Source organism: Anolis sagrei, chromosome X, assembly GCF_037176765.1.
Source record: "Anolis sagrei isolate rAnoSag1 chromosome X, rAnoSag1.mat, whole genome shotgun sequence".
NCBI classification, from domain to species: domain Eukaryota; kingdom Metazoa; phylum Chordata; class Lepidosauria; order Squamata; family Dactyloidae; genus Anolis; species Anolis sagrei.
Window position 1 is genome coordinate 48225581 of NC_090034.1, and position 70067 is coordinate 48295647.

The 70067-nt window shown below is 47.1% G+C and overlaps 3 protein-coding genes across 9 annotated transcripts; 1 reads left to right on the forward strand and 2 right to left on the reverse strand.

The window, feature by feature from the left end:
• Positions 1 to 23284: 23284 nt before the first annotated feature.
• MORC2 (MORC family CW-type zinc finger 2) lies at positions 23285 to 49111 on the forward strand. Of its 6 annotated transcripts, none has more exons than XM_060785336.2 (26): positions 23287 to 24051; positions 30206 to 30259; positions 30355 to 30389; positions 30645 to 30713; positions 32293 to 32383; positions 33244 to 33352; positions 33729 to 33888; positions 34780 to 34891; positions 35719 to 35844; positions 36109 to 36188; positions 36428 to 36510; positions 37446 to 37531; positions 37761 to 37901; positions 38497 to 38651; positions 38770 to 38898; positions 39124 to 39229; positions 39353 to 39482; positions 40047 to 40121; positions 40198 to 40587; positions 40682 to 40825; positions 41394 to 41448; positions 41713 to 41854; positions 45827 to 46039; positions 46262 to 46355; positions 47790 to 47978; positions 48085 to 49111. In XM_060785336.2, exons 1-26 carry the CDS (start codon positions 23984 to 23986, stop codon positions 48151 to 48153), a joined length of 3105 nt encoding a protein of 1034 aa, XP_060641319.2. In that variant the 5' UTR covers positions 23287 to 23983; the 3' UTR covers positions 48154 to 49111. The 6 variants fall into 6 exon arrangements, 5 of the variants coding, with proteins under 5 accessions (XP_067329426.1, XP_067329427.1, XP_060641319.2 ...); XM_067473324.1 differs by having other exon boundaries at positions 40682 to 40813; XR_010910506.1 differs by lacking the exons at positions 45827 to 46039; positions 46262 to 46355; positions 47790 to 47978; positions 48085 to 49111 and adding exons at positions 42652 to 42868; positions 44812 to 45124 and having other exon boundaries at positions 23286 to 24051.
• A 3334-nt stretch (positions 49112 to 52445) lies between these two features.
• LOC132781242 (apelin receptor-like) lies at positions 52446 to 55738 on the reverse strand. Its single transcript, XM_060785337.2, has one exon. It carries the CDS (start codon positions 55226 to 55228, stop codon positions 53966 to 53968), a length of 1263 nt encoding a protein of 420 aa, XP_060641320.1. The 5' UTR covers positions 55229 to 55738; the 3' UTR covers positions 52446 to 53965.
• Positions 55739 to 63905: 8167 nt separating this feature from the next.
• LOC132781238 (zinc finger protein 485-like) lies at positions 63906 to 69609 on the reverse strand. 2 transcript variants are annotated; one of them, XM_060785333.2, is made up of 5 exons: positions 69546 to 69609; positions 67131 to 67290; positions 66796 to 66922; positions 66477 to 66590; positions 63906 to 66265 (listed from the first exon to the last, which is right to left on the reverse strand). In XM_060785333.2, the coding sequence occupies exons 2-5, from the start codon at positions 67158 to 67160 to the stop codon at positions 64878 to 64880; spliced, it is 1659 nt and encodes a 552-aa protein (XP_060641316.2). In that variant the 5' UTR covers positions 67161 to 67290; positions 69546 to 69609; the 3' UTR covers positions 63906 to 64877. The 2 variants fall into 2 exon arrangements, with proteins under 2 accessions (XP_060641316.2, XP_067329422.1); XM_067473321.1 differs by lacking the exon at positions 69546 to 69609 and adding an exon at positions 69103 to 69161.
• Between the last annotated feature and the right edge of the window lie 458 nt (positions 69610 to 70067).

Here is a 70067-nt window from a genome sequence, read left to right on the forward strand (position 1 = left end):
CTCGTGGACAACAAGTTAAACATGAGCCAACAATGTGATGTGGCGGCAAAAAAAGCCAATGGGATTTTGGCCTGCATCAATAGGAGCATAGTGTCTAGATCTAAGGAAGTAATGCTACCCCTCTATTCTGCTTTGGTTAGACCACATCTGGAATATTGTGTCCAATTCTGGGCACCACAATTCAAAAGAGATATTGACAAGCTGGAAAGTGTCCAGAGGAGGGCGACTAAAATGATCAAGGGTCTGGAGAACAAGCCCTATGAGGAGCGGCTTAGGGAACTGGGCATGTTTAGCCTGAAGAAGAGAAGGCTGAGAGGAGATATGATAGCCATGTATAAATATGTGAGAGGAAGCCACAGGGAGGAGGGAGCAAGCTTGTTTTCTGCTTCCTTGGAGACTAGGACGCGGAACAATGGCTTCAAACTACAAGAGAGGAGATTCCATCTGAACATTAGGAAGAACTTCCTGACTGTGAGAGCCGTTCAGCAGTGGAACTCTCTGCCCCGGAGTGTGGTGGAGGCTCCTTCTTTGGAAGCTTTTAAGCAGAGGCTGGATGGCCATTTGTCAGGGGTGATTTGAATGCAATATTCCTGCTTCTTGGCAGGGGGTTGGACTGGATGGCCCATGAGGTCTCTTCCAACTCTTTGATTCTATGATTCTATGATTCTAAGGCCAAGGAAGGACACCACGCTTCCAGGAAGATGAGTGAGAGATGACGCCAGGGGGCGCAAAGCTCAAGAAAGGACACGTCCATGGAGGGGAGGGGGGATGAAAGCACCGGACTGCCATTTCATGGAAGACCTCGCTATAGAAAAGATAATCAAATCCTTTTCACAAGCCACTCCCCTTTCAAGCAAAACAAAAGGAGGAGAGCATCGGACCTCCATTTCATGGAACTCCTTCCTATTGAAAAGATAGTCAGATCCTTTTCACACAATGGTGGAAGAGGCGAAGTCAGAGAGAAAAGAAGTAGGAGAGGGGAGGGACACAAAATAAAAGCACATGGGGCCATAAGCACTTGGAGCTGGCAAAAATGAAAGCCACTCTCCCTACAAGCAAAACAAGAGGACGAGAGCACCGGACTGCCATTTCATGGAACTCCTTCCTATTGAAAAGATAGTCAGATCCTTTTCACAAAATGGTGGAGGAGCAGTAGTCAGAGAGAAAAGAGGCAGGAGAGGGGAGGGAGAAAAAAGCAGAAGGGGCCAGAAGCACATGGAGCCCGCAAGGAGGAAAGCCATTCCCCCTCCAAGCAGAACAAGACCTTCCTGCCCGCTCACACAACTTCTCATTCCATAGCACTCTGTCCTGCAATAGACCTTATGCTACAAGTGTTTCTTCAGGCTCTCTTTTAATAACAGATAAGACGGAATCACTGAAGAGGATGTCTAAGCTGCATCCTAAACTCTGTAAGCAGTGCTTTAAAGGCACAAACACAGAAAGGTCAACAGCAGTGGGGAAAGCTGTTTATTAGTGAGAAGCCAAGAAATGGAAGGAGAGAACTCGGCCACTTCCCCTGAAGGCTCAGTGAGCAGATTTCCCACTAAGTGTTGCCCACTGCTTTTCAAACTACAATCCTTCCTCTTTGGTCATCAGGCAAGAAATGGGACCAGGTAGGGGACCAGTCTCCAACTAGCCAACAGAAAGATCACTGTTTTCTTCTAACAAAAGGATGCCGCAACCTTTTTTTACCCATAAGGCAAAAGAGCCTTGCATAAAACACCAGTGAGAGGAGGAGGGAGAGAGTCAGTCAGCAGCAGGGAGGAGGGATTCAGTAAGGCCAAGAAAGGACACCACGCTTCCAGGAAGATGAGTGAGAGATGACGCCAGGGGGCGTAAAGCTCAAGAAAGGACACGTCCATGGAGAGGAGGGGGGATGAAAGCACCGGACTGCCATTTCATGGAAGACCTCGCTATAGAAAAGATAATCAAATCCTTTTCACACAATGGTGGAAGAGGCGAAGTCAGAGAGAAAAGAAGCAGGAGAGGGGAGGGACACAAAACAAAAGCACGTAGGGCCAGAAACACATGGAGCCGGCAAAGAGGAAAGCCACTCCCCCTTCAAGCAAAACAAGAGGACGAGAGCACCGGACCTCCATTTCATGAAACTCCTTCCTATTGAAAAGATAGTCAGATCCTTTTCACAAAATGGTGGAGGAGGAGGAGGAGTCAGAGGGAAAAGAGGCAGGAGAGGGGAGGGACACAAAACAAAAGCACGTGGGGCCAAAAGCACTTGGAGCTGGCAAAAAGGAAAGCCACTCCCCCTACAAGCAAAACAAGAGGACGAGAGCACAGGACTGCCATTTCATGGAACCCCTTCCTATTGAAAAGATAGTCAGATCCTTTTCACAAAATGGTGGAGGAGGAGGAGTCAGAGGGAAAAGAGGCAGGAGAGGGGAGGGACACAAAACAAAAGCACGTGGGGCCAAAAGCACATGGAGCCGGCAGAGAGGAAAACCACTCCCCCTTCAAGCAAAACAAAAGGAGGAGAGCATCGGACCTCCATTTCATGGAACTCCTTCCTATTGAAAAGATAGTCAGATCCTTTTCACACAATGGTGGAAGAGGCGAAGTCAGAGAGAAAAGAAGTAGGAGAGGGGAGGGACACAAAACAAAAGCACGTAGGGCCAGAAGCACATGAAGCCGGCAAAGAGGAAAACCACTCCTCCTTCAAGCAAAACAAGAGGACGAGAGCACCGGACTGCCATTTCATGGAACTCCTTCCTATTGAAAAGATAGTCAGATCCTTTTCACAAAATGGTGGAGGAGGAAGAGTCAGAGAGAAAAGAGGCAGGAGAGGGGAGGGACTCAAAACAAAAGCACGTGGAGCCAAAAGCACATGGAGCCAGCAAAGAGGAAAGCCACTCCCCCTTCAAGCAAAACAATTGTAGGAGAGCACCGGACCTCCATTTCATGGAACTCCTTCCTATTGAAAAGATAGTCAGATCCTTTTCACACAATGGTGGAAGAGGAGAAGTCAGAGAGAAAAGAAGTAGGAGAGGGGAGGGACACAAAACAAAAGCACATGGGGCCAGAAGCACTTGGAGCTGGCAAAAAGGAAAGCCACTCCCCCTACAAGCAAAACAAGAGGACAAGAGCATCGGACTGCCATTTCATGGAACTCCTTCCTGTTGAAAAGATAGTCAGATCCTTTTCACAAAATGGTGGAGGAGGAGCAGTCAGAGAGAAAAGAGGCAGGAGAGGGGAGGGACACAAAACAAAAGCACATGGGGCCAGAAGCACATGGGGCCCGCAAGGAGGAAAGCCATTCCCCCTCCAAGCAGAACAAGACCTTCCTGCCCGCTCACACAACTTCTCATTCCATAGCACTCTGTCCTGCAATAGACCTTATGCTACAAGTTTTTCTTCAGGCTCTCTTTTAATAACAGATAAGACGTAATCACTGAAGAGGATGTCCAAGCTGCATCCTAAACTCTGTAAGCAGTGCTTTAAAGGCACAAACACAGAAAGGTCAACAGCAGTGGGGAAAGCTGTTTATTAGTGAGAAGCCAAGAAATGGAAGGAGAGAACTCGGCCACTTCCCCTGAAGGCTCAGTGAGCAGATTTCCCACTAAGTGTTGCCCACTGCTTTTCAAACTACAATCCTTCCTCTTTGGTCATCAGGCAAGAAATGGGACCAGGTAGGGGACCAGTCTGCAACTAGCCAACAGAAAGATCACCGTTTTCTTCGAACAAAAGGATGCCGCAACCTTTTTTTACCCATAAGGCAAAAGAGCCTTGCATAAAACACCAGTGAGAGGAGGAGGGAGAGAGTCAGTCAGCAGCAGGGAGGAGGGATTCAGTAAGGCCAAGAAAGGATACCACGCTTCCAGCAAGATGAGTGAGAGATGACGCCAGGGGGCGCAAACCTCAAGAAAGGACACTTCCATTGGGGGTGGGGGAGGATGAAAGCACCGGACTGCCATTTCAAGGAACGCCTTCCTATAGAAAAGATAATCAGATCCTTTTCACAAATTGGAGGAGGAATCAGAGAGAAAAGAGGTAGGAGAGGGGAGGGACACAAAACAAAAGCACGTAGGGCCAGAAGCACATGGAGCCGGCAAAGAGGAAAGCCACTCCCCCTACAAGCAAAACAAGAGGACGAGAGCACCAGACCACCATTTCATGAAACTCCTTCCTATTGAAAAGATAGTCAGATCCTTTTCACAAAATGGTGGAGGAGGACTCAGAGAGAAAAGAGGCAAGAGAGGGGAGGGACACAAAACAAAAGCACGTGTGCCAGAAGCACATGGAGCCCGCAGAGAGGAAAGCCACTCCCCCTTCAAGCAAAACAAGAGGAGGAGAACACCGGACCTCCATTTCATGGAACTCCTTCCTTAGAAAAGATAGTCAGATCCTTTTCACACAATGGTGGAAGAGGAGAAGTCAGAGAGAAAAGAGGCAGGAGAGGGGAGGGACACACAAAAAAAGCACCTGGAGGCAGAAGCACATGGAGCCGGCAAAGAGGAAAGCCACTCCCCCTTCAAGCAAAAGAAGCGGAGGAGAACACCGGACCTCCATTTCATGGAACCCCTTCCTATTGAAAAGATAGTCAGATCCTTTTCACAAAATGGTGGAGGAGGAGGAGGAGGAGGAGGGAAAAGAGGCAGGAGAGGGGAGGGACACAAAACAAAAGCACGTGGGGCCAAAAGCACATGGAGCCGGCAGATAGGAAAACCACTCCCCCTTCAAGCAAAACAAGAGGAGGAGAGCACCGGACTGCCATTTCATGGAACTCCTTCCTATTGAAAAGATAGTCAGATCCTTTTCACAAAATGGTGGAGGAGCAGTAGTCAGAGAGAAAAGAGGCAGGAGAGGGGAGGGAGAAAAAAGCAGAAGGGGCCAGAAGCACATGGAGCCCGCAAGGAGGAAAGCCATTCCCCCTCCAAGCAGAACAAGACCTTCCTGCCCGCTCACACAACTTCTCATTCCATAGCACTCTGTCCTGCAATAGACCTTATGCTACAAGTGTTTCTTCAGGCTCTCTTTTAATAACAGATAAGACGGAATCACTGAAGAGGATGTCTAAGCTGCATCCTAAACTCTGTAAGCAGTGCTTTAAAGGCACAAACACAGAAAGGTCAACAGCAGTGGGGAAAGCTGTTTATTAGTGAGAAGCCAAGAAATGGAAGGAGAGAACTCGGCCACTTCCCCTGAAGGCTCAGTGAGCAGATTTCCCACTAAGTGTTGCCCTCTGCTTTTCAAACTACAATCCTCCCGCTTTGGTCATCAGGCAAGAAATGGGACCAGGTAGGGGACCAGTCTCCAACTAGCCAACAGAAAGATCACTGTTTTCTTCTAACAAAAGGATGCCACAACCTTTTTTTACCCCTAACGCAAAAGAGCCTTGCATAAAACATCGGTGAGAGGAGGAGGGAGAGAGTCAGTCAGCAGCAGGGAGGAGGGATTCAGTAAGGCCAAGGAAGGACACCACGCTTCCAGGAAGATGAGTGAGAGATGACGCCAGGGGGCGCAAAGCTCAAGAAAGGACACGTCCATGGAGGGGAGGGGGGATGAAAGCACCGGACTGCCATTTCATGGAAGACCTCGCTATAGAAAAGATAATCAAATCCTTTTCACACAATGGTGGAAGAGGCGAAGTCAGAGAGAAAAGAAGCAGGAGAGGGGAGGGACACAAAACAAAAGCACAAGGGGCCAGAAGCACTTGGAGCTGGCAAAAAGGAAAGCCACTCCCCCTACAAGCAAAACAAGAGGACGAGAGGACCGGACTGCCATTTCATGGAACTCCTTCCTATTAAAAACATAGTCAGATCCTTTTCACAAAATGGTGGAGGAGGAAGAGTCAGAGAGAAAAGAGGCAGGAGAGGGGAGGTACACAAAACAAAAGCACGTGGGGCCAAAAGCACATGGAGCCGGCAAAGAGGAAAGCCACTCCCCTTTCAAGCAAAACAAAAGGAGGAGAGCATCGGACCTCCATTTCATGGAACTCCTTCCTATTGAAAAGATAGTCAGATCCTTTTCACAAAATGGTGGAGGAGGAAGAGTCAGAGAGAAAAGAGGCAGGAGAGGGGAGGGACACAAAACAAAAGCACATGGGGCCAGAAGCACTTGGAGCTGGCAAAAATGAAAGCCACTCTCCCTACAAGCAAAACAAGAGGACGAGAGCACCGGACTGCCATTTCATGGAACTCCTTCCTATTGAAAAGATAGTCAGATCCTTTTCACAAAATGGTGGAGGAGCAGTAGTCAGAGAGAAAAGAGGCAGGAGAGGGGAGGGAGAAAAAAGCAGAAGGGGCCAGAAGCACATGGAGCCCGCAAGGAGGAAAGCCATTCCCCCTTCAAGCAGAACAAGACCTTCCTGCCCGCTCACACAACTTCTCATTCCATACCACTCTGTCCTGCAATAGACCTTATGCTACAAGTTTTTCTTCAGGCTCTCTTTTAATAACAGATAAGACGGAATCACTGAAGAGGATGTCTAAGCTGCATCCTAAACTCTGTAAGCAGTGCTTTAAAGGCACAAACACAGAAAGGTCAACAGCAGTGGGGAAAGCTGTTTATTAGTGAGAAGCCAAGAAATGGAAGGAGAGAACTCGGCCACTTCCCCTGAAGGCTCAGTGAGCAGATTTCCCACTAAGTGTTGCCCACTGCTTTTCAAACTACAATCCTTCCTCTTTGGTCATCAGGCAAGAAATGGGACCAGGTAGGGGACCAGTCTCCAACTAGCCAACAGAAAGATCACTGTTTTCTTCTAACAAAAGGATGCCGCAACCTTTTTTTACCCATAAGGCAAAAGAGCCTTGCATAAAACACCAGTGAGAGGAGGAGGGAGAGAGTCAGTCAGCAGCAGGGAGGAGGGATTCAGTAAGGCCAAGAAAGGACACCACGCTTCCAGGAAGATGAGTGAGAGATGACGCCAGGGGGCGTAAAGCTCAAGAAAGGACACGTCCATGGAGAGGAGGGGGGATGAAAGCACCGGACTGCCATTTCATGGAAGACCTCGCTATAGAAAAGATAATCAAATCCTTTTCACACAATGGTGGAAGAGGCGAAGTCAGAGAGAAAAGAAGCAGGAGAGGGGAGGGACACAAAACAAAAGCACGTAGGGCCAGAAACACATGGAGCCGGCAAAGAGGAAAGCCACTCCCCCTTCAAGCAAAACAAGAGGACGAGAGCACCGGACCTCCATTTCATGAAACTCCTTCCTATTGAAAAGATAGTCAGATCCTTTTCACAAAATGGTGGAGGAGGAGGAGGAGTCAGAGGGAAAAGAGGCAGGAGAGGGGAGGGACACAAAACAAAAGCACGTGGGGCCAAAAGCACTTGGAGCTGGCAAAAAGGAAAGCCACTCCCCCTACAAGCAAAACAAGAGGACGAGAGCACAGGACTGCCATTTCATGGAACCCCTTCCTATTGAAAAGATAGTCAGATCCTTTTCACAAAATGGTGGAGGAGGAGGAGTCAGAGGGAAAAGAGGCAGGAGAGGGGAGGGACACAAAACAAAAGCACGTGGGGCCAAAAGCACATGGAGCCGGCAGAGAGGAAAACCACTCCCCCTTCAAGCAAAACAAAAGGAGGAGAGCATCGGACCTCCATTTCATGGAACTCCTTCCTATTGAAAAGATAGTCAGATCCTTTTCACACAATGGTGGAAGAGGCGAAGTCAGAGAGAAAAGAAGTAGGAGAGGGGAGGGACACAAAACAAAAGCACGTAGGGCCAGAAGCACATGAAGCCGGCAAAGAGGAAAACCACTCCTCCTTCAAGCAAAACAAGAGGACGAGAGCACCGGACTGCCATTTCATGGAACTCCTTCCTATTGAAAAGATAGTCAGATCCTTTTCACAAAATGGTGGAGGAGGAAGAGTCAGAGAGAAAAGAGGCAGGAGAGGGGAGGGACTCAAAACAAAAGCACGTGGAGCCAAAAGCACATGGAGCCAGCAAAGAGGAAAGCCACTCCCCCTTCAAGCAAAACAATTGTAGGAGAGCACCGGACCTCCATTTCATGGAACTCCTTCCTATTGAAAAGATAGTCAGATCCTTTTCACACAATGGTGGAAGAGGAGAAGTCAGAGAGAAAAGAAGTAGGAGAGGGGAGGGACACAAAACAAAAGCACATGGGGCCAGAAGCACTTGGAGCTGGCAAAAAGGAAAGCCACTCACCCTACAAGCAAAACAAGAGGACAAGAGCATCGGACTGCCATTTCATGGAACTCCTTCCTGTTGAAAAGATAGTCAGATCCTTTTCACAAAATGGTGGAGGAGGAGCAGTCAGAGAGAAAAGAGGCAGGAGAGGGGAGGGACACAAAACAAAAGCACATGGGGCCAGAAGCACATGGGGCCCGCAAGGAGGAAAGCCATTCCCCCTCCAAGCAGAACAAGACCTTCCTGCCCGCTCACACAACTTCTCATTCCATAGCACTCTGTCCTGCAATAGACCTTATGCTACAAGTTTTTCTTCAGGCTCTCTTTTAATAACAGATAAGACGTAATCACTGAAGAGGATGTCCAAGCTGCATCCTAAACTCTGTAAGCAGTGCTTTAAAGGCACAAACACAGAAAGGTCAACAGCAGTGGGGAAAGCTGTTTATTAGTGAGAAGCCAAGAAATGGAAGGAGAGAACTCGGCCACTTCCCCTGAAGGCTCAGTGAGCAGATTTCCCACTAAGTGTTGCCCACTGCTTTTCAAACTACAATCCTTCCTCTTTGGTCATCAGGCAAGAAATGGGACCAGGTAGGGGACCAGTCTGCAACTAGCCAACAGAAAGATCACCGTTTTCTTCGAACAAAAGGATGCCGCAACCTTTTTTTACCCATAAGGCAAAAGAGCCTTGCATAAAACACCAGTGAGAGGAGGAGGGAGAGAGTCAGTCAGCAGCAGGGAGGAGGGATTCAGTAAGGCCAAGAAAGGATACCACGCTTCCAGCAAGATGAGTGAGAGATGACGCCAGGGGGCGCAAACCTCAAGAAAGGACACTTCCATTGGGGGTGGGGGAGGATGAAAGCACCGGACTGCCATTTCAAGGAACGCCTTCCTATAGAAAAGATAATCAGATCCTTTTCACAAATTGGAGGAGGAGTCAGAGAGAAAAGAGGTAGGAGAGGGGAGGGACACAAAACAAAAGCACGTAGGGCCAGAAGCACATGGAGCCGGCAAAGAGGAAAGCCACTCCCCCTACAAGCAAAACAAGAGGACGAGAGCACCAGACCACCATTTCATGAAACTCCTTCCTATTGAAAAGATAGTCAGATCCTTTCTCAAAATGGTGGAGGAGGACTCAGAGAGAAAAGAGGCAAGAGAGGGGAGGGACACAAAACAAAAGCACGTGTGCCAGAAGCACATGGAGCCCGCAGAGAGGAAAGCCACTCCCCCTTCAAGCAAAACAAGAGGAGGAGAACACCGGACCTCCATTTCATGGAACTCCTTCCTTAGAAAAGATAGTCAGATCCTTTTCACACAATGGTGGAAGAGGAGAAGTCAGAGAGAAAAGAGGCAGGAGAGGGGAGGGACACACAAAAAAAGCACCTGGAGCCAGAAGCACATGGAGCCGGCAAAGAGGAAAGCCACTCCCCCTTCAAGCAAAAGAAGCGGAGGAGAACACCGGACCTCCATTTCATGGAACCCCTTCCTATTGAAAAGATAGTCAGATCCTTTTCACAAAATGGTGGAGGAGGAGGAGGAGGAGGAGGGAAAAGAGGCAGGAGAGGGGAGGGACACAAAACAAAAGCACGTGGGGCCAAAAGCACATGGAGCCGGAAGATAGGAAAACCACTCCCCCTTCAAGCAAAACAAGAGGAGGAGAGCACCGGACCGCCATTTCATGGAACTCCTTCCCATAGAAAAGATAGTCAGAGCATTTCCACAAAATGGTGGAGGAGGAGGAGTCAGAGAGAATAGAGGCAGGAGAGGGGAGGCACACAAACAAAAGCACATGGGGCCAGAAGCACATGGAGCCGGCAAAGAGGAAAGCCACTCCCCCTTCAAGGAAAACAAGAGGAGGAGAGCACCGGACTGCCATTTCATGGAACTCCTTCCATAGAAAAGCTAGTTAGATCCTTTTCACACAATGGTGGAAGAGGAGAAGTCCGAGAGAGAAAAAGCAGGAGAGGGGAGGCACACACAAAAAAAGCACCTGGAGCCAGAAGCACGTGGAGGCGGCAAAGAGGAAACCACTCCCCCTTCAAGCAAAACAAGAGGAGAACACCGGACCTCCATTTCATGGAACTCCTTCCTTAGAAAAAATAGTCAGATCCTTTTCACACAATGGTGGAAGAGGAGAAGTCCGAGAGAAAAGAAGCAGGAGAGGGGAGGGACACAAAACAAACGCACATGGGGCCAGAAGCACATGGATCCGGCAAAAAGGAAAGCCACTCCCACTACAAGCAAAACAAGAGGACGAGAGCACCGGACTGCCATTTCATGGAACCCCTTCCTATTGAAAAGATAGTCAGATCCATTTCACAAAATGGTGGAGGAGGAGGAGGAGTCAGAGGGAAAAGAGGCAGGAGAGGGGAGGGACACAAAACAAAAGCACGTGGGGCCAAAAGCACATGGAGCCGGCAAAGAGGAAAGCCACTCCCCCTTCAAGCAAAACAAGAGGAGGAGAACACCGGACCTCCATTTCATGGAACTCCTTCCTATTGAAAAGATAGTCAAACCCTTTTCACACAATGGTGGAAGAGGCGATGCCAGAGAGAAAAGAAGCAGGAGAGGGGAGGGACACAAAACAAAAGCACATGGGGCCAGAAGCACTTGGAGCTGGCAAAAAGGAAAGCCACTCCCCCTACAAGCAAAACAAGAGGACGAGAGCACCGGACTGCCATTTCATGGAACCCCTTCCTATTGAAAAGATAGTCAGATCCTTTTCACAAAATGGTGGAGGAGGAGGAGTAGCCAGAGAGAAAAGAGGCAGGAGAGGGCAGGGACACAAAACAAAAGCACGTGGGGCCCAAAGCACATGGAGCCGGCAAAGAGCAAAACCACTCCTCCTTCAAGCAAAACAAGAGGAGGAGAGCACCGGACCTCCATTTCATGGAACTCCTTCCTATTGAAAAGATAGTCAGATCCTTTTCACACAATGGTGGAGGAGGAGGAGTCAGAGGGAAAAGAGGCAGGAGAGGGGAGGGACACAAAACAAAAGCACGTGGGGCCAAAAGCACATGGAGCCGGCAGAGAGGAAAACCACTCCCCCTTCAAGCAAAACAAGAGGAGGAGAGCACCGGACCTCCATTTCATGGAACCCCTTCCCATAGAAAAGATAGTCAGAGCCTTTCCACAAAATGGTGGAGGAGGAGGAGTCAGAGAGAATAGAGGCAAGAGAGGGGAGGCACACAAACAAAAGCACATGGGGCCAGAAGCACATGGAGCCGGCAAAGAGGAAAGCCACTCCCCCTTCAAGCAAAACAAGAGGAGGAGAGCACCGGACTGCCATTTCATGGAACTCCTTCCTATTGAAAAGATAGTCAGATCCTTTTCACAAAATGGTGGAGGAGGAGCAGTCAGAGAGAAAAGAGGCAGGAGAGGGGAGGGACACAAAACAAAAGCACATGGGGCCAGAAGCACATGGAGCCCGCAAGGAGGAAAGCCATTCCCCCTTCAAGCAGAACAAGACCTTCCTGCCTGCTCACACAACTTCTCATTCCACAGCACTCTGTCCTGCAATAGACCTTATGCTACAAGTTTTTCTTCAGGCTCTCTTTTAATAACAGATAAGACGTAATCACTGAAGAGGATGTCCAAGCTGCATCCTAAACTCTGTAAGCAGTGCTTTAAAGGCACAAACACAGAAAGGTCAACAGCAGTGGGGAAAGCTGTTTATTAGTGAGAAGCCAAGAAATGGAAGGAGAGAACTCGGCCACTTCCCCTGAAGGCTCAGTGAGCAGATTTCCCACTAAGTGTTGCCCTCTGCTTTTCAAACTACAATCCTCCTTCTTTGGTCATCAGGCAAGAAATGGGACCAGGTAGGGGACAGTCTGCAACTAGCCAACAGAAAGATCACCGTTTTCTTCGAACAAAAGGATGCCGAAACCTTTTTTTCTCCATAAGGCAAAAGAGCCCTGTATAAAACACAGGTGAGAGGAGGAGGGAGAGAGTCAGTCAGCAGCAGGGAGGAGGGATTCAGTAAGGCCAAGGAAGGACACCACGCTTCCAGCAAGATGAGTGAGAAGATGACACCAGGAGGCGCAAAGCTCAAGCAAGGCCACTTCCATGGAGGGGGGGGGGGGATGAAAGCAGCACCGGACTGCCATTTTATGGAAGACCTCGCTATAGAAAAGGTAATCAAATCCTTTTCACACAATGGTGGAAGAGGCGAAGTCAGAGAGAAAAGAAGCAGGAGAGGGGAGGGACACAAAACAAAAGCACATGGGGCCAGAAGCACTTGGAGCCAGCAAAGATAAAAGCCACTCCCCCTTCAAGCAAAACAAGAGGACGAGAGGACCGGACTGCCATTTCATGGAACTCCTTCCTATTAAAAACATAGTCAGATCCTTTTCACAAAATGGTGGAGGAGGAGGAGTCAAAAATAAGAGGCAGGAGAGGGGAGGGACACAAAACAAAAGCACGTGTGGCCAGAAGCACATGGAGCCCGCAGAGAGGAAAGCCACTCCCCCTTCAAGCAAAACAAAAGGAGGAGAGCATCGGACTTCCATTTCATGGAACTCCTTCCATAGAAAAGCTAGTTAGATCCTTTTCACACAATGGTGGAAGAGGAGAAGTCCGAGAGAGAAAAAGCAGGAGAGGGGAGGCACACACAAAAAAAAGCACCTGGAGCCAGAAGCACGTGGAGGCGGCAAAGAGGAAAGCCACTCCCCCTTCAAGCAAAACAAGAGGAGGAGAACACCGGACCTCCATTTCATGGAACTCCTTCCTTAGAAAAAATAGTCAGATCCCTTTCACACAATGGTGGAAGAGGAGAAGTCCGAGAGAAAAAAAGCAGGAGAGGGGAGGGACACAAAACAAACGCACATGGGGCCAGAAGCACATGGAGCCGGCAAAAAGGAAAGCCACTCCCCCTACAAGCAAAACAAGAGGACGAGAGCACCGGACTGCCATTTCATGGAACCCCTTCCTATTGAAAAGATAGTCAGATCCTTTTCACAAAATGGTGGAGGAGGAGGAGTCAGAGAGAAAAGGGGCAGGAGAGGGGAGGGACACAAAACAAAAGCACGTGGGGCCAAAAGCACATGGAGCCGGCAAAGAGGAAAACCACTCCTCCTTCAAGCAAAACAAGAGGAGGAGAGCACCGGACCTCCATTTCATGGAACTCCTTCCTATTGAAAAGATAGTCAGATCCATTTCACACAATGGTGGAAGAGGCGAAGTCAGAGAGAAAAGAAGCAGGAGAGGGGAGGGACACAAAACAAAAGCACATGGGGCCAGAAGCACTTGGAGCTGGCAAAAAGGAAAGCCACTCCCCCTACAAGCAAAACAAGAGGACGAGAGCACCGGACTGCCATTTCATGGAACTCCTTCCTATTGAAAAGATAGTCAGATCCTTTTCACAAAATGGTGGAGGAGGAGGACTCAGAGAGAAAAGAGGCAGGAGAGGGGAGGGACACAAAACAAAAGCACGTGTGGCCAGAAGCACATGGAGCCCGCAGAGAGGAAAGCCACTCCCCCTTCAAGCAAAACAAGAGGAGGAGAACACCGGACCTCCATTTCATGGAACTCCTTCCTTAGAAAAGATAGTCAGATCCTTTTCACACAATGGTGGAAGAGGAGAAGTCAGAGATAAAAGAGGCAGGAGAGGGGAGGCACACACAAAAAAAGCACCTGGAGCCAGAAGCACATGGAGCCGGCAAAGAGGAAAACCACTCCTCCTTCAAGCAAAACAAGAGGAGGAGAGCACCGGACCTCCATTTCATGGAACCCCTTCCTATTGAAAAGATAGTCAGATCCTTTTCACAAAATGGTGGAGGAGGAGGAGGAGTCAGAGGGAAAAGAGGCAGGAGAGGGGAGGGACACAAAACAAAAGCACGTGGGGCCAAAAGCACATGGAGCCGGCAGAGAGGAAAACCACTCCCCCTTCAAGCAAAACAAGAGGAGGAGAGCACCGGACCGCCATTTCATGGAACCCCTTCCCATAGAAAAGATAGTCAGAGCCTTTCCACAAAATGGTGGAGGAGGAGCAGTCAGAGAGAAAAGAGGCAGGAGAGGGGAGGGACACAAAACAAAAGCACATGGGGCCAGAAGCACATGGAGCCCGCAAGGAGGAAAGCCATTCCCCCTTCAAGCAAAACAAGAGGAGGAGAGCACCGGACTGCCATTTCATGGAACTCCTTCCTATTGAAAAGATAGTCAGATCCTTTTCACACAATGGTGGAGGAGGAGAAGTCTGAGAGAAAAGAGGCAGGAGAGGGGAGGGACACAAAACAAAAACACATGGGGCCAGAAGCACATGGAGCCGGCAAAGAGGAAAGCCACTCCCCCTTCAAGCAAAACATGAGGAGGAGAGCACCGGACCTCCATTACATGGAACTCCTTCCATAGAAAAGATAGTCAGATCCTTTTCACAAAATGGTGGAAGAGGAGAAGTCCGAGAGAAAAGAAGCAAGAGAGGGGAGGGACACAAAACAAAAGCACATGGGGCCAGAAGCACTTGGAGCCGGCAAAAAGGAAAGCCACTCCCCCTACAAGCAAAACAAGAGGACGAGAGCACCGGACTGCCATTTCATGAAACTCCTTCCTATTGAAAAGATAGTCAGATACTTTTCACAAAATCCAAAGTGCTGGTTTCGGCCTATAAAGCCCTAAACGGTTCTGGCCCAACTTATCTGTCCAAACGTATCTCCCCTTATGCTTTCGGTCCCACCTTCGTCACAAGCACGTTTGGCAGGGACGAGAGACAGGGCCTTCTCAGTAGTTGCCCCTCGGCTATGGAACGCCCTCCCTAGGGAAATCAGATCTGCTCCCTCCCTCTTGACATTTGGAAGGCAAGTTAAAACGTGGCTATTCGAGCAAGCGTTTACAAATACAGAGTAGCTAATACGGGAAAGCGAATGGCCTTACAATGGAATTGGACAACGCTGAAGAATCATGAGATGCTGTAGATGTTACTTTTATTGTTTTTATGATGCCTTAATACTGCTCAGTGTTTTTTATCTATTATGTTTTATGTATACTAATTTCTTGGAAACCGTCTTGAGTCGCCAATTGGCTGAGAAAAACAGTATACAAATACAGTAAATAAATAAATAACTAAAATGGTGAAGAAGGAGCAGACAGAGAGACAAGAGGCGGGGGGGGGGGGAAGCAGAAGGGGCCAGAAGCACATGGAGCCGGCCAGGAGGAAAGCCATTCCCCCTTCAAGCAGAACAAGACCTTCCTGCCCGCTCACACAACTTCTCATTCCATAGCACTCTGTCCTGCAATAGACCTTATGCTACAAGTGTTTCTTCAGGCTCTCTTTTAATAACAGATAGGACGTAATCACTGAAGAGGATTTCCAAGCTGCATCCTAAACTCTGTAAGCAGTGCTTTAAAGGCACAAACACAGAAAGGTCAACAGCAGTGGGGAAAGCTGTTTATTAGTGAGAAGCAAAGAAATGGGAGGAAAGAACTCGGCCGCTTCCCCTGAGGGCTGCGTGAGCAGATTTCCCACTAAGTGTTGCCTTATGCTTTTCAAACTACAATCCTCCTTCTTTGGTCATCAGGCAAGAAATGCGACCAGGTAGGGGACCAGTCTGCAACTAGCCAACAGAAAGATCACCATTTTCTTCGAACAAAAGAATGCCGCAACCTTTTTTACCCATAAGGCAAAAGAGCCTTGCATAAAACACCGGTGAGAGGAGGAGGGAGAGTGTGAGTCAGCAGCATGGAGGAGGGATTCAGGAAGGCCAAGAAAGGACACCACGCCTCCAGCAAGATGAGTGGGCGATGACGCCAGGGGGCGCAAAGCTCAAGAAAGGACATTTTAATGGGGGGGGGGGGATGAATGCACCAGGCCGCCATTTGATGGAACTCCTTCCTATAGAAAATATAATCAGATGCTTTTCACAAAATGGCGGAGGAGGAGGAGTTAGAGAAAAGAGGCAGGAGAGGGGAGGGACAAAAAAGCACATGGAGCTGGCAAGGAGGAAAGCCACTCCCCCCTTCAAGCAAAACAAGACCTGGAGCTTCATTTCCACTCACACAGCTTTTGAATCCACATCTCTCCAGGAATAGGGTAGCAAGGAAACTACTTTCCATGATAAGAAGTCAGTCCTAGTTGCACGTACACTAATTCCAGAGAGTACTTTATCCTACATGTGTACTAACACATGCCAGATTACATGGTTTTCACATTTTTCATTTGTGCTCAGGCATCTTTTTGCACTCCACATCGGAAATTTTGCACAGACCCTTAAAGGAGCGAGGATGGTCTAAGAGGGGAAAGCTCTTTTTGGAACCTTGAAAGGGAGATTTCAATGAGGGGCTCAGGCACCTCTCTTTAGTGTCAGATAAGCAGTTTTCTTTCCAACAGTGTTTCCCACTGCTTTTCAAACTTCAGTTCTCACTGACACACCAATGGTTACCAATGAAAAGACATTCTGAAGGGTTCTTAAAGCACTGACGAAACAATAGAAGTTGAGAATTGCTTTTTTTTTTTTGGTGGTGTCAGGAGCAAGTCGCTTGTGGTGTGAGAGAATTGGCTGTCTGCAAGGACGTTGCCTAGGGGACACCTGAGTGATTTGATCCTTTTTTATCATCCTTGTGGGAGGCTTCTCTCATGTTCCCGTATGAGGAGCTGGAGCTGATAGAGGGAGCTCATCCACTTCTCCCCCGATTTGAACCTGCAACCTGTCGGTCTTCAGTCCTGCCGGCACAGGGGTTTAACCCACTGCGCCACCAGGGGTTCCAATTGCTGGTCCATACAAGATTGACAATTCTTTGTTCCTTTCATGGTTTTCTCTAAATGCTTGATTATTTCCAAGGTGCACTTTATGAAAAGAAATGGTAGCAAATTGGGGAGTGTTCATCCAGTTCACCAGAGTGTTATGGCAGCTGACTTTATTTTCAATTTTCTTGACCTTCCTTTTTTCAAAACGTAGTCCCAACTCCAGCACAATCATCAGGCTGAGAATACAAGGCCACAGAGAAAAGCTGCCATTTCGTAACTGCAAAAAGACAACACCAGCTTTTTAATATTGTAACAATATCATGACCAGGTAGGGACCAGTCTGCTATCAGGAACAGAAAGACCACAGTTGCCTCCTTCAAACAAAATGATGTCACAGCATTTTTTTCCCCAGAAGGCAAAAGAGCCTTGGCAAAAAACACTGGTGAGGGGAGGAGGGAGAGTGTGAGTCAGCAGCATGGAGGAGGGATGCAGGAAGCACAAGGAAGGACACCACACCTCCAGCAAGGTGAGTGGGAGATGACGCCAGGGGGCTTAAGAATGGCCACTTCCATGGGGGGTGGGGTGGAGGAAAGCACTGGACTGCCATTTCATGGAACTCCTTCCCATAGAAATGATAATCAGATCCTTTTCACAAAATGGTGGAGGAGGAGTCAGAGAAAAAAGAGGCAGGCGAGGGGAGGGACTAAAAAGCACATGGGGCCAGAAGTGTATGGAACGCCACTCCCCCTTTCAAGCAGAACAAGACCTTCCTGCCCGCTCACACAACTTTTCAGTCCACAGCACTCTGTCCTGTAATAGACTTTATACTACTAGCTTTTCTTCAGGCTCACTTTCAATTACAGGTCAGACATAATCACTGATAGCCATGTATAAATATGTGAAAGGAAGCCACAGGGAGGAGGGAGCAAGCTTGTTTTCTGCTTCCCTGGAGACTAGGACGCAAAACAATGGCTTCAAACTACAAGAAAGGAGATTCCATCTGAACATGAGGAAGAACTTCCTGACTGTGAGAGCCGCTCAGCAGTGGAACTCTCTGCCCTGGAGTGTGGTGGAGGCTCCTTCTTTGGAAGCTTTTAAACAGAGGCTGGATGGCCATCTGCCGGGGGTGATTTGAATGCAATATTCCTGCTTCTTGCCAGGGGGTTGGACTGGATGGCCCATGAGATCTCTTCCAACTCTTTAATTCTATGATTCTAAGAGGCTGTCCAAGCAGCATCCTAAACTCTGTAAGCAGTGCTTTAATGGGACAAATACAGAAAGGTCAACAGCAGTGCGGAAAGCTGTTGAATAGTGAGAGGCAAAGAAATGGGGAGGAGGGAACTCGGCCACTTTCCTTGAGGGCTGGATGAGCAGATTTCCCACTAAGTGTTGCCCTCTGCTTTTCAATCTGCAATCCTCCCTCTGGTCATCAGGCCAGAAACATGAGACAGTTCTCCTTTGATCCCTCAAGAAGAAGAAAAGCAACTTGATAGCTGAGGCTGATGTAGCTCCAACACAGTGGAGGCTTTTTTTCAACTTTATTCATTTCTTCACCTTCTTTGCAATGAATCCACCATGAAACTGCTGAGTTAAATTTAAAAATAATGCTTGAAAGTAAACTGTAAAGCAGCAAGAAGGGTTTGGAGAGCCTATTTACTTTATCATAAAGCAGGTGGGGGCTGCTACTAGACAGGACTGACAAAGAAGAAAACTTCAGCCATGTTTTGCAGCTTCCTCTTCCCTGAAGGCAAATGCCGCAGGAGGGAGGGAGCTCCAGAGAAAAGACACCACACCTCCTTTGGGAAAAAAAAACAGCCACCATTTCATGAAACTCTTTCCTATAAAAGAGATAGAAGGGTCATTTCACAAAATGGTGGAGGAGGGAGGAGTCAGAGAGAAAGGAGGCTGGAGAGGGGAGGTACGAAGAAGCACATGGAACTGGAGGAGGAACGCCACTCCCACCATCAAGCCGAATAAGAGATGCAGCTTCATTTCCACTCATGTTGTTGTTCCGTCCATATTGCTCAATCTAGGAACAGTGTGCCATGCAAACAAGCCGCTTTCTCTTACCAAAAGCAATCCCGAACTATACGCTCCCAAATTATGCATAGCCTTCATACTACAAGTGTGCTCAAGAATTCACTGTGTTTCTTTAACCCTTTCCTCTTCCGGTCCAGCTCTATTTCAAGTTCTGATTAGACATCACGAAATAAGTTCATCAAATTGTGTCATAAGCTTTGCTGACAATGAACAGAAAAGCAGAGAAGGCGGTACAAGGCAGATGAGCTGTATCAAGATTATTGTGTAGGATTATTAATGTTGCCATCTTCTTTGGATATGGTTAAACAACCACTGCCGAAAATGCTGGTAGAGGGAGGAGGGAGGGAGTGGGCAGGAGAAGGCGGAGGAAGAGAACCACGAGGCTGTATCCAACAGATACCGCACAAGCACCTTTTCAAAAAAGGGAGGGAACACAGGAGGCAAAGGGAGTGGTTGGGCAAGACAATGAGGGACAGGACCAATAGGAAGCAGCTGGCCACCATTTTATGTAGCACTTTCCTCCAGATAAACCATATTTTTCACAAAATGGCGGCAGAGTGGGGAAGGAACTCAGGAGGGAGGAGCGAGAAAGAATGGGCTGGAATGAAGAGAGCCAATAGATAGCATTCACACGGAACAATACCACTCCCCATTTTTCAATGAATAAAAAGGGCCCGGCCTCCATTTTGTGAACATTTCCATACCCAAAAGTAATCCCACCCTTTCCCTTCCGATTAGACAGGCCTGTGTGCCAAATGCTCCATACTCCCCACCGTACTGCAGGCAGACAACCCAAGGGCAGTGTTGCAAACCTGTGGTCAGAAAAATCCATGTCGGTATGTCTTTCACTCCTTATGCTTCTATTCAGGCTCTTATTCAACAGTTTATCAGGTGATATTCCCACAATTTTTACAGCAAGTGTGAAATAAACCACGCAAGTAGTGTTTTCACAAGACGGAAAAGCCAAGGTCAGGAGGGGAGAGCTCAGCCCGTTCTTTTGAGCCCCACAGGAGCTGCATGTGTTTCAGAAGATGCCAGCCTTGGTTTAAAAATTTGTACCAGTAACACAAGATCATACTGAATCATTGTCACACCATTCAAACAAAACCAAACAAAGTAATCAGGAAAGCATGTGTATTTGCAGTTTTGTGTTCCACAAATGATACACTGTATAAAGGAGTAAGACAGAAATGTTTGTTAGTAGTGTCTTAGATACAATAAATAAGATAGATATGGAAGGGAGAGCTCCAAAGTACTGTATGGGCCACACTCTTTTCTCATACCGCACTAGTCCATGTTTTGAACACTTTACATTTCATAAAACAAAGCAATTGCTTAAAGATGGTGCAGGATACACAAGACAATCACTGTCCTCTAACACATAATAAAATAACATTAGTTTGCAATCAACCTCATCATCAAAGAAAAGTCTAGTCTTTACAACATCAGGGGAATAAATCCAGGTAGAGAGAGTTCACAATACAATTACAAGTTATATAGTTGTTTTCTTTGAAGAAAGAATGCCACACACCCTTTAGGGAAAAAAAGCGAACGGCTGCCATTTTATGTTTTCTATAGTTAAAGAACAAACAGGTTTTCACAAAATGGTGAAAGGGAAGAGCATGAGAGAGATAGACAAGACAGAAGAGAGAGCATGCCAGTAGCAGAGCTCACAAGGAAGAATCACACACTTACTTGTTACAAAAAAGGACCTAGGCAACATTTTATGGAGCTTTTTGCGAAATGACGGTAAGAAGGGAACCCACATGGGAGGAGTGGGTGAGAGGGAATATGCTGGAGAGAGAGAAGACACAGAGAATGCCACTTCCATTTCACCTGAAACCACTCCAAGCAACATGCTTCAAAATCTGCAGTGTTTGAAAAGATACAGCTCGACCATTTCTTTCATCCTTTAATCCTTCTGTTCAGGCTCCCCCCCCCCCCCCAAAGCAGTTTATCCGACTAATTTTGTCAAAATCCCATTATAAAGTCTTCCAATCATGTATCAGCAATCAAAATGTCTCCATATGAAATTTTCATTTTTTCTCCATGTATTAAACAGTAATTCTTCATTTTTCCAGACCAGGTTGATTCTACAGTATGACCCCTGTACCTGCAGAATTGATACCCACAGTTTCACCTACCTCCATGTCATCTAGGTCCTCCAGTCAATTATATGATATCCTTCTGCCAAAACTTACACATAGAGCATCTCTCTCCAGGAATGTATAGATCCTCCAGTAACTTCCAGTGGTAGTCATTAATTTCAATAGGGTTCACTATTATCCAGATTTCTGTTTCTACAGTAGGTTGTGGATACAGGGGTGGTACTGTATACACATTTTCTTGAAAAGCTTTAGTGTTGTTCCAGTTTGAAATAAATGGCTTTGATACAACTTGCCATAAGATTCCTACCTCAAAGCCCTGCCTCTCCTCCTCCTGGTGTCCTTCTTTGGAGAGATTTCATATATACTTGCTGATAAAAAAAAGGATGTTGAGACATAATACTATTAATCAAGAACTAAACTGCTAACCTGTTCTGCCAATGGAATGATCGAAGACTCCTTTAAGTATCACAGAAATGAGCTCTGTCTCCTCTTCTCTGGGTATCCAACAACTTGTTCAAGTGTTTGCATTGGTCTCCAAATCCTTTTGAGTTTGATGAACTGACATGGTGTTGATGATCCAGATTCCATGCCACGCAGGCAATAGTCAAGAAACACTGCGTACAAGAGTAGTGAGTCTGAAATATTTGGAAATAAGGACTTAACAGGACTGAAAATCAGGGATACCCATGGTACTATAATCATGCCAGAAATGCAACAGCTACTGAACAGCTGCCATTGCACCACTGGAAAAAAAAGTCATCTGAAAACTGCAACACAGGTGCACATTATAAATGTATGACAATCTATCATAAAACAAACAAATAATGAGACTAATAAGCTCTAGTAAACAGACTACAAAAAGCACTGTTGGGTAACAGAATCTGTCATCTGTTTAAAATAACTTGGAAAACCTTACAATCCAATCAGGCTAGAATCCCACAATGCACCATTTTCACTTAAAAATACAGACCAGGGTACACACTGGGTAGGTTGCAATTTGGTGTTTTGACAGACATGGATAAAATTAGTTCATTCTGACGTAACAAAATTGAGATTACTTACAGGCATGAACCACCTCTGAGTCTTCCTTATTTAAAAAAAAAACCTATGAAATTCATGAGGTTGTCATAGTCAACAGGCATTTTGAAGGTGTATATACACACACACACACAAAATAGTTCCACATTACCGTTCCTTTATAAGTAATTAAATAATCGGTACCTTTTCTTAACTCTCTAACTTTTCTTGCTTTGGACGAAACAGAAATATCCAATCCTATGAAATCACACCAAGAACGTTACCAACATGTTATTCCTTTGAATAAGAGAAGACGTGCCGATGCTGTTGCGCTCTCTGAAACGTGACCTTTCTTAATTTTTCGTTTAGAAAACTTAACGCTGAAACACATCGGCATTTCAAACTTTTACACAAAATATTGCTGAAACAAATACAACCGTCCTTCTCCCAAGAAGTCGCCTGTAAAGAGATGGGAATCACAATAAACAACCTGAGTCCCAGTTGTTATTTCTTTTTTTTTAAATGTCCCCCGCAGTCAATTAATAAATCTAGTTATTTAAACAGTTTAAAAAATGAAGGGAAATGCTGTGGGATATGACTGGAAGAAAAAGACAGGAGAGGGGGAACCATGCAGACATTTTATGACACTGCCTTCTTCACCACAGCATTTCTGAAACAAATGGTGACACTGTGAGGGATTATAGAATTACACAATCATAGTTGGAAGAGACCTCATGGGCCATCTAGTCCAACTTCCTGCCAAGAAGGAAAATCACATTCAAAGTACCCCAGACAGATGGCCATCCAGCCTCTGCTTAAACGCCTCCAAAGGAGCGTCCACCGCTGGGGGGGATTAGGAGGAAAACCAAAAAAAGTGGGCCTGTGAGGAATGAAGGCACAGAGTATCTGACTAAATTACTCCCTTTTTTAAAAAAAGCATCCTGTCAATCTCTTCAGAGGAAAACAGCCTCTGAGGAAGGTAAATGGCAGGAGAACTACAAGATGGAGGAAGGAAGAAAAAGGAGACAAGTGATCAATGTCAAATGAAGAGGACTAGCTAGTCGTTCTTGTTCTCAAAGGTGTCCTGTTGCCACTAAGGAAATGGTCCTCTTCAGAAGGGGGTTTTAAAAAATGCCAGCCAAGGGGGAAACCCTGGCAAGGCCTCCATTTTGTGACTTGGCTCTTCAGTTGAGGCAGTTCAGCTGAGAGGGAGGAGCCAAAGGAGGAAGCCCGCCAATAGGAGCGCGAGGCGTGCCCCGCCCACTCCTTAAAAGATTGCGCCTTCTCACCCGCCCCCTTAAACACGCTCTGAGAGGCCGCGAGAGAGGACCGGGGGGGGGGGAGTGGGGGAATGGAGGACGCAATCGGCTGCCTGAGAGAAAGAAACGCGCCATCCCGGTTGTAAAGATACGGCTCTTCCTGGCAAGGCCTACGACCCAAGAGCTCGCCTTCTGAAGGAATAGGCGGGGGAAAGAAGGGGGGGGAGCCTCGCGCGGTTACTCGCACCTCAAGCCGCTTTAGTCGGACGCTTCGCCGCTCCTTTGGCCTTCCCCCACGCCCGCCGCCCCTTCCCTCCGCCCGCCCGGTCCCCAAAAGGCCAACGGCAGCGGTGGCTTTTTTTCTCTTCCTTCCCGGGCCTCTGAGGGCCTCCGCGCTCCGTCTCGCCGCCATGTTGCTCTGGTCACGTGACGCCGCTCAGCCAATAGGAGGGCAGCGGCGGTGACGCTTGTGCCTCCGCCCCCTTCCCTTCCGCGCCGTCCGCCAAAGCCGCTATACGAGGGCAGCCGGGCCGAGGAAGGCCGCGCCGGGGACCCGGAGGAGAAAGGAGCCTGGTTCAGGCTGAGGGGGAAGGAGAAGCGCAGGCCGTTGTTTAAAGAGGCCAGAAGGCACTCCGAGGGGGGGGGAGAGTGGAAGCGGGTGAGGGGCGCGCGTGCGCAGTCTGGCTTGGCCTGCCCGGCGAGGCTCGACCGGAAGCAAGGCCGCGGGAGGGCCGGAAGTGGGCGCGCGTAGCGGGCTTGGAAGGCCGGCGCTCCCGACGGAATGGCGTTCTCGAACTACAGCTGCCTTCAGCGGGCCCAGCTGACTTTCGACTACCTGCACACCAACTCGTGAGTAGGGACCATGTCTCAGGCTGGCGGGGGAGCGGGCTCTGAGCACCTTGGCAACGGCTCCTCGCCCAGGAAAGGAACCGACCCGAGGCCCACGAAGCCGGGAGAGGACGGCCGAGGCCCCCCACCCAACATCTCTCCAGGTTTTGTCTACACTGGGAAAAATATCTTGGTTTGATGCCTCTCTTCACCAACCATCTAGGAAAGCAAAATGAACATGAGGTGAATGGCCTGGCTTGAAAACAGTCCATCTAAAATGGATCTAGGGGGTCTCGATGGAGTATCAACGAAATATGAGTCAGCACTGTGATGCGGCAGCAAACAAAGCAAATGAAATTCTTGGCTGCATCAATAGGAGGATAGTGTCTAGATAAGGCATGGGCCAATTGGGGCCCTTCAAGTATTTTGGACTTCAACTCCCACAATTCCTAACAGCCTCAGACCCTTTCCTCTTCCCTCTCAGCTGCTTGAGCGAAAAGGAAAGGGGCCCAAGGCTGTTAAGAATTGTGGGTGTTGAAGTCCAAAACACCTGGAGGGCCCAGGTTGGCCCAGGCCTGGTCTAGATGGAGAGATGTCATAATTCCCACTCTCTTCTGCTTTGGTCAGATCTCCCCTGAAATAAAGACTTCATCCATTTCTGGGCAAAACAATTCCAGGCATGGACTGGGACGAGATGGAAGGTGTCCAGAGAAGGCCCACCAAAATGAACAAAGATCTAGAAACAATCTCTCTGAGGAGCAACTTGGGTTGCTGGGTAGATTTCACTCCGATAAAAGAAGGCCCATGAAGCCGGGAGAGGATGGCGATGCCCCCCACCCTACTTTGGATGACAGACAGCGGCAGTCGGAAGAAGGAGAAGCAGCGTGCAAAGAATGAATGGTGGTGACCCAATTCAGGATCCTAGACTGCAAGAGACAAGGCCTTTTGGGGGAGAAAAGTGCTACCTTGTGCCCAAGGCCTCCTGTGCTGCCGCTCCGAAGCCTGCCATGGTACCTAAAGCCCTCTTGAAAGCAAAGTGCCCTGCTAGCAGAGCCGCAAAAAAATTTAAATGGCGTTCTGAGCATAATATTCAATATAAAGCTGCCTCCGAAGCCAAACCTTATGTTGGAAATGGACTCCAGAGCCCACAGCTATCTTTTTAGTGGACTTCAAAGCTTAAAAACTAAATTTAAATGGACTTCGGAACATAAAATTCAGTATAAAGTGGCCTCCAAAGGCCAAACGTTCCATTTCCAATGGACTTCAAAGGCTACAACTATCTTTGAAGGGGACTTCCAAGCGTAAAACTAAATTTAAATGGACTTCGGAACATAACATTCAATATAAAATTGGCTTCAGAGCTTAAAATTCAATATAAAATGGCCTTCAAAGTCAAATGTTACATATAAAATGGACTTCAAAGCATAAAACTAAATTTAAAATGTCTTCAGAGCATAAAGCTAGACTAAAAATGGACTGGAAATGATGCAGTTAAATTTTAAATAGTCTCCTAAGCTTCAAATGGACACAAAAGCACACACCTAAATTAAAAATGGACTTTTAAAGCCTAACACTCAATTTAAAATGGCTTTAAAAATACAACTAAATTTGACATGGATGTAAAAGCCTAAAACTAAATTTAAAATTAATTTAAAAGTACAACATTTTAAATGGCCTTCAAAGCATACACATTCATTTAAAATGTACTTTAAAGCCTAAAACTAAGTTTAAATGAAGTTAAAAGCATACAACTAACTTTAGAATGGACTTAAAAGCCTAAAACTAAATTTAAAATTGACTATGCCTAAAGCTACATATAAAATTATCTTCAAAGCATAGTGTTCTTAAAGTAGTCTTAAAAGTATTCAATTCATTTTGAACTGGTCTTCAAAGCACCGTGTCCAGTCAGGCAGTGTGGGTTCTCGGCTTTCCTATATGGAAATGCTGCACTTTTAAGATGGAGATCGGTAGGGAATGTTGAACCACCTGAGGGTTCAGGGACTTAAAGAGGCTGAATCCAGGTCGGCCATCTGCAGTGGGAGCAGGATCCTTTCTGTCCTTCAGGAGCTCCCTGTTCTTCAAAATGGGGATCCTGGCCTTCCTTGGAGGCACATTGCTGCTGGAAATCTGACCTGAAAAAGTCTGAAAGGTCTTAGAGTCTGGAAGTAGCTTTTAGCACCATAAAGAACTGTAAAGGAAATGGAAGGGAGTGGGGGACACAGCTCCACTAACATTGGATTGGAAGATAATACCGCCCTGAGTTGCCTTCGGGCTGAAATGGGTGGGATAGAAATAATGTAAATAAATAAATAAGATAGACTGTTGGGTCGTTTCCCATTTTAAAAATGAGCTGTGCATGGCGGTCAAACTTGTTCCACTGGCATTATATAGTAAGCTAGATGCTTGTTTTTGTGTTTCTTGTGTGTGAAAAATGGGAATATAATGGGAGAGAATAGATGCTTGACCCCATTCAATTTTCAGTGCTGTGGTTGCAATGCCACAGTTCTGTTGTTTGCTACAACAGATGTGATTTTTCATTAGACCTGACTTGTGAGTTTTGTTGACAAGACATGTAGATACGAGGCTCTTTAAGAATTTATGCCTGTGCCTTCAAGCTACCTGCTAACTTTCAGTGACTCTGTGATGAAGTTTGCAGGATTTTCTAAGGCAATTTAATGACTTTGATAGTTGAGGAATCAAATTCTCAGAATAGTTCTGTATTCAATAGCTTTCCAAAGGAGGCACTTTCTGAATACAGAGGTTGATGAAGGAATGGATCTTCAACAGTATCCGAATGTACTGTTGTTTGCAGAATAGTTTGTCATTTTCCCATTCAACATTATACAGGGTGCAGCAGCATAACTTTCTTTTTTAAAATGCACGCCATTCAGTCGGTTGAAGATGTAGCGCAGCGCTAGTGGTCTCGTTCGAGAGGCGGGAGTATAAAGTTTTGTCCTAACACAGTTCAGTCCCCATCATGCATTGGAACAGTGAGGAGCGTGCTTTTGCCGTTGAGGCCTACTTTTTGAGCGGATTTGGAGTGGCCAGCCCGCTCTCCAGATTTGGCCTCTTGTGATTTTTTTCTATGGGTTTTTTTTAAATTCCGTGTTTATGTGAACCATCCAAGGACCACAAAAGATTTGAAGATCAACATCCAGGAAGAAATTGCCAACATAACGCTTGCTATGCTGGCAAGAGTCATTACAAATGCCAGAAATCGGTTTACTCAGTGTATGGAGAATGGGGTACGTCACCTACCTAATTTGATCTTCAAAACTATGTAAAGCAAAATTTTAGGTATGCGCCTACATTATAAAAAAAATGTTTTTCCTGATTCATACAATGGGTTTTATTAAGTTTTTAAAAAATGAAGTTATACTGCTGCACCCTGTAGAAATTGAATCGACATGGGAAATGTCAAGAAAAAGTATACATGTAGAAAAAAGTAAACTCTTTCAACACCCTTCAGCTTTTATAAGAAGAATGCCAACACCTTGTGTGTTGTTCTTTGGTAGTGTATAGTCTGTTGCTTCAAAGGCAAGTGTAGCTCTGATGGTTTGAAGTTACAGGAGAATATATTTTGCCTGAACAATAAAGAGAAGTTGTTGGATTTGTTTCCTGACCATGAAAAGGATTTATTTTTTTCTCGGAAGCCTCCCAAACACACTATTCAGCATCCAAGTCATGCTTAAGCCTTTGAGGAAGACAGTGGCAAGTGTTCTCTGAATGAATCTTGCCCAGAGAGTCCTAGGATGCGGTCATTAAAACTCAACACTGACATGGGTAGAAAGTGTTGAAAAAGACACCGCAAAGGACAACCAAAATGGTGAAGGGACTAAAGCGCCTTCTCTCGAAAGGAAGACATTATTAGCTTTTTTTCGCTCAGGAATGCATGAAAACTAGGAGATGGGGAACACATTGGGAAGGATACATGGTATGAAGAAGGGACGGAGACAGTCTTCCTCTTTTAGTTACGCTGGAATCTAATGAATTTGAAGGTTGGAAGATTTTGGACAGGAAAAATGCTTTCTTAAACTCTGGAATTTACATATGTCAGAACTGTTGCTAATTTGGATCATTTAAAAATGGAGTAGACAAGTTCATGGAGGATAAGGCTGGCGGTGGCTATTAGTCATGGCGACTATTGGTATATCATTTGCGAGAGAGCAATCAGAAATTGGATTCCAGTTTCATCCTCAAATGAGATCCAATGTTATGGTTGAAATATCCTGAACTCAGTAAGGTGATCAATGTTGGTAAGAGAAAAATAGTTTATTGAAACAAAGGATTGGATCTAATGAAGTCATCCATACAATCTGAGAGGAAAGAAAAGCCGTAGACGAAGTGTGATAGCTAATGAGATTTCAGATTAATTCCTTCCTTTAAGTTTATACTTGAAACATTTATGAGAGGTGAGAAGGCACTGTCAGCCTTTGGGTCTGTATTTACATTTTTGTTAAGTGCTGTCCAGTCAGGTTTGGCGTATGGTGACCCTATGAGTGAGAGACCACCAAGAGGCATGTTGGGAGCAATATATGCCAATAACGGTAGATTTGCTTGCACACACTGGTAATTTTGAAAATCATGTCTCATATATATCAGTATTCATCGCTGTTTTCTGAGTGCCCACACTTGAATACGCAATGCTACACTATTTATTATTCAAAAGAAAGCAATATCCATGAACCGAGAAGTCCCCAATTTTTGTAAAAGAGAATGATAGGCGACATCTTCCCAAAGACCCAGTGAACCTTCTCTAGAAGAAGAAAAATAGAACATTTAAGAGAAATAGAATTCTGAAAAATAGAATTCCACGTTCTAGCTTTTTATTTGTAGGTAGATATGAATATTGGAATGGCAGATTTTGAAACTTGATGTCATTAGTCTACCCTTGAATGCAAATAAATCACATCATTGGTTTATTACCAAAGTGGACTTCCAAGTTCTGAAGATTTGTTGATGTCACTGAAATTTTCACATAAAGAAGAAAAGAAATAGTCTGTACAAAGGAAGAGACTAGCGAGATGCGAGACTTCTCATTGGAAGTTGATTGTTGGAAACAGTTGATAGATTTGAGTCTATATGACATTTAGAGTAAAAGCCAAGAAGTTTTGAAGAAATAGGATGAAACTACTTGGAAATTTTTGAAGCTGAAGGAATAGTTCATGTTTTTTTCTGAAGTAATACAAGAACATCTGTTTCAATGGTAGTCTGGAATTATTGGAGTTGGTTTGGAAATTCTTTCATAAGAAATCACCACTTTATTGGATTGAGCTATTGGCCTGCACTCTTTGGAAATATTAGGACAGTTAGTGGAGGTGCAATAATATTCAGTTTGTGGGCATGAGAAAGAGAACATAGTTCAGTTATGAATCAGTTAGCCTCAGTCTAAAATTATTTGACAGATAATGAACGTGAAACTGGAACTTAAATCAATGGAAACCCATTTGTTCATGGCAGTGAATGGGACTGCACTTGAAGTGAATGGTTAATACTTAAAAAGGGACTGATCCGGAATTTAATTGGCAAAATTATCTTTCTGTACCTTCAGAAGAAATCTAGGACTCCAGAACCGTTCATTCTGATGTCTTAGTGGAAGGAGAAGCTTCAGGGATTAACTTGAGTAGACCCAACCTCATTGCTTTGGAGAAAAAGTGGCATATAAGTCAATATGATGATCATAATAATAATTATAAATGTATTAGCAGTACGAGTTGCAAATAGATCAACCTAGGGATTGTAAAATAGGGTCACTCAACCAGATTGTCCCAGCACCAAATGGAACTCCAAATGTGCACTCAAGATTTCACTTCCCTTCCTAGATTAGGAGAAGTTGCCAAGGTGCTTTTTGTTACTGCATTCTAAAGAAGAAGAGTCTCTCTGAATATTCAGAAGCCTCAGAAACAATTATTGGGATACTGAATGCCTATTTCTGAAAGCTGAAAATGGAAGAGCTGTTTACATGAGCAAAAAACAATTTATTATTTATTTAAAACATTTATATTCCGCCCTTCTCACCCCAAAGGGGACTCAGGACAGAGCACATGTATACGGCAAACATTCAATTGACATTGCACATGTTTGTACCTTAAGAGCTGTTAATGACTGACTACATAACATGTTTGTACTACTTCATCATTCAAAGTAACTCGACTGATTCTCTTTGACATTTCAGAACCACCCACGAATTCTTGTTTGGGGCCCTTGCGGAACTTGTGGATAATGCCAGGTATGTAGTTGAGGCTCTTAAGAATTCCTCCCAGTTTCTACTGAAATGATCTCCCTTTCCCTTTGACATTGTTTTCAATGTCTGCTGTTTTGTAGAGATGCTGATGCCACAAGAATAGATATCTTCACTGGTAAGTGAAGTTTTCTGTCTTTTTGTAGTTTGGGAAAAATGAGGAAAAGGGACAAATGTGAAGAATGATCCCACTGGTGCTTGTGTGTGCCTAATATCTTGGGAAACAGAGGCTTAGTAGAGGAATGGGATTTCATAAACAAATATGACATGCAATGAAGGGTTTTCAGAGTCATTCTTCCATCGGTGAGCAAAGACAAAAGCAAAAATATTGGGTCCAAAAACACAAGTGTCTGAGCTTTTTCTCTTCTCATAGAACACAGGGAAAACCTGCGAGGTGGATTCATGCTGTGCTTTTTGGATGATGGTGCGGGAATGGATCAGCGTAAGTAATCTAGTAACCAAAAACATGACATTTGACTCTTGAACATTGTTTTTTACCATTGTAAGGCCCGTCGCAAACTCTGTTCCTGCGAGAGAAACCCTTGCTAGCAAGTCCCTGACGTCACGAGACTCCGCCTCTCTCCCCGCCCCTTTCTCCTCCCCTTTCTCCATGCGAGCGTGGTTTTTCCTTTGCTAGGGCAGCATTGCCCGCATTTTCTCTCAGTTGGCAGAATTCAACTGAGAGAAAATGCGGGCAATGCTGCCCTAGCAAAGGAAAAACCACGCTCGCAAAGAGAAAGGGGTGGAGAAAGGGGCGGGGAGAGAGGCGCAGGCTCATGACGTCAGGGACTTGCTAGCAAGGGTTTCTCCAGCAGGAACCTAGTTTGCGACGGGCCTAATTCTGAAAGAACAATGGATCACTCCTTGTCTTAGCATAATTAAGGAAGGCACCCTTAAATGCAAGATGAACCTTCTTCTGAAGAACTTCCAGCAAAGCAATAATGGAATCTATTGGGAACCGGAACGATTTTTCCGGGAGAGTTCTCCCCAGCTATTTTATGAGGATGATCTCTTTCTGCTGTTAGTAGATCTTGGAAGATGCCAGCACATCTCAGTGAAAGAACCAATCCATGTGGTTCAATTGCATACTTATTCCCCTGCAAATATATGATTTGATCAGTTCACATACAACTGTAAGTTAAGCTTATTTATAAGCATTGTGCTCATCCATCCTACCCGGTGACTCCAGCTGAACATAAGGAAAACAGCACGATCTTTATTTCATTTTATATCCAGACTTTTTTCCAGTGCAGAAGCCAAGATGACTTGAAACGTGATTTAATACTCTCAAGCCCTGTTAATTAAATAAGCTAAGCACTGAATTAAAACAGTGTAATGCCCCTTTGAAAGGAGCAAAGTGGGAGATACCAGGGGTTGAAGATATCACCTGTCCAACGCTGAGAAGGGAAAACAGGGTCATTTAATGGATGGATGGCATATGCTCATTATGACAGTAGTCAGGCCTCATAGAGAGGTAGTCTTTAGAGTAGGGTCCAAGAACATCAGGTCCTCTTGACAGAAAGTTGACAATGGAAACTGAGCAACTAGATTTACATTGTCTAATCAGAGGAACGGAGAGAAGATGCAATGGTATTCTGGAGAAGGGCACACTGTCTGTACTTCTATTGTCATGGACAGATCATTGCTTAAGGGACTCCATTCTAGGACGTTGAGGGATTCGGTGGCTCTTCCTGTTCCTCACAGGGCGAGTCTGTCCATGTTCTGTTGAATGGAAAGTCAGAACATGGACTAGAATCTGTCAAAAGACCATCTTATTTTCCGCCACCGTTGCATTTGTAAAGACCTGTTCAGTTCAGCTATGTACGCCGTGTATGTATTGACCAGCCAGACATGTTGGACTGCTCACTGAACGGTTTATCTGTTAACCCTGTCCAAGTAAAATGGCTCATCTCCACTCTTGACTTGAGAAGTAGGATAGCAGTAAATCATACATTGGCATACTGGGAAGAAACCCAGCCAATGCACTGACTTTGGGCAAATGTTTCCTTGTTTGATTTCAGACGATGCTGCCAGCGTGATTCAGTTTGGAAAGTCTGCCAAACGTTCCCCCGAATCAACTCAGATCGGACAATATGGGAATGGCTTGAAATCGTAGGTATATGGACCCCGACTCTCTGGAAGTGTATAGTTAGGAAAAAGGCATTAAGAAAAAGAAGCAAGTTCCTTTCTAAATGTGTTAAAAATATTTCCAATACTTCCTTGCTTGCTTTTAATTGTGCGTGTATAGTTCATATGAGTTTGTATTCATAAGAATACTGATGGTGATCAATTTTGTTACCTGCCTGTCCTAATGGGTCCATTAGTTGTAAATACAACAAATGCAGTGAACCCAAAGAAGAAGCTGTCTACAGCTCAACAGTGATAATAATAGCAACATGTATTGAATTAGGAACTTTTAACCATTGTACTTAATCCTAGCAAGATGAAATTATGATGTGATTGAAATAGCCAATTTATAACAATTTTTAGTGGAGTTCCATCTCATCTTTTTCAAGGACTGAGCTAGAAATGTGACTATTTTACAGTGCTGTGGGTTTAGCTATGAATAGGTTTTTGAGTCTGCTTTAAGGGTTTTAACTGTTTAGATATAATACCCTTCCTATTTAATTCTATTTTAATGTAGGTATATTTGTAGGTTTTACATTACATTGCATTGGTTTCACTGTCAGCCACTTTGAGTTTCTTTTTTAGAGAGAAAATTCATTATGGTTACCAGACTGAGAACAGCACAAAACAACAGTTAGAAAACTGCTTTCATTCACTTGGCATTAGATGGCAAACACATTCAGTTAAGACCAATTAGTGTTGGTATTGGCTGTTATGTCGTTGGTTATAGATGCAGTCAGCCTCCAAAAAGCACTCTTTAGAATTTGTGATTCTTGGCGTAATTCTTCTTTTGCTTTTGAACCATTATTGACAGTATATAACATAGCGCTGCGATCTGTCCGCAGGGGCTCCATGCGAATCGGCAAAGATTTCATCCTCTTCACCAAGAAAGACAACAGCCTGACCTGCCTCTTCTTGTCTCGCACATTTCATGAGGAAGAAGGCATCGATGAGGTGAGCAAGCTTTAGACAACTTCTAGAATCAATCGGTACAATCGGTACACCTTTTAGCTATGGGCATCTTCATGCTTTCCTTCTGGCTCTCAATATTCCCATCTTCCAAGGCGAATTAATCTTTGGTTTTGCAAATTAATGTTTGATTTGGTGTGAATTAATGATGAATTAATGTTTGATTTGGTGTGAATTTCATAGAAACTGGCGAATTAATGTTTGATTTGGTGTGAATTTCACATAGTCACACTTCAGGAACTAGTTGGTGCCTGATTGTTTTGGTTTGGCATCTTTGGAAGCCGTAATCTCAGCAAGAGGAAGAACAATTGTATTTGATAGAGCTGTCTAACAATGCTTTTTAAATCTTTGTGAATGATAGGTCATTGTTCCGCTGCCTTCTTGGCATGTCCGAACCAAGGAGCCCTTGAGTGACAACATGGAGAAATTTGCCCTCGAGACTGAGCTGATTTACAAGTATTCCCCCTTCAAGTCGGAGGAAGAAGTGATGGAGCAGTTTGACAAGATTTCTGGAGAGAATGGTATGAAATTAACTTCTCTCTCTCTGTGTGTGTGTGTGTGTGTGTGTGGTGTTTTTTGTTTTTTTAATTACTGTTGTTAAGGAGTTACCTCTACACACCATAAACTATATTGGTCGTTTTCAATATTTACTATTATTTAAAAAATCATTTGATCTCATTGTGTTAACTTTTTCACATATTCCAATAACAAATTTGGAATATATGCAATGACTCTGGAACATCTTTGGACTACAATTATGGATGGCGTAATTTATATTGAATGTAATGTTTTTTAAATGCTTAATATGTATTAATTTTAATTTAATTGTAATGTTACTGGAGTTGTATGTTTCTAAAGGCATTGAATAATTGCCTCTTTGTAAGCCATCTTGAGTCCCCCTTGGGGTAGAGAAAGGTGGGGTATAATAAATAAAATCTTTTGTAATATGCCCAGTTTTAATTTACACTGTCTCTGAATCTCATTTGGGGGCAGGGGAGGATGTTGATTAAATTATTATTTATTTACTATATTTCCTTTATTTCTCCCCTGCCTTTCTCCCTATAGCAGTGGTTCTCAACCTGTGGGTCCCCAGGTGTTTTGGCCTACAACTTCCAGAAATCCCAGCCAGTTTACCGCCTGTTAGGATTTCTGAGAGTTGGAGGCCAAAACATCTGGGGACCCACAGGTTGAGAACCACTGCCCTATAGGGACTCAAGGCAGCTCGCAAAGACATGACAAATTAGTTTTAAAATTGCAAATGCAAAAATTAAAAGCAGTTGAATGTTTGTGCCATGACCATAAGTTAACATACAGTTAAGATATAATACATGTGATTAAAATTATGTTCAAGACTCACAGTTCATCCCAAGGAGTGATCAGTAAAGTAGACAAATGTGGTTTTGTTGCCTCAGGGACCTTGGTGATAATCTTCAACCTCAAACTGATGGATAACGGCGAACCGGAGTTGGATGTGAGCTCTGACCCCCGTGATATTCAGATGGCCGAAACCCCGCCAGAGGGAACGTAGGTTGAATGCACCTGAAGCTGCCTTTCCTTGAGTTGAGAAAGCAGGTTAACGGGAGCACAGGCCAACCTGTGCACTCTTTCAAGTGGCATTGTATTTGTCTTTAGATGAAAGGCTCCTCTCTTTGGATTCAGTCGATGGCATGTCATGGCCTAAAACATCTGGACCAGAACATTACTGGACTGTGGCCAGGCATTCTGGGAACTGAAGTCCAAAACACCGGAGGGGGAGGGCACATGTTTTACAAACATCCGAGTTAGAAGAAACTTCAAGCCTCGCAGGCCTTCAATTTACAAATCGAAAATCAGGAGCCTCTGGAGTGATCAACTATCTGCCTAACTTTAAGAGAGATTGGGGATTGATAGATTAACATAAAATTGGGGAGTTGGTGCATTGTAGGATTTATCAGTGAGTAATATGCCATTCAAGGCAGAAATATGATTATGCAATGTTTCTTAAAGGGAGTAGCGTAGTCATAACTAAAACAAATCCCATCAGACACAAAGTGAGAGGTTGGTAGATTAGTAGATTAGTGTTTACCTTTGTTCATTAGTTTTACTTTTGTATGTTTTGTGTATTGGTTTGACTTAGTTTTGTTAGCTGTATAGGTTAGTATTTTATATTAAGGGAAACATTTGTTTTGCGTTTTTGATGTAATTTGCGTCTTTGTATGTATGTCTTTGTACGATGGTACGTTTGTCTCGCTGAATAAAAATTAATAAAAAATTAAAAAGGATCAACCAGGGAATATGGGAGTGCAGGATAGCTTTTCAGGGCAATGGTGACATTGGGACGTAGAGAGTTGTTTTCTCTTCTTCTTTTTCAGGAAACCAGAGCGCCGTTCCTTCCGGGCCTACGCCGCTGTGCTCTACATTGATCCCCGGATGAGGATCTTCATTCACGGACACAAAGTGCAAACCAAGCGCCTCTCCTGCTGCTTGTACAAACCTAGGTAGGAGCCAGAGTGGAAAGCCCTTTGTTGTTAATCCAGCTATAGAAAATCCCTAAAGTGTTGTTCGAGATATATAGCCTCCCAGAAAAAAAAAATGGCTCTCACCATTTTGCAGATAAGTTCAACAAATAGTATTTGGCAACCAAAGTATTTCTGGTTTCCTAGGCTTGTGGGCTGAATAAGCTCTCTTGTCCATAACGTTTTATTAATGTTGCCATGGCTAATTTTAAAAAATTCCTTCTTTTTCTGCTCCCAACCCAACAGGATGTACAAATATACTTCCAAGCGGTTCAAGACCCGAGCAGAGCAAGAAGTGAAGAAAGCCGAGCATATGGCTCGAATTGGTGAGTCTTTCTTTCCTCCCCCATTATCCCTCCACAAAATGGAAGAGGAAGCCTGTGACCTTTGGACTATGTTGACTTAAAATCCTCCAATCCATTGAGCAGTCCCCAACAGGCCCTCCCTACTGTTAACCATTGAAGTCCAAACCTTGCAAAAGGTTACCTTTATTATGGAGCACTATGACAGCATCCTCAAATGTCTGTGCTTGAAAGGCTGCTCAACCTGCTTTGTCTTCTTTCAGCGGAAGAAAAGGCCCGAGAAGCTGAGAGCAAAGCGCGAGCTTTTGAGTTGCGCCTAGGAGGAGACCTCACCAAGGAGTCCAGGGTAAAAAGCATAGATAGCATCTGAGGGTGACATTTCAGTCCTGGAGAACAGGCAGCTCCAGGAGAGCCACCAGCAAACGCTAAATATCTGGCAAGGCAAAAGGATGATCAAAGGACGAAGCTTATGCGATGGAAACTGACTCGGTGCTTGTTCTGATTGAGTATTATCAAGCCTGGGAGGTTGCCATATGCCTTTATGTGCCCCTGGTTTCTTTGAAAAATCCTGTTAGCAATGCATGTACCTCCAGGTTGGATGGCTTTTCTGGAATATGGGATTTCAGCAGTTAATCTTTTATGGGATTTAGCCCGTTAATCTTTTTACCCAGTCAGTTTTCTCTGTGGTAGTGCTCTGGTTAGAAAGCTATTGTAGAACATCTTTCAGCTTGCGCAGAATTGCTGTTTGTGAATAGACTCGAGGGATTCTGGGAAGTGTTGGGAATGTCCAGGCAAGAATCTGGGAACAAACACTAGAATTAAAGCTTAGGAAAGGGGAGATTCCACCCAAACATTAGGAAGAACCTGACTGTGAGAGCTGTTCAACAGTGGAACCCTCAGCCTCAGAGTCTGATGGAAGCTCCTTCCTTGGAGGGTTTTTAACAGAGGCTGAACGACCCTCTGTTGGGAGTGTTTTGGTTGTGCTTTTCCTGACTGGCAGAAGGGGGTTTGGCTACATGGCCCATGTGGTCTATTTCAACTCAATGATTTTTGGCATGGCCAGCAAAACTATGCTGTTTTCTGTGGTAGAATCTAGACATGACGTAGCATTGTATCACTGTTTACATTTTTGTCAGGGGCAGGGGATGAGGCAAAATGGCCAGTTTATCTCAATTTTAAATACATGACATTCAGTAGGTGTTCTTGGCCATTTTGGACTGAAAATGTGAGGACTGGGATCCACGAAAGCAGCCTGTATTTGATTGTGGTTTCTGTTCCCAGGTTATGCTCCGTCAAATCCAGAATGCGGCCATCACCTTGCGCCGAGAGGCTGATGTGAAGAAAAGAATCAGGGAAGCCAAACAGAGGTAAGCAACCAGACCCTGATTTCAGTCATTACCTTGAGTGGTAGACCATGTGCACAAAGAAGGGGAGAAAGAGAGATCTTCTTCTAAAGACCCTGATCCTCTTTGGAGAGTCCTTTGGAAGGCTTTCACTTCCCTTTCCCTGAGTTCCAAATGGATTCTCAATCAGATCAGAGTGGTTTGGCTTGGGAGCAATTTCACCTGATGGTAAGATCTTGGCCTCTCCCCACAGGGCCTTGAAGGAGCCCAAAGAGCTGAACTTCATCTTCGGCGTCAACATCGAGCAACGGCACTTGGATGGGATGTTTGTTTATAACTGTAGCCGGCTTATTAAGATGTATGAGAAGGTGGGCCCTCAGCTGGAAGGTGGCATGTGAGTTCCTCGCGCAGACGTCCCGATAATGCTTCATGTCTTCACCACAGAGGGCTTGTCTCTGCGTTCAAGTTGGGGTAACATCCTCCCTGCTATGAAAATAAACCACCAGTACTTTGATGGGACATTTGACCCGAGCTTCCCAGGGACTTCACAGAAACAGAGACTTGAGTCAAGAAACAAAACCTGTTGTTTGGAGTTGGCTGCAGTTCTCAAATTATTCTGAAGTGTATACATTGCCGGAGAGCCTTTGTGCAGCACATTGGTGCCAGCCATCATCTTGTGAGCCCTCCTTTCTTAAGACCCACTTGGGAGCCCTTCCTCCAGGGGCTATGGGTTTGCAGTTCATCATTAACAGATGCGAACTGCTTGTTCTTCATGACACAACATGAGCTGAATGTTTTGTCACTGAAAAGCACTGAGCTTTGGGGCATTTTACTTCCAAATTCTTCATTGAGCCCCAGTTTGCTGGCGCCTCCAACTCTGCTCGGCCTTTTTGTTTCTATTGGTGTCTTGCCATAGTTCTCCTAGTGGGAAGCCAGCATTGTCAACCAGTGTCTACCAGTGTGTCACGGCATGTGTCTCTCTTCCGCAGGGCCTGTGGCGGTGTGGTGGGAGTGGTGGACGTTCCCTACCTGGTGCTGGAGCCCACCCACAACAAGCAGGACTTTGCTGATGCCAAGGAATACCGGCACTTGCTGAGGGCCATGGGAGAACACTTGGCCCAGTATTGGAAGGATGTGGAAATCGGTATGAAGGCCTCGCAAATGCCTTGAGAGGGAATTGTCGGCAGAGAAAAAGATGGCAAGAAGAGCAAATCCTCGGCGTCATTGCTCACACTTGTTTGTTTTTCATACAAACTCTCCAGCTCAGAAAGGAATCAGCAAATTCTGGGACGACTTTGGCTATCTGTCTGCGAACTGGAACCAGCCTCCTTCAAACGAATTGCGCTACAAGCGGCGAAGAGCCATGGAGATCCCCACCACCATTCAGTGTGGTGAGTCTGGCAAGGCGAGCTGAAGTTTCTGGGGGAGGGAAGTCTGCTTTATGATCTTGAAATGGCCCAAATAGATTGGCACAGGAGGCTTTCCAAGCCCTTCATCTCTCCTTGGGAACTTCATTGGGTGGGATGGGATCCCATGGCCTTACTTGGGTCTTACTCCTACCTATAGACTGCCTTTTTCCGGGTGTGCTGATTGTACCTTGTGTTCTCCCCTGTTAGATCTGTGTTTAAAATGGCGGACCCTCCCCTTCCAACTCAGCTCTGTGGAAAAAGAATACCCGGACACCTGGGTCTGTGACATGAACCCAGACCCCAACCAGGACAGGTAGGTCTCTTGTGCCAAGCTCCGCTTGGTGGTGCTTGCAAACAGGTGGTTGTTGATTCCCTTGACTGAAGATCTCCCCTACCTTACAAATGCCCCCCGGAATCTTTTTCTTCTGGCTCCCAGGTGTGAAGCTCCTGAGCAGAAGCAGAAGGTCCCCCTGTGCATCCTGCGGAAGAAGAAGTCCCAGGAGGACAAGCAGAAGGAGCTCACAGATAAAATCCGGCAGCAGCAGGAGAAGCTGGAAGCCCTCCAGGTCAGTGTGGAGATGGGCACCCTCCCTGCAGGGTTTGCTAGTCTTTCAATTCATTTTCAAGTGAGATTGTTCTCCAGTTGCATTAGGAAGGTGCCCTCCATCCTCAATTGACCTGTGCTTGCTTCGATGATCAACTCATCTACCATACTGTATTTCTTCCATTGTAAGACACACTTTTCCCCCTATGTAAACATCCCTAAAATGACATTCTCCTTAAAATCCCAGGTCTTACCTTCCATATTTTTTGCTGTTGGTGGCAGTGCTGAAATTAGAGTGCATCTTACAATGGAAGAATTACAGATTTGGGAAGTATGCCCTTCTTCTGAGGAGGGTTCTTTGGCTTGCTCCAGCCGTTCACCAGCTTGGTGCCTGCCTCTGCTCTCTTAGGCTCTGCTTTCTCCATGCTCTCCAAACCTCCTTGTTTTCATGTATTCATCTTTTTAAGAAGCCATTTTCTGTCCTTGCTAAAGTTCTAAAGGAATGGGAAGGCCTGTGTTTGCTAAGGGAGGGATTCAGGAGAAGCGTAGCTGTCCTTCACACACTGTTCTCCTTCTTTTGCTCCAGAAAACGACTCCGGTCCGTTCTCAGGCAGACCTCAAGAAGCTGCCCTTGGAGGTCACCATGCGACCAGTGCTTGAGGTGAGTGCTTCTGCTTTAGGGTGCGTTGCTCCCTTTTCCTGTCCCGTCGAAGCTCTAACTCCTTTGTCTATTGCAGAATTCGGACCGGCCCCTGCGGCCACGCTCTCCTCCATTGCCAGAGGTCATCAAGAACGCCCCTAGCCGGCCCCCAGCCTTGCTCTCCCCGCCGCCCTCCTCCAAGTCTGTCAACCAGAGAAGAAAAAGCCCTCCGCTTCGCCCGGCCATCAGCATTGTCAAGTCACGGAGTCACTCACCAAGGGAGGAGGCCGGCCTTTCCAGGGCCCAGCTCTCCGTGGAGGGTTCTGGGGGCTCCATCCCCACCCTTGGAAGGCCTCCCTCCAGAGCTGCAGCTGGCGGGAGGGCCTCCTCCACCCCACCGATGCTTCAGAGCCCCAAGAGCCACCACCGGGCTACCAGCCCCAAACTCCTGTCACCAAAGAAGCTGGCCCCCGTCAAGCCAGTGCAGGTGAGAGCTGGTTTGATATGTGTGTCGTCTTTGGCACCCTGCCTTTCTCCACCTCTTTACTTCCTTGCACTGGACGCTCCCTCCATCTTTACAGGTCCTTAGCTCCCGAAAGAGAAACATCAGCACAGTGGAAGAGGATGCGGAGGAAGAGCATGGGTCCCGCAAGGAGAAAAGGAAACCGGGCCGACCTGTGGCCATCAAGGAGGAGAAGAAGGACTCCAATGAGGTGGTGGTGGAAGTGAGCAAACCCATAGCTATCCTTTGTCCTAGTTGCGTTTGTTCTGACTCTTTGGCCAAACCATAGGCCAGAGATGTCAACCTTGTGGTCCTCCAGGCATTTGGGCCACCAGCTCCCAGAAGCCCTGGCCAGCTTGTCCAGTGACTGGAAATTCTGGGAACTGAAGTCCCAAACACCCGGAGGGCCAGAAGTCTGACCCCACTGCTTTAAGCCTCCACATTGGGGGCGGGGGGAGTGAGTGAGAGGAGAGGCGGGGGAGAAATACAATTGTTATTATTGTTAGTAGTAGTATTATAATTTCAGAACAAAATATCTTTGATCTTTTTATTTAAATCAGTTCTGGTGTTAAAAGTCAAAAGCCACAGTCAAAGTAATGTTAAATTATGTCTTGTTCTGATTTTGAAATCAGTTGAGTGTGCTTCTTCCGGGGTGGGGGGGAGGATTTGTTTAGTCAAAAGTTACGTAAATATTAGAAGCATTTCTTTTGGACTGGATTAGGGTTTTCATTAGCAACATGTTTGATTGCAATTCCAAGTTCTTAAACCTGGTGTCATTGCTTTGCTTTCAGCTCACGGATAGTTCAGGGGAAGAGGAACTGGCTGAAATGAAAAAAGCGCAGAAAGGTGAGGAGCACATAGCTTGGACTCAGATCTTACAGAGGAGCAAAAGTGGGACATTGACACGTTTTGTTGACAAAGAAGAGTGGAGTAGTCTCTTCTGCCTTTATTTGGGTTGTAGTCCGGTTTACAGTCGGGCCCATGAGTATGACAAAGCCTGGAATCTTGCCTAACATTGAGAGGAGCCTGACCAAACGGTATCGCATTCAGAGATTATGTGATCACACAGGCCTGGTTTATTCTGCACTGTTTTTTCTGTTTTCCTCCCAGACAAAGGGCAGCACGTGGAAGTGCGTGTCAACAAGGAGTGGTACACCGGCCGAATTACAGCAGTTGAGGTGGGCAAGCAAGCCGTCCGCTGGAAGGTGAAGTTTGATTATGTCCCGACTGATGTGACCCCAAGAGACCGCTGGTAATTTTCCACATCTTTATTGGGGCTAGAGGCTGGGCCGGCCAAGGTTTGGGGGCCGCTGGAGTTCATGTGTCGGCACTCCTGTAGCCAAGGAAGGGAAGCCCTGTTGACTGGAAGGAATGTGGCATGGGACACGGCTCCATGCCACATTCTATCTGGGGAGCACACTCTTGCCGTTTTGTTACTGTTGTGACTCACTTTTCTCTTCCTGTGGTGCAAAATTTCCTGGCTTTGTGTGTGCGCCTGGTGAGCCATTCTTGGAAGCAAGAGGTGGCAGAAGCGGACCCTCGGTCTGACTCGGTGTCCCATTTGGCAGCTCCTCTGCCGAGTCGGAGCATATACTGTATATGGCTGAAAATTAGCACACCCTCCATTCTGACCTGTACAAAGGGTGTCTGTAAATCGGGAATGTTTGTATTGCGCTCTGTCGACAGACATTGGTAAGAGAACTGCATGTTTTCCTGCAGCAGATGTGAATGTCCTCTTTCTGGGTTGCTCCTTCCACTTGCTCCATCAGGCAGGCAGCCAAACGGATAACATGGGAGGGCAACCTCTGCACGGATCCCATTCCAAACAGGTTGCTGCTGTTCCATTGATGCCAAACCAACATCATCTGCACACCAACATCATCTTCTTTCCTTCTAACTTGGACTGTTGTACTCTTCAGAAAAATGCTTGTCCTTTTCTGCATCTTTTCTCTTTCTTTCCTTCCTTTCCAAGCACTGTCCATGCATCAAGGGGAGGAGGAAGCTAGTCTGGGCATTCTGGGGAACTCCTGGTCCCTTCCTTCTACCCAGGGCGTGAAGGAGGAGGAGGAGGAGTCATCCGGCTCCGGCCAAGAGGACAGAGCCACGCTCTCAGGAAAACCAGGACCCTTCCACCTGCACTTTCTGGGGAAACCAGGACCCTCCCACCTACAAACTTGGAAAACCAGGACCCTTCCATCTGCCCCACACCTTCTGACCTCTCCAAGGCCTTGGGGACAGACTAGGGGAGCAGTCGGCGGCCAAGGGAGTGAGTACAAAAGGACCCCCGGACCCCCCTCTCCACTTGTTCTAGATGGGCAGTCACTCCTGCCAGACTTGGTCCATTGGTTTAGCATGTTAGTAGCAACTGAGGGGCCCCCAGGCAGGATGGAAGCAGAGATGCCAGCAGATAGGGCAAGTCCTCTGTATCTGCTTGGAGCCAGGATCATCCCGGAGCATTCTCACCTTCAACAGCTATCCAGGCCACCTCACCCCGTTGTATCTCCCCTCTCTCCCTCTGGAGCCATGCCCACCATAGCACTGGTTGGACAGGGAAAGGGTCTGCTATGGCCAACATCTCCCATCTTGGGTGAGCACTGAGGGAGGGTCAAAATAGTACCAAATCCAAAGGCCGGCTTGAAAAATGGCTCATCACAGTCCTGCCTTCTCCCTGCCACCAAGGACCCAGAAACCTTTGATGCCAAATTCCCGCCAGCTCAGTCTCCTTTCCCTCCCCCCTTAAATTTGGGGGGGCAAAAAGGAAAGGCTCCACTCTGACAGGGAAGAGAGACAGCTTTTGGAAGAGGAAGGGGCTATGGACTCAGGATAATATCTGTATCGGGGATCTAAACCCGAGGATCTTCCAATCAGACTGAGAATTGCCTCCAAGGTTTTAGCTCTGGATCATGCCATCAAACCTGCAAACCCCAGGTGGACTAGGATAAACTCATAGCCTCTTGCCCAGTCGATCGGAAGTCGGGGGATTCTACACACTTCTCCAGTGACCTGCCTCCAGGTGCCCTTAATAGTCTCTCTCCTGGCCTCAGATGCATTCTGTAAGAAGGAAGGACACACTGAAGGCAGGGGGCGGTCTGGAGAAGGCCCAGGAGGCATTGTCCCTCAAGAGCTGCCTCCAGTAGGACAAGAGCCTCCTTCCTCTGGGCCAAGGAAATCGTTGTGGAATTCCTCAGGAAAATGCTAAAGTGGAAAAACCCATCAACATAATGCTTAAGGTGGTGCCTTCACGGCCTATGCCAACTGGAAACCAGGACTTGATTCAGGCAAATTTGGCTCAGGTACTGACAGTAAGGGCAAAGCATAATCTGTCCTATATTCCCTTTGGAGGCACAGGACTCTTTGGAGACTCCGTGGACCCCATCTTTGTGGAAACCAGGGAGAAAAAGAGCACAAAGCAGTATAGGACAAACGGGAACCCTTCTTGCTACTAATGTTGCTTTTCATACAAGTACAGAGATGATAGGGAATCCCTCTCTCATTGGAATCCTAAGCATTACTAACCGGGTTAGTATCAACAAGGTTTTAGCAGATACACCCAGAACTAAACAACAACAAGCCTGACACCTGGGAGGGAAACGGCAAACATTTAACAGGACTTGACCTAAAATCACAGTGGACCCTCAGGACAATGCCACATGGCTCTCTAATGGACCTCCTAAGATGGGAAAAACACTATCTGATCCAACAGGCTACCTCTCATCTTGCCTGTGTTTCTGGCATTATTCTTTCTAGTGCTCAAGAAAATGCTCAGTGGAAGGCAGTCTTAGCTCTAAAAAGGAGAGTGTGGCTATGTGAGGAAAGCTTAAACTGGAGGAGGATACTGTAGGACACTTTCTGGTTTCACTGGACCTTATGGAGGACTAGATCTGTGTTTTGCCTGTCAGGACCATTGTTTGGAGTGGAGACATAATGGTGGCTCTGGTCCCACATCTTCACAAACGCCAGGTCCCTACTTATCCTTACAGGATAACTTCCTCTTTCGGCCCACTTTTCACTAATCCTCAGCCTTCTGACCAGGCACAGTTTCCTAGCCACCAAGGAGAAGAGGATATAGGTATCTGAGCCATTCCCTGGAGAGGAAATCAGGTTGGTGGTCCTTCACACCACCCAGATAACATTAATGTTCTTAGCATGCTTCCAAGGCTTAAAAATAGTAAGTCTAGACTTCATGTCATGGGCCGATTTCATTCGCAGGCACCAGAAGGAAGCTGCGTACCAACTTCATGTAAAAACTCAAGTTCCCCGGAAATCCACCCTTAAGGGATGCCAGCAAGTGGAGCGTAGAAGAAGCCCTTCGCAGTCTCAGTTGGTGCTAAAGGCATCCTCTTGCAGCCAGACTTAACCAGGATAGATAGTAGGCCCACGCGCAGGCAGAAGGGGGGACCCGCACCCGGTTGCCGATGATGGAAGCAGCCTTCTTACTAACCTAGGCGGAAGCCAATCAGTTCTCCTTAGAAGCAGAACATGTTCAAGGGATTCTATGAAGTGGACTGGTTGAGCAGGATGGATGTGGACCCGGCCGAATGGACCCTGCACCCGGAGGTGGTCATGGGATCACGGAGCAGCTAGGCTATCTGTCCTCCTCTGTCCAAGCAGGTGAGTCTCTTTCTCTCTCGCTTCATGGCAGGGGTCAGGAACGCAGATGCATGGACAGGACAGTCAGGGCGTCTGGCCTCCCACTTCTGGCCATAGTTCAGTTACAGTGCCCCTCCAGAAGGATGTCTTCCTCCACTACAAGAAAATGAACTTCCTGGGCAGTCGTTTTCGATAGTGGAAGGCGGACACCCTCCTCTCCTTGCAGTGTTTGATCTTGGCAGTGTATGTTTCCTGGGTGTTGTGGAGCCTGTCTTTTTCTCTCTCGGCTGGATATGCCCCATTGGGGTGGTGGTTCTCTTCTTCCATTTGGGAGAGGCCTCTCTGAAGCTCTTTCCCAGGACTGGTTCTGCTAAGGTTGCCCTCCCACCTGAGGAGATCCTCAGGCAGACCTTGGTTTGGTTTCCTGCCTCTTGGAGCAAGTGGGGGGGAGCAACTCACTCAAAGGAGGTCCTCCGGGCATTGCAGGAAACCATCGCATTCTGGTAAGTATCTGTGGGCATTTCTCCAATCTCTTGAAAGGGCTGTGGATTGCTTGGCTTGGGGAGGTGGCGAAGGGCGGCACTCTCTTTGGGGCGGCCAAGGCTCCCCGTGACATGGCGGTTGCTCCTTCCAGGGTGGAGAGGAGTAGCGAGGATGTGCGGCTGATGAAGCCTCCCTCTCCAGAAAACCAAAAGCCTGATACACAACAACAGCTGCAGCCACCGCCACAACCGCCGGAAGCTGTTGTGGCTGAACCATCCACCTCGGAGTGTGTCCGGATTGAGCCCGATACCACTGGCTCCAGCAACAACCAGGAAACGTTTGAAATTTTAACTCAGACACTCCGGTGAGTCCCTGTCTCCTCTCTTGTCCAGCATTTTCCACACACTTGACAAGTGCATTGTCACAACTTCCAAGGCCTAGAAACCTTGACTCAGAAGGAGAAAGAACTTGGATTCTGCCCCAAGTCCCTTCTGTGTTGTTTCATCTCTGCTCTTAGGGAATCGCAAGTATCTTCCAATGCATAGCCTTGCGCTTAGCCTGCTTTTTGTGTAATTTCTTTGGACAGGAACTGTTTGCGGTACTTCTTGCCCCCCAACTTCCCCATCTCCAAGAAAGACCTGAGTTCCATGAGTTCAGAAGATTTGGCCACTTTTCCATTGGTACGTCTTGGGTCCTATTTTATCAGTTCCAGCAAGTCTTGCCTAGTGCCAAACATTAGAAAAATGTGAACGAGTAAAAGTCGTTGAAATTTAGATGTTGCATCAAACATCAGGGTTCTATAGCTCAGTTCCAGACTTAAATGGCTTAATTTTCCATCTTGCAAGGAAGTGTGGCATGTGAAGCAGGCCAGCAGCTAGGGAGCTTTGAACCTCAAATGACAGTTTGTAGGATACTTTAGAAGAAAGGAGGCTTGTAAATTTTGGAGACCAGGTGGGATGGGAGCCTCTTCGGGGCTTTGCTCAGGCCTCTCGCAGCCAGCAGAGGGCAGCAAGTGGGGGAATGCTTTCTAAGAGCCACACAAGGAAAGCTCTCTGCAGCAGGAATTGGTGGGTTTCGATCAGGCATGGGCAAACTTTCTAACTTGGGGGCCGCATAGCAGGCTGGAGTGGGTTGGGTGGGCTGGGAGGAGGGGGGGGGGGTTCTCCCCAAGTCTCCCTTCCCTTTCCTCCCCTTCCTCTTCTCTTTTGGAGGCAGAAAGTGAAAGAAAGATGGGAAATGGTTGGATCCCAAAAGGGTTGGTCTTGGTCAGAATGAAATAGTGGACGGGAGAGAAAAAGTGTGTCCCCGTATTGCCTACTCCTAACATAGAATCCTAGAGTTGGAAGAGACCCGCAAGGGCCATCCAGTCCAACCCCCTGCCATGCAGGAAGGCACAATCAAAGCACTCCCAATAGACAGCCTCTGTGGAAAAGCCTCCAGAGAAGGAGACTCCACCACACTCCCAAGGCAGCCTATGTCACTCTCCAGGAAGTTTTTCCTCATCTTTTCAGTTAAATCTCTTTCCCTGCCATTTGACCCATTGCTCCCTTGAGTCCTGGTCTCTAGAGCAGCAGGAAGTCAGTTTTTTACCCCTCCTCTTCCTCCTCAATTGGACAGCCTTTGAAATCTTAAAACATGGTTCTCGTGCTCCCACTCTACCTTCTCCCAGCTAAACATCCCCAGGAGGAAAGGAGAAAGGGAAAACAGAATGAAGGGGAGGAAGAGAAAGATGGAAGGAAATAGAGGGAGGGAGGAGAAAGGGGGTAGAGGGGAGGAAAGAGGCAAGGAAGGAAGGACAGCAGGGTGGAAGGGAATGGAGGGAGGGAGGAAAGAGAAGGAACGATAAAGGAGAAAGGAAAGAGGAAAGACGAAAGGGTGGAAGGGAAGGAGGAAAGAAAGAAAGAAAGAAAGAAGGATAGGATGGTGAGAGAGAGGAGGGCCAGAGAAAAGAGCCTGAGGGGCTGCATTCGGCCCCCGGGCCTGAGCTTTCCCATACGTGGTTTAGATTGATGCCAGAAGAGAAGATTGGGAGCTTGCCTTCTATTACAGAAGAGCACATTTGCAGGACTTAGTGTTGCTTTTCCCTCACGGCCCTGGCCTTGCTCTCCCCACAGAAGGAGTATTTCAAGCAGTATGAGGTGGGCCTTCAGAACCTGTGCAACTCCTATCAGACCCGTGCAAATGCCCAGGCCAAGGCCTGCGAGGAAAAGCTGCATATTCAGGAGCAGACTGTGGCAGAAACAAAAGAAAAGCTGCAGAGGCTGAGGACGAACATTGTCGCACTCCTCCAAAAAGTTCAAGAGGTAAGTTGAGGTCCAGTTGCTGTCCTCAAACGGCCTCTATGCCCTTTGAGCTCTACTGGAAAAGATGCACAATCACATCCCAAATGATTTCTCTTTGGTCTTTCAGGACATTGATTTCAATACGGACGACGAACTGGATGCGTACATCGAGGACCTGATCACTCGAGGTGACTGAGCAGCCTTGATCCCGGGGCGAGTGCAGCCTCAGGCCAAAGCCCGGTTCCTCCAGAAGCCTCAAGGAAGCAGCCTGGGCCTGGTGCGTGAATGTTAGAGACTGTGTCCCGTTTTAGCGTCCATCGTTGTCCCACCTTCTTCGTATTGCTTTTTTTTACCTAATGGAAAATGGAACAAGCGAGCGTCCCGTTGAGGAAAACGTTTATAAATATTTTGTAAAAAAAAAAAAAAGAGAGCAAAAAAACTGACCACAAAAAACCCTACGCGACGCAATCCGTGATTGGTCTTCCACTCGGTTGCCTTGGTGAGGCTGAGAGGTGCAGAGGGAGAGGAGAGATGCGCTTTGGGCAAAGGTAGGCCCCGTGCCACGGCCTTAGAGCAATCTGAGAGATGGTGTGAACAGTAACATGAAGAGGATAGGACAGCAGAGGATAGTATAGCGAGAGGTAGAATCTGAGACTTTTAGCCCTTGACTAAGCTAATGAGCGATTGACTTCAAGCTCACAGGTTCTCCATTTGAAGAGGGTTTGGGAAAGAGCCTTGGGGTTCATCGGGTCCAAGACTGGAAGCCGCCAAGTCCCTTTTACCCAATTGCTATTTTACATCTCAAAGCATGAATTTGGTGCTGGTCTTGAAAGGTGGCAGAGTTGGGAATAACTTGGAATCGGCAAGCCACTTTCCACATTGGGTGCCATCTTGGCCCATGTCTTGCTCACAAAGGGGCCAAAGGCAAGGGGTGTGTGGGCATGCTGTTGGCACTCGCAGTCTGATCCAAAGAGTAGTGAAGGATAGCGGCTGTTGCCGTCCCCAACCTCTGGAGCTATGTCTCTGAAGGGCAGCACGAGTAAAAAGATAAGCTTCCAGCGTCACTTGATCGTCAACAAACTCTTGTAAGAACCGGTTCAACAAAGGATTTGCGGATTAACGGTTGCATTAATAAAATGAGCGATCCACTGTCATGTCAGGCCACTTTTACTGGGATTGTTGAGTGGGCGCATTGAAAGAGCTCACTTGAAACGATCTCTCAAAAGAGTTTTTTTTGGGGGGGGGGTTCATTTTTAGACAAGGAGGCCTTTGCCTGGCGGTTGCCCACAGCTAGCTCTGAAGCCTTTAAGTTAGCATTGTAGCTCACCAGGATTCAAGGGGGATTTTAAATTCAAGCAGGTGGTCTCGGCTTCTGCCTTTTCAAAAATGGTCACCATCAGCTTCAAGGCAAAAAACAGGAAAAGAGGAGGAGGAGGAGGCGAGGCAAGGTCTGCAGACCAGGCTTGACCTCGCAGCTGCTCCAAGGGATGCGAGGGAAAAAACAAGCTCTTCCCCAATGTGGGTTTGGATAGCCACAACACTTGGCCGTTCCTCAAGGGACCCTCCCAGAGAAGGGAAGTGGGGTCTTGTTTCTTTCTATAGGCCTTTCCTGCCACAGTAGCAGCAGCACATACACAGACGTGTCACAGAGGGGAAAGTCCACCAATTTGCAGGCCTATATTTTGTTTGAGAAGTTGACCTCAGTTGGCGTTGGGGAAGTGTCGTCGGGACGACACCTCTGTGGGCAACAACAACGTGGATCCCTCTCACAAGTTGTAAAAGGTTTTCCCCGGACATTAAGTCCAATCGTGTCCGACTCTGGGGGGTTGGTGCTCATCTCCATTTCTAAGCTGAAGAGCCAGCATTGTCCATAGACACCTCCAAGATCATGTGGCCAGCATGACTGCATGGAGTACCGTTGTCTTCCCGCCGGAGTGGTACTTATTGATCTACTCACATTTGCATGTTTTCGAACTACTAGGTTGGCAGAAGCTGGGGCTAACAGTGCGAGCTCACCCTGTTCCCTGGATTTTAACTGGCAACCTTTGGTCAGCAAGTTCAGCAGCTCAGCGGTTTAACACACTGCGCCACCGGGGGCACCACACAAATATCTGCCCACTAAAGCATTTTAATTTTTATATTTATACAAAATCACATTGTGTTATATTTATTGTAAGCTGCCTTAAGTCCCTATATTGGGGGAAAGGTGGGATAAAACTCAAAAAGTTACTCCTAGCACCTAGAAACAAGGGAACCCTTTGGCATGAGAGTTTCCCATGCCTGACTGGCACCTGAGGCATTGCTAGTGCCAAGCTGTCTTTCCTTTGCTAAGCATGGATAAGGCCTGGTTGGGACTTGGATCTGGGAATATCAGTTGCCCGAGAAACCCTTCTAACATGGAATGAGGTTGCCCTTCATCAGCGGCACAGACCTAGAGGAAGGCCTCATGGGTGAAAGGACACCTCACACTCTCCTGCCAATCTTCCCCCTGCTGCCAGCTGGGCATTGCCACTGAGGCGCCCCCCCCCCCTTGCCCCGCTTCATCACTGTGCCCCTTTTGTGTGCTGCCAAGGAGGTGCAGCTGGCCACAAAAGCCCTACACTGGTCAAAGGCGGGCAAGCGCTGCCATTCATGATTCAACCTGAGTTTCGAGGGGTGCCCCAGCCCCGTGTTGCCACAGCAACCCCCTTGGACCCCCGCCTGGCATCTGTGCCAGTCTTGTCCTTTGGGTCTCTGCAGCTGTCTAAGGAGAGAGGGCTTTCTCAGCTGCAGCACTCTCCCCCATGCCAGGAAGGCATCCCCTTGCCTTTGCCTGGCCAGGGCCAAACTCAGGGGAGGCTTGCCAAGTTTCCCGGCTGCGTTGGGACACAGGGGCCTTGTTGGCCGGCTCTTGATTCTGGCGGCTCCCTTGGGAAGCGATGCCACGCAGGCAAAATGGACGCCCGCAGGTGTCCGACGGGGCACGGTTCCCAGGCAAAGCAAGGAACAACCCCCTTCTGTTTTGCCTTGTGCCCATCCTTCTGTGCCCATGCCAGCTGCCCGCCTTCATTCTCCTCCACATTTGGGAACATTTAAACCCCAGTTTCCATCAGAACTAAATCACGCCTCCCTTTCTGTCTTTGATTCCACCTCAATTTAAGGAAGAGGTGCTTCACTCTTAAGAGCAGTTTGAGATTTTTGGAATTACCGTTCTTTAAAGGTCATACTGTAGAATAGGTTGGAGGGATGTCTTTTGGGAAGTCTTTAGTTGTGTATTCTTGCTTGATGGGTCAGGCTACATAACCATTGGGGTTCCCTTCCAACTCTAGTGGATTGTGGACTGCCTTGGAAAGCCATGGAGTCTCCTTTGGAGGTCTTTACAGGCTGGATTATGGGCATTTTTCAGGAGAGTGATGATTGTGTCTTCCTGCCTGGCAGAATGGGCTTAGGCCAGATGGCCTTTGGGGTCCTCTCCAGCTCTAGCATGCAATGATTCCTATATCTGAGCCCACTAGAGTCAATCCACTGAATCAGCGGCATTTACATAGAATCATAGAGTTGGAAGAAACCTCATGGGCCATCCAGTCCAACAATCTACCAAGAAGCAGGAAAATTGCATTCAAAGCACCCCCAACAGATGGCCATCCAGCCTCTGTTTAAAAGCTTCTAAAGAAGTAGACTCCGCCACACTTTGGGGCAGAGAGTTCCACTGCTGAACAGCTCTCACAGTCAGGAAGTTCTTCCTAATGTTCAGGTGGAATCTCCTTTCTTGTACTTTGAAGCCATTGTTTCGCATCCTAGTCTCCAGGGCAGCAGAAAACAAGCTTGCTCCCTCCTCCCTGTGACTTCCTCTCACATATTTATACATGGCTATCATGTCTCCTCTCAGCCTTCTCTCTTTCAGGCTAAACATGCCCAGCTCTTTAAGCTGCTCCTCACAGGGCTTGTTCTCCAGACCCTTGATCATTTTAGTCGCCCTCCTCAGGACACATTCCAGCTTGTCAATATCTCTCTTCAATTGTGGTGCCCATTTACATCGACGTCAGTGTTCCCCTTCCTTGGATTCTGTGGGACCATAGATAAATATTGCACAACAGCATTGCAAAATAAATTCACAGAGTGCCACTCTCTCAAAGGAAGGCCATGGCAAACTTTCACTCCAATTGCACTAAACTACCACCAACAGCAAGTCTTTTGTTAAGCTATTGGCTCCTAATCCTTCACTTTTTCCCTATGCATTTGCAAGCATTGGTTTGTATTTATGTAGCGTTTCTGTTTTAAGGATATTCAAAAGTTACAGGGGCATTAGTGGGACGAAACTGACCAAATAAACAATCCCATCCCTTCCTTTCCGTGGTGCAAAGTGACCACTGCAATAACTGGGAGACACACAGAATACAAAGAGAAAAACAAAGATTGCACGAGGTTATTGGAAATATTTTATTGGCTGTTAAGTCAAAGACAGGTACTGGAAATACGTGTCCTTGTCCCTCCCCCCTCCCTCCCCTCCCCATTTGCTTTTCTTCATTGAGAATCATTCATTTTGCACTTTGAGAAACAAGAGAGGGATCAACCTCAAGCCCAAATGTCCACTTCTGGCCTTGGGTTCAAAAGCACCTCCACATTTTTGTCCTGCCAGAATCTCTTTTCCTTTGTTTTTGGTGCAGGTGAGAGGAAGAAGGTTGAGTTTGTAAGGGGAAATACACTCCTTGCATGCTCAGAGACCCGACTACAATAACTACAAAGGGTCCAGGCCTAAACCTGGCTAAGAAAGGGAGGTGCCCTCTTCTCTTCCCCAACTCACCCCCTACACCTTCCACAGTCACAAGCATCAATGCTGCCAGGCTGCAGTAAGAGCTACGGTCCACAGACAACAAGAGGGCTATGGAACGCTCAGTCAGATCCATTTAACTCAGTATTGCCAACTTGGACTGGCACCCAGGGCGCTCTGTCAAGGTTTCTGGCCGGTTTCAGTCTTACCTGGAGACCTCCCATCGAGGGGTAAACCAACCCCAGGCCTGCTTAGCTTCCAAAAGCAGAAGTGTGTTTGGGGTGGGGGAAGGGTGTTTTCTTCCCAGGCGCAAAGTCTGGCACCCCTTCGGTGCATTGCAACTGCTGTGCCAGTAGATGGTGCTGCTGCCTAAGAAAAGAGATGGCACCAAGCAAATCATCTGCCAGGTATCTGGCTGCTTGACCCTGGAGTCCAGCAATCTCACAAGAGCCAAAGTCCCCTGCACTTGGCCCTTCTGCCAGTCTCAGTGGGTGAACCACACAGAGATGGACTGATGCCACCAAAGGGGCAAGGGTACCTTGAGAGATGGGCACAGGCGGAAGGAAGCGGCAGAGAAACCGAGGGCAGCATCCCATCCGTTCCAGCTCTCCCTTCCTTCGAAAGAAACCCTCATTGACTTTTGAAACCCAAACCAATTTTGGGCTGCCCCATCTGCCCAAAATCAGGAAATAAAAACACTAAAGTTAAGTTCTTAGTGGAAGAATTTTCTTTCTTTCTTTTTGTCCTGAGGAACCAGTCTGTTCATGGATGGCCCAGGGATCACCCGCCAATGGGGCCTGCCCAAAAGGGATGAAGGTGCCCAAACAAGGGTCAAAAGAGGGGTCCAAGAAGAGCAGAGAGAGCATGCCAGGAAAATGCCAACATTTCGACAGGGAACAGCTTTTCCCACGTCCACCAGGCAGGCTAAAATATTGTTGCTCACCTTTCTGACGTATATTAGAAATGTCCTTATGTGCTCCAGACAAACGCCCTGGCACTATACTTCATAAGAATCCCCTTACATGTTGACATATTGTAAATTTCCGCTGCCATGTCTGCATCGGCTGCCATGGGTCCATTGGAAGATGCAGATGATGAAGATGCCATTACTAAGAAAGGTAAAATGGAGTGCCAAGGAATGCAGGTACCTGGCTAAAGAGGAATGGGAAAGGAATGCCCCAAAAATGCCCAGGTCAGGGCAACAGGCAAGGCAGGCTTCAGCGGGGCTTGGCTTGGGCCTGCTGTCCAAGGAGCACCCTCAGACCTTGGTGCCCAGGGAGGGGGCCTCGGACTTCTGGGTCTGCCCGCTGAGGGTGGAGGAGATGGAGCCCGCAGCCTGGCCGGCACCGCTGCCACTCCCACCTCGACGCCGGGCCTGGCGGAGACCGAGCAGACGCCGGCACTGGGCGCGGAAGCGTCCGTCGAAGAAGGCGTAGAGGAAGGGGTTGAGGCAGCTATTGAGGTAGGCCAGGCAGGTGGCATAGGGGTGGAGGCGTAAGATGAGTGCCCGCCCAGGGCAAGGCAGCTCCAGGATGCCTACCCAGGCCAAGACATAGAGGCTCTTGAGCAGGTGGAAGGGCAGCCAGCAGCCAGCAAAGACCGCCACCAGGGCCACCAGGATGCGCAGCAAGCGACGACGCTGGCGCCCCTCATCTCGTTGTCGGGGAGCCCGTGGGCGGAAGTGGCGCCGGACGGCAGCCCCGATACCACAGTAGCAGAGAGTCATGAGCAGCAGCGGGGCTGCAAAGCCCAGAGCTGTGGTGGCCAAGCTGAGGCCCGCCAGCCAGTAGCCCTCTTCCTCGGGGCTGGATGCCAAGGCGCTGAAGTCCATGTCGCACTCCACCACCACCACCGTGCCCACTGAGGCATTGCCATCAAAGGAGTGCCCGTCATCGTAGCGCCGTCGGCTGAGGCGTGTGTCGCGAAGGAGCAAAGCCGGCAAGGCCAGGAGGCCCGCCATCAGCCACACACCACCCAGCGAGAGGAGGGTGCCTAGGCGGGGCCTTGAGGATGAGGAGCCAGTGCCCACCCCGCCACGCCCAGCCGAACGAGGCAAGGCATGGACGATGGCCAGGTAGCGCTCAAAGCTGAGGCAGCCCAGGCAGAAGGCTGAGGCAAACATGTTGAGCAGGACCAGGTAGCTGCTGAGTTTGCAAAGGGCTGTGCCGAAGGGCCAGTGGAAGCGCAGGGCCGTGTAGGCTGCCCAGAGAGGCAGGGTCACCACAAAGGCCAAGTCAGCCAACGCCAGGTGGCCAAGATAGGTGTCAGCTGAACGGCGCTTGCCCGCTGGGCCCCGCCAGACGGTCAGGAGCACCAAGCCATTACCTGTGAGGCCCAGCACAAAGACCAGCAGGTAGAGGGCCGGCAGGAGGGCGAAGGAGACCTCCCAGTCCGTCTCAGCTTCCTCCACCTCCCAGGCGCAGGGCTCCGGGTGGCCTGGCAGGCTGCTCCAGTTGCCCCCCGAGGCCTCCTCCTCCTCATAGTAGTAGTACAGCTCCCCCAGCTCCGAGGGGTGCTCCATGGCAGGGATGCCGATGCCGGTCCTCAACTCCAATGGGCCTCAAGCTGGTTGGTAAGCTATAACAAATGTCAGGTGCCTGGCAAGCAGGTGGGCAATCGCAGCCAAGCTCTAATGGCACACAAGCTGGCAGGTGGGCAATTGTAGCAAACCTTTGACGGGCAACAGGGTGATCACAACCAAGCTCTGATAGATAGGCAGGCAATCACAGTCACAGCAAGGAAGTTGGCAGTGGATGGAGGATGGCAGCCGACTTCTGATATTTGGTAAGCTGGCAGGCAGGCAGCCGAAGCTAACTGATGGTGGGCAGGTGGGAGACGGCAGTTGGCGAGCAAACTGGTGGGCGATCACAGCAAACCTCTGGCAGCGAGCAAGCTGGCAGGTGGGCAAGCAGTTGGAGTGTACTTCCGACGGACATCAAGCTGGCAGCCGATGGGAGCCCACCTCCAAGGGCAAAAGAGCAGGCAGGCAGTCTGGCAAGCAAGGAATGGCATCCCACCTCCTCCTGCTCCGAGGAAGCGCCCGGGTCTGGGGACAGAGCTCTTAAAGGGCTGCCGTCCAAGAAACACCGCCTCCTTCCCTCCCACTTAGCTGGGAAGGAAAGGGAGGGCAGGGCAGGGCAGGGGAAGGGAGAAGCGCCCCTGGTTTCTTTCCAAGGCAAGCACCCTTTGGAACGCACCAGCAGGGATGCCAACTTCAACCCCTTCCCAAATCTCCCTCCTCTTCTTCTAGAAGGAAGAATACAAAGGATACCTTCTGAACATCTTCCTCCATCCTTGTGCCTCCCTCCTTTCTTCACCTGAGGGCAATTTATCTTTTTTTTCCAGCCTGGGTTCCTTCCATCTTCAAACCCAAAAGTCCACCATGACATTTGCACCCTTCAGTCAATAAAACTCAGACAGGATTTGGCAAATGGGGCGAATTTGTGGCAAAAGGGGTGAATTTTCCCACCTTTGCCCCCAACCCCTCCCCTCTCCAAAATGTCTTCTGGCTGCAGAGCTTGGAAGTGTTCCCCTCATGGATAACAATGCCCAGCATCCCTAAGCAGAGAGTTGCTAAGAACTGCCTTTCTCGGGGGCTTTGCCTCTGCAGTGGCTGCCTTGCCCGCTTCCCATTGTGGGCACTGCCCCCCTAAAGACAGAAGGAGGATTCACAGAGGAGGGAGAGGAAACAAGGGAGGACCCTGTTCTGCCAGTGCTGGGAATTTTCCAGGATGGATGCGCCATTCATCAGGGCAACGCATGGCATGGGCCTTGGAACCTCTTTGCTCATTCAGGCCGAAGCGGTTCCCCAAAACCGACCAGGCATCATGGGTGGAAAATCCTTTGACCTGGCCTGGAGCAAAGGTGCGCTCATTCTTGGCATTGCAAGGTGAGCACAGACCCAGTACGACAGATGCTATTCGGAGGCCTTGAAAACCCCAAGATATTTTAGAAGAAGGAAATGGCACAAGCAATTGCCAGGGATTCCTTGCCCAAGGAAACCCTATCAGCGAAGTGGTAACTTCAGGCATAAAAGGGTGATGATGGCATTTCAGGCCATGTTGGGGAGGATGGCAGTTGTAGTCCAACGCAGCCGAAAGGTGGCTTGGCCTAAGGCAAATGCAGCCATGCCTGGTTGGAATCCCTGGCATGCCCAAGCTCGCCTCTCCCTCTGCACAGGACAATGGCCTCCGGAGGCCAGCCTTAATCCCTCAATAGCTGTGCCCCCTCCTCAGGACGATTGCAATCTCGGCCGGGAACCAGGTGTGACTTGCCCTGTGGGCATTCCTCCCGGAAACCTGTCATTTGGGGCTCACACCTGACTGTCCTTTGGCTTCGCACCTGGATCAGAGGAAGGAGGGCGAGCTTGGGCGCCTGCAACAAACCAAATTTGCCCCCACTTCTCTTTCAGTTGAGCCTAGTTCCAGACCATTCTGTGGCCCAGCCTTGCCCTGTTATGAATAACATTTCTTCTTGGCCTGACTCCCAACTGTCGGGGGGGGAAAAAACAGTCTCCGCTTCTGGGTCTTCTTGTGGCCTTGGCGCACCCAGCTTCCTTTGTTATGAAGGATCCTACAGGAAGATGAGCAGCCTCTCCAAATAGCTGGCCTCAAACCCTGGCCGTGGGAAAGGTGCTTTGGGGAAGGTTTCAGCTCCCAGAATCCCTCCACTCAAATCCTTTCCTGCCCAAACTCTGCTCCTACCCACCTCCGTAGGTCAGAGCCCAAACCTGAAAGGCTGACAGGCACTGAACTATGTTCCTCAATCCGGTCTGGCACCTGATACATCCTTTAGAGTTCGGAATAAAATCTGGAGCAGGTTTTCACTTACATTGGCATAGAGCAGCGTTTCTCAACCTGGGGGTCGAGACCCCTGGGGGGTTGCGAGGGAGTGTCAGAGGGGTCGCCAAAGACCATCAGAAAATACAGTATTTTCTGTTGGTCATGGGGGTTCTGTGTGGGAAGTTTGGCCCAATTCTATCGTTGTTGGGGTTCAGAATGCTCTGATTGTAGGTGAACTATAAATCCCAGTAACTACAACTCCCAAATGTCAAGGTCTATTTTCCCCAAGCTCCATCTGTGTTCATATTTGGGCGTATTGTTTTGAGTCCACAGTGCTCTCAGGATGTAGGGGAACTACAACTCCCAAACTCAAGGTCAATGCGCACCAAACCCTTCCAGTATTTTATGTTGGTTGTGGGAGTTCTGTGTGTCAAGTTTGGTTCAATTCTATCATTGGTGGAGTTCAGAGTGCTCTTTGATTGTAGGTGAGCTATAAATCCCAGCCACTACAACTCCCAAATGACAAAATCAATCCCCCAACCCCACCAATATTCAAATTTGAGCGTATTGGGTATTTGTACCAAATTTGGTCCAGTGAATGAAAATACATCCTGCACATCAGATATTTACGTGACAATTCATAACAGTAGCAAAATTACAGTTTTGAGTAGCAATTAAAATACTTTTGTGGTTGGAGGTCACCACAACATAAGGAACTGTATTAAGGGGACACGGCATTAGGAAGGTTGAGAAACACTGGCACAGAGGCTTGAAGTTTGTAGAACACTGGTTTGGTGGAGGATGTTGGGACTTGTCCTTTCCCCCCAAAAGGATCCTTTTTTTTTTTAATTCTCAGAGGCAGAGATAACAAATAGGTCAGGAAAGGGCAACAAACGGGAAGATGTCAGGGCAGACTTGGATGCCGGCAGACACCTTTCCCATCTTTGCCTGTTGTTGTTTCCCTTGGAGGAGTTGGATCTGGTTTCAAAAAGAGTTCATCCAGATTCCTTTTTATGACAGGGGTGCAAAACCTGTTTCCTCCCGAATGATGCTCAGGGCACAGCATCCTCTGCTGGAGGCCCAAAGGCCGGTTGCATATCCCAGCATCCAGGAGGGCGAACCCAGGGGTCGAGATGTCCACCGTGGCATGCTTCCATTCAATACCTTATGCTCAGTTAGGTTTCCCATCCATGTGCCCCATGGCTCTGGCCAATCTCACTCTTATCTGTGTGAGGCCTGAGAGATCCTGTTTATCTGGCAGGATCTCTCAATTGCAGGCCAGATCACTTGGGAACCCCGGCATCAAAATAAACACATCCTCCAGCCATGGAGCTTTGGGGCCTTTACGAAAAACAGATGGAGACTCGCCTGTTGATGGAGACATCCGTCCCAAGGGTGGCATTTAGCTATCTAAGAATTCAGCTTGGTGGGCAAGGAAGGTACAGATAGGAGAAGCAGGTAATATTATGATTGCACTATATTTTTATTTATTTATCGTGTCATAAGTGAACTGAGGATACAGTTGTAATGTATTTAAAAAGCACAAACTTTAAAAAACTTGGCATTACACTAAATGTCTTTTGACCAGTAGCTGGCCACTTGGAGTGTCTCTGCTGTGCATGTGGCAGGGCTCAGGCTGCATTGTAAGAGGACAGCATTTCTCAACCTGGGGGTCGGGACCTCTGGGGGGTCACGAGGGGGTGTCAGAGGGGTTGCAGAGACCATCAGAAAACACACTATTTTCTGTTGGTTATGGGGGTTCTGTGTGGGAAGTTTCAGCCAATTCTGTCAGTGGAGTTCAGAATGCTCTTTGGTTGTAAGTGAACTATAATTCCCAGTAACTTTCCCAGAAAACAAAGAGGTGTGCTTTGGCACACTACTTCAGGCAGAGTCAGTGGTGCCCCATCCCTCCCACACACCCCCATTCTTTCTAAAAACAGATTTGAAGGGCAAGAACATCCTCTAGACCAGTGGTTCTTAACCTGTGGGCCGTGGACCACCAGTGGGTTGCGGGGATGAAAATCTATAAATCCCAGCAACTCCCAAATGTTTTCCACAAACTCCACCAGTGTTCACATTTGGGCATATTGCGTATTTGTGCCAAGTTTGGTCCAGATCCATCACTGTTTGAGTCCACAGTGCTCTCTGGATATAGGTGAACTACAATTCCCAAACTCAAGGTCAATGCCTACCAAACTCTTCCAGTATTTTCTCTTCAACGTGGGAGTTCTGTGTGTTCAAGTTTGGTTCAGTTCCATCATTGGTGGAGTTCAGAATGCTCTTTGATTGCAAGTGAACTATAAATCCCAGCAACTACAACTCCCAAATGGCAAAATCAATACCCCCTCCAACCCCACCAGTATTCAAATTTAGGTGTATGGGGTATTTGTGCCAAATTTAGTCCAGTGAATGAATATACATCCTGCCTATCTGATATTAACATTACGATTCATAACAGTAGCAAACTTACAGTTATGAAGTAGAAATGAAAATAATTTTATTGTTGGGGGTCACCACAACATGAGGAACTGTATTAAGGGGTCGCGGCATTAGGAAGGTTGAGAAACACTGTAATACGTGGGCTGTGGTTTTCTCTTCTCCAGACTTGCATGTTGTGGACTCCACTTCTTAAGGTTGGCTCTGCATCTCATGGTGCCAGAGTACAGACTGTTCAGCGCCTTCCAAGTTGCCCAGTCTTCTGTGTGCCCAGGAAGGAGCTTCTCATCCGGTATTAGCCACTGATTGAGGTTCCAGGTTTTAGCCTGCCACTTTTGGACTCTCACTTGCTGAGGTGTTCCTGCGAGTATCTCTGGATCTTAGGAAACTGTTTCTTGATTTAAGGCTTGCTGGCTTATATCCGAACAAAGGATGGGGTGGAGATGTCATTGTCTCAGTCCTTTCATTGATGGTTGCTACTTCCAGAAGGATGTCAGGTGTTGCAATACCAGCTAAACAGTGTAATTTCTCCAGCAGCGTAGGGTGTAGACATCCTGTGATAATGTGGCATGTCTCATTAAGAGCCACATCCAGTGTTTTAACGTGGTGAGATGTATTCCACACTGGGCATGCGTACTCAGCAGCAGAGTGGCAAAGCGCAAGGCCAGATGTCTTCACTGTGTCTAGTTGTGATCCCCAAGTTATGCCAGTCAGCTTTCATATGATATTACTTTTAGCATCCACTTTTTGCTTGACAGTCAAGCAGTGCTTGACTATCAGAGCATGGTCCAGAGTGACTCCCAGGTATTTTGATGTGCTGCAATGCTCCAGTGGGATTCCTTCTCAAGGGAGGTGGGTTCAAAATAAATTATTATTATTATTATTACTATTACTATTACTATTACTATTATTATCTTCAGAGCTCAAAATGCTTATCTGTTCTTAAGGTGAAAATCACACATCTGCATTTTAGATGGGTTAGGAATCTCTGTAAAACCAGTAATAGTTGGTTTTCCCTGTAATAGCAGTAAGAGCACCTAAAACTTTGAAGGGCTTCTGTTCAACCATTTTGAACAGCATAATATTGATATGCTGGAGGTTTTAAACGGTGTTGTTGTTTACAATAATAATACATTCCTACAAGAGAAGCTAGGGATGGAAAGATTGTTGGAAGATCTTTGCAGTTCTTGTTTGATTATTGAAACACCAAAACCAATGCCATTTTCTGCACTGAAAATAAGACGTTGGCACCAAGGGGCCACATTCCAATAAGGGGATGCCTACCCAGCGTGATCGCTCCACCATGCCAACTTGGGCCCAGGTTCCATGGCACCATGTGGGCACCTTGAGGGCACCTTGGCCTGCGTTCCCCAATTGGGAAAATTGGCAGAGACGTGGCCTAGAGGGGTCATAGGGAGAGCAGACTCGACAAGGCAGGATGGATTGAGCCAAGGAGGGTGGAGGAGGAGGAGGAGGAAGAAGGGAAAAGCACACACTTCCCCCTCTGCTTCCTAGCATTGTGTCGCCAAGGGGGTCAAGGCAGGATAGACCTGGAGAAACACTTAGGAGGCTTCCTTTGGGTGGCCAACACCCAGCCAGGGAGAAAAACAAGCATTCGTGCACCCCTCACCCCCCCTTGGCATGAAGAACCGTAGGCTCAGCATTGGCTTCATGCTGCCGCTCTAATCTCTGGAAGCAGACATTCCCTTTGACCCAGAAGGGAGAGCAGAGAGCAGAGGGCATGTGCAAAGAACAACAGAAATTCATTAATAATGATAATGATAATAATACAATCATAATATTAGAATAACATAATATAATAATTATAATAAATAACATAATATAATAATACAATCATAATATTAGAATAGTATAATATAATAATTATAATAACATATTATTATTTATTTATTTTGATTTATCTGAAACATTTATATTCGGCCCTTCTCACCCCGAAGGGGACTCAGCGTAGAGCACAACATATATACGGCAAGCATTCCATGCTGGAACATAAAATAGCTATAAATATACACAAACACTAAAATCAGTTATATCAACTTTAAAATCAGTTGTTTAAAACCATCTCAAAACACCATGCTGGCACCGGTGTTATAATATAATTTATATTATTATTATTACTATTTTCTGTTGCTTTTTGCTCTCCCTTATGGGTCAATGGGAATATCCAATGCCGAGGCTGTGGTTCTTCATGCCATAATAATAATAATAATAATAATAATAATAATAATAATAATAATAATTTATATTATTATTACTATTACTATTATTATTATTATTATTATGTGCAGTTGGTTTTTGCCTCCCTTATGGAACAAAGGGAATGTCTGATGCCAAGACTGCAGTTCTTTGTGCAATAATAAGCATATGACATAAATTATTATAATATTATTATTATTAATAATATAATATATAATATAACATATAATATTTAATATTATATTATTATTGCACAAAGAACTGCAGTCTCAGCATTGGACATTGCCTTTGATCCATAAGGGAGACTAAAAACCAACTGAACATAACAATAATAATAATAATAATAATGTAACATAATATAATTATTTATATCATCATTATCACCTTCTTCTTCTTCTTCTTCTTCTTCTTATGGGTCAAAGGAAATGTCTGATGCCGAGACTGTGGTTCTTTGTACCATAATAATAATAATAATAATAATAATAACAACATAATAATAATAATTTATATCATTATCATATTATTATTATTATTATTATTTTCAGTTGCTTTTTGCTCTCCCTTATGGGTCAAAGGGAATGTCTGATGCTGAGACTGTGGTTCTTCATACCATCATAATAATAATAACAACAACATAATAATAATAATAATTTATATCATTATCATATTATTATTATTATTATTATTATTATTATTATTTGCAGTTGCATTTTGCTCTCCTTTATGGGTCAAAGGGAATGTCTGATGCTGAGAATGTGGTTCTTTGTACCATAATAAGGATAGCATAATAATAATTTATATCATTATCATCATCTTATTATTATTGTTGTTGTTGTTACCAGTTGCTTTTTGCTCTCCCTTATGGGTCAAAGGGAATGTCTGCTGCTAAGGGTGTGGTTTTTGTACCATAATAATAATAATAATAATAATAATAATAATAATAATTTATATCATTATCATCTTATTATTATTATTATTATTTGCAGTTGCTTTTGCTCTCCCTTATGGGTCAAAGGGAATGTCTGATGCTGAGACTGTGGTTCTTCATACCATAATAATAACAACAACAATAACAATAATAATAACATAGTAATTTATATCATATTATTATTATTATTTTCAGTTGCTATTTGCTCTCCCTTATGGGTCAAAGGTTTGGTGCTGAGGCTGCAGTTCTTCGTGCAATAATAATAATAATAATAATAATAATAATTTATATCATCATTGTATTATTGTTATGTTCAGTTGCTTTTTTGCTCTCCCTTATGAGTCAAAAGGAATGTCCGATGCTGAGGCCATAATATAATAATAATAATAATAATAATAATAATAATAATAATAATAGACTCTAGGAGACTTAGCTTCCAATTCCTGCTTGACCGCAAAAACCCTTGAGTGGCAGGAACATCATGTAATCTATTCACCTTGTCGATTCAGAGTGAAACCCGGAGCAGATTGATTGCCCCCATGGAAGCCTCTCTTGAGTGGAAAGGCTAATGTTATTTTTTTTTAAAAGGAAAAGTGGGCTCTTAGAGCTGAAGGGAGCTCCCTGGTACCATCTGCTGGTGAGAAGCGTGCATAGAATCATAGGCAGTATTTGAGGATGTACAGAGAGCCACCCCATGCTACAACCACAACGGAGTCTCCCATATTCTTAGAGGTATGTGAGCATGTGCAGAGAGCTAGAGTTGGAGCGGTGTCCTCCGTAGTCCTAGAGGAGGAGGTCTCTGAGCATGTGCAGGTGTTTTTATTATATATATATATATATATATATATATATTTGCAAAATATGAATACAGGTCTCGGGACTGCCTTAGGCACTTTAACAGGCAAATAATAAAACTAGAAGACACAGGTCTCTACCTGGGCAGGCACACAATGTGCTTGCGGATACAATTACATTAGAAGAGGGAAATCACAGCATTGTCTTCTGCCAAAGTCCATGTCAGCAGCTTGGCCAATCTGGTCCAGGTTTTAGCCCAAAGGTGCAAGAAAGGCTGGTTGTTACTGAATGGATAGGCTTCAGCACCACGGATAGTTCAAGGCCTTCTCCAAAGTGCTGATTCCCAGTCTCCAAACAGGCATGAGCTTGAGAAAGTCCATATTTTGTTATTGGCGTTGTTGCTCTGCTGACATTTTAAAATATTGCATATTTCATGACACTTTGTTCTAACACAAGGAGAATATAGGAAGATGACAACCCAGAGAGATGTCACAGAAATGCAGGAAATCAAAGGGTTTCTGGATTCAACATGGTATTGGAAGGGGTACCACGGGGCATCTAGTCTGACCCGCTGCTGGTATAGGAATCCAGGAAGAAGAACAAGGCTGGTTTATACCCGCCACGTTCCAAAAGAATCGGTGCCCGTTGTGGCCTAGGAAATGCCCCTTGGATTATGATGCCAGGAAAGGAGACATGAAGAAAGGAGGTGCCATTGTGTGACACCCACATGTCCAATCCCCTGGAAGAGGTGCCTTGAAGGTTTGTCCTGTTTTAAATGTGCCAATGAAGCACTTGTCATGATCCTACCAGTGCAAAGCTGTGGCACAAACCTGGGCAAAGGCCAGTGAAACCATCCTGTTCCGCTCTCCAACTGCCTGGCATCAAAACATGGGTCAGTGCTATGTCCTTGCTTGCACCAAAGGGTAGCATGGTCCTGCCAGGATAGAAACCAACTCGCTCCATCACTAAGTTTGTGCCACTCTGCCAATCACTCTCCAGCTACCAGTTTAGATTCACACCGGCGCTTGCCAGGTGGTGCCAGTTGGCCCTTTGCCCACTTTAGGGTCCTGGAGGTTGAGTAAGAGCAGGGTGCCCACTGAGACGGTCTTCAAGCTCAGGATGTTCATGCCCTCTGGGGGAAGGGCTGCCCCCGATGCTGGCAAACAGGGACCCCACACCGCCGCAATGGCCTCCTCGCCAGAGTTGCCCTTCAGCATATGCATTCGCTGGTGCTTGGCAAGGTGGGCACTCTGGCCAAAGGTGCGCTCGCAGTGGGCACACTTGAGGGGCTCCTCACTCGCATGGAGGCGCCGGTGGCGGATGAGGGTGGAACCGCGCCGGAAAGTCTTCTCGCAGTGAGGGCACTGGTAGGGCTTCTCACCATCGTGGAGACGCTGGTGGCGCATGTACTCCTGGCGGCAGGTGAAAGTGGCGTTGCAGGAGGCGCATGGATAGGGCTGCTCCCCGGTGTGGATCCGCTGGTGCCACACAAATTCCTGCTTGTAGCGGAAACTCTTGTCACAGCCAGGGCACTTGTAGCTCTTCTCACCCGAGTGGCTGCGTTGGTGCCAGGCAAACTCCTGCTTGAAGCGGAAGCTCTTCTCGCACTCGGGGCACTTGTAGGGCCGGTCGCCCACATGCGCCCGCTGGTGCCACATGAACTCCTGCTTGAAGCGAAAGCTCTTCTCGCACTCAGGGCACTTGTAGGGCCGCTCAGCCGCATGGCTCTTAAGGTGCCAGGCCAGCTCCTGCTTGAAGCGAAAGTGCTTCTGGCAGGTGGTGCACTGATGGGGCCACTCGGCAGCATGTGCCCGCTGGTGCCAGCTGAGCTCCTGCTTGTGGCGAAAAACCTTGTGGCAGGCCCCACACTTGTAGCTCTTCTCCCCAGCATGGACCTTCTGGTGCCAGGTGTATTCATGAGCAAAGCGGAAGCTGCGCTCACACTTGGTGCACTTGTAGGGTCGCTCCTCCCTGGGGGGTCTTGGCCGAGGTGGCAAGCAGTGGGCACAGGCACAGGGCAGGGCCTTTGTGAGGCCCCTTTCGCACTCGAGACAGAGCTGCGCAGCACCCCCTGCACCCGCGGGACGGGCAGGGAAGCATTTCTGGCAACGGGTGCAAATCAGCAGCATCTCCTCTGGGGCACTCTCTGTGGGCCAGAAGGCTTGGAATGCCATTGGGGCCACTTGCCTGCCTATGGCACAGTTTGGCCACCAGAGCTGGGTTGGCCATTGCTCCAAGGCAGACACTCCACCGGCGTTGAGCTCAGGCCAAGGGGGCAACTTGCAAAGGGTGCCATCCTCCTGGCTGCCCTTCAAAGCCTTCAGGTGCCCAGCATGGCATGGCAGGCCAATGGGGTTTTCTTCCAGGTTTGATTCCGTCTTGATCTGGACTTGGCCCACTCCTGCAAGGAGAGACAACAGGCCAGTTATAGAGGACCAGAATGACTGTTGCCCCAAGTGGACAATTGCCAGGTACTGAGGGTGGCATCAAGACATCAGAGCGGCCCACAACCCTATGCCCTGAAGTATCGGATCCATATTTCCCACCCAAAGGGATGACTGCATGCCAGCCCCATGATCTTTGGGTTGAGATGAATACCCAGGTAGACTTACCCAGACAGTCCAGGTTCGAGGCCTCACTGCCCTTGGCATCCTGGCCTTCACTGCTCCAGGGCTCCTCTCCCCGTTCCATCCGCAGGAGGATCTCCGGCTTGTGATTGGCGAGGTCTAGGCAGAGAAGCACAGAAGCATGTCCCACAATTCCACAGTCCCAGGAGACTACAGCCCCCTGAATCCCCTGTTCAGCATGTTGGGAGTTGCAGTCTGCAAGACAAGCATGTCCAATGCATTCTGCCACCTGATGCTGAGCAGACTGAAATCCAGAACACATGTCGAAAGAGGGCAACTAGGCCAAGCAAGGGCTATTAGTTACCTAAAGAGCGGAGGGTCTCATAGTTGTCCCGCATCACCTCTTGGTAGAGTGCCTTCTGCCAACCCGCCAGCTGTGCCCACTCCTTGGGTGCAAAGGCAATGGCCACATCCTCAAAAGTCAGCGGCTCCTGGAAGAGGGGCAAATGGGGCATGGGGTTCGTTGCATAGGCAGAAGACACAAGCCAGCCATTTGGGAACTCCATTTGCATCCATTAAAACAAGGCAAGGGCGAAGGAGGAAAGTGGGAGACTAGCCGGGACACTTTAAAGCAGCGGGAACACATTGGGATGGAGGGCACCATGGGAATGGCAAATCTTTGCCAGCTGTGTCACCTACCTGAGGAAGAGACCCAGCAGCCCCAGCCATGTTGTTCTCCTTGAAGCCGTGCCAACCTGAGAAGGCATTCAGTCCGTGGGCTTTTTGGGGCGGCACTGTGCCCGCTTCGTAGGCAGCCCTGGTGCCACCAAGGAGAGACCTCCCTCTGCAGCTCCGTCACCTGAGAGAGAAAAAGGAAGAGGTAAACACCAGCTTCCAAAGCTGGCTATTTGCATGTGGCTGATGCAAATCAGGGCCTGGCATCCATGCGGTATGCAAATGTTGCCTCTTCTTCCCAGCATGTCCTGCTTCTTGGGAAAGGTCTGGGCAGCCCAGCCACCCCCCACCCCTCGCCAAGCGGGATGGAGAAGCCATTGTGGGCCTGGGATGGCATGAGAGGCCCTCTCCAGGGTGCTGATCCCATGAGGAGGTTGGCATTCGGCCCCTTGGAAAGCACCTTGGACATAAGAAAGAAAATTGTGGCACAAAGGAGCCTAATTGACCCAAACGCACAAGACAGTGGCCCCTTGGAACCATTCAGGCCTGCAAACAGCTGGAATAGTTACAGCCTAGGAAGTTGGCACACGATCACAAGAAAGGGCAGGAGCAAAGAGTTGTCAAGTGAAATTAAATAATCATAATCATCCTCATCCTCCCACATACGCAATATGCCAGTGCATGCCTTCCCTGTCCGGCTCCTTCATGCAAATTGTATGCAAATGCTGCCCACAATGTGCTGGGCAAAGAATGCAAATCAGCCGCAGCCCAGGCGTTGCCATGGCGGCCTGGCGAACTGGGCATGGGCACTAGAAAGGCCCGGCACAAGGACCACACTGGTCCCTTCCCAAGAAAGCCTGGTGGTTTCTCAGGCCTTCCAGGCCCTGCTGAGCGACAACTCCCATCATTCCTCACCACTGGTGATATGGACTGGGGATGCTGGGAGTGGAAGTCCAGCAACAGTAGAAGACTTTCCGAATGGATGAGATACAAATGATGGTGGGTGGATAGATAGATAGATAGATAGATAGATAGATAGGATAGATGAGATATATAGATGGATGGATAGACAGATGACAAGTAAGATAGATACATCAACTGAGAAAGATAGAGAAAGTGGGGGGAGAGAATTTTATATATATATATATATATATACACACACACACACACACACACACACACACACTGTAGTAAATTTATATATATATATATATACACACACACACACATATATATATATAAAAATTTACTACAGTTATACCCCGCCCTCTCACCCCAAAGGGGACTCAGAGTGGCTTACAGGTTATATGTATATACAATATATTATATATTATTCGCATAGCACAATATTAGCATTATATGTTACTATATTGTACCATACCACTATACTAATATTATTAGTAATATTGCATGTAATATATAATAAATATTATTATAGGAGCCCCCGGTGGTGAAGGGTTAAACCCCTGTGCTGGCAGGACTGAAGACCGACAGGTCGGAGGTTCGAATCCGGGGAGAGGGCGGATGAGTTCCCTTTGTCAGCTCCAGCTCCCCATGTGGGGACATGAGAGAAGCCTCCCACAAGGGTGGTAAAACATCAAAACATCAGGGCGTCCCCTGGGCAACATCCTTGCAGACAGCCAATTCTCTCACACCAGAAGCGCCTTGCAGTTTCTCAAGTCGCTCCTGACACAACAAAAAATAAGTTAGTAGTAGTAGTAGTAGTATATTGTATTACATTTTAATATTATTATCAATATTATATGTATATACAATATATTATATTATTAGCATAACACAATAGGATAGATGTTATACCATTATACATTATTATATTGTACCATACCACTATACTGTAATATTTTAGTAATATTACATGTAATATATAATTATATGATAGATAAATGGAGTAGGCAGGGAAACGGATTGATAGGCAGAGAAAATAGATTGTATTCTATTCTATCGATCATCTTGTCTGTGGATTTATCTATCTTACCTGTCTTCTGTCTATCTTATCTGTCGATCACCTTCTCTATCTGACAGATAAGATAGAGACAGAGAGAGATGACAGGTCAGATAGATAAATCGATAGACAAGACGATAGATGAGAATAGATTGATAGATGGCATGAAAGATGAGAGAGAGAGAAGATCTTAGAATAGACAAGATCAGCTGATAAGAGACAAGGAGATAGGTAAGGTAAGATGGATGGATAGCTTACATGAAAGATAAGAGAGAAGGTATTGGAATAGATGAATAGATAGATAGATAGATAGATAGATAGATAGATAAGCAGAGGCCCTGCCCAGTTTGTTTATTATGTGCCAGGCACCTGTGCCTTTAAAGCCTCTTGACAGCTGGAAGTGGCTGCCTTAAAGGCACAGGAACCTTGCCTGGGTGGGCACATGGCAACCTTCCCCCAAAGGAACCCCTTCTTACCTCCCATTGATCCTGATCCGGATCCAGCCCATGGAAGCAATGGCTCCTAAATCTGGGGGAGAAAGGGGAGGGGGAGAGGGAGGCGGAACAGAAAAACTTAACCCTCTCAGCTCTGGAATTGAATCCTGACAGTGAGGGATCCACCCATCGCCCCCTCCTGGCCTGTATTTACTCTGGAGAATGGATGCAGTTTGACATGGCTATGGATGCTGGGAGTTGTCATTTGGCAAGGCCCTGGGCCTTCTCTTCCCCAAGAGGGCCTATTACATTGAGCACTGAGCCAGGGCAATGCAGTCCCAGGAGAGTTTCTCTTTCCAGCAAGCCCGTAGGCAAGGGGGCGCTTGAGGGGTTCAAACCAACCCCCCAGTTTTTTCAGGTACAAAAAAAGCGCCTGGTTTACTCCTGAATTTTAATTGATTCACCGAATCCCCCAGCCAAGTCTATAAGAAGCAAAACTTTGAGTCCTTCCAGAACTGCAAGCATGATCTCCACCAAATGTTGATTATTCACATGATAATTGCC

Excerpts from the sequence above, each read along its gene's own strand:
- LOC132781242 (XM_060785337.2), bottom strand. The coding sequence starts at position 55,228 with ATGGAGCACCCCTCGGAGCTGGGGGAGCTGTACTACTACTATGAGGAG.
- MORC2 (XM_060785336.2), top strand. The coding sequence starts at position 23,984 with ATGGCGTTCTCGAACTACAGCTGCCTTCAGCGGGCCCAGCTGACTTTC. Across the intron at positions 37,532-37,760 it reads ATCAGGGAAGCCAAACAGAG|GGCCTTGAAGGAGCCCAAAG; the intron begins GTAAGCAACCAG and ends CTCTCCCCACAG. Across the intron at positions 37,902-38,496 it reads CCTCAGCTGGAAGGTGGCAT|GGCCTGTGGCGGTGTGGTGG; the intron begins GTGAGTTCCTCG and ends TCTCTTCCGCAG.
- LOC132781238 (XM_060785333.2), bottom strand. The coding sequence starts at position 67,160 with ATGGCTGGGGCTGCTGGGTCTCTTCCTCAG. Across the intron at positions 66,591-66,795 it reads TGAGACCCTCCGCTCTTTAG|ACCTCGCCAATCACAAGCCG; the intron begins GTAACTAATAGC and ends TTCTCTGCCTAG. Across the intron at positions 66,266-66,476 it reads CTCGAACCTGGACTGTCTGG|GAGTGGGCCAAGTCCAGATC; the intron begins GTAAGTCTACCT and ends CTCTCCTTGCAG.